The 70,869-nt window shown below is 32.5% G+C and overlaps 5 protein-coding genes across 7 annotated transcripts; 3 read left to right on the forward strand and 2 right to left on the reverse strand.

Annotated features, from left to right (window-relative positions):
* Window positions 1–1,605: 1,605 nt before the first annotated feature.
* LOC7467902 (nuclear transport factor 2) lies at window positions 1,606–8,374 on the reverse strand. 2 transcript variants are annotated; one of them, XM_024588247.2, is made up of 9 exons: window positions 8,233–8,374; window positions 7,071–7,257; window positions 6,050–6,344; window positions 5,705–5,937; window positions 5,445–5,625; window positions 5,213–5,334; window positions 5,045–5,110; window positions 2,560–2,623; window positions 1,606–2,338 (listed from the first exon to the last, which is right to left on the reverse strand). In XM_024588247.2, exons 2-9 carry the CDS (start codon window positions 7,254–7,256, stop codon window positions 2,109–2,111), a joined length of 1,377 nt encoding a protein of 458 aa, XP_024444015.2. In that variant the 5' UTR covers window position 7,257; window positions 8,233–8,374; the 3' UTR covers window positions 1,606–2,108. The 2 variants fall into 2 exon arrangements, with proteins under 2 accessions (XP_024444015.2, XP_002324119.3); XM_002324083.4 differs by having other exon boundaries at window positions 8,094–8,237.
* Window positions 8,375–15,953: 7,579 nt separating this feature from the next.
* Window positions 15,954–17,614, forward strand: LOC18107316 (malonyl-CoA:anthocyanidin 5-O-glucoside-6''-O-malonyltransferase). The gene has a single exon (XM_006373304.3). The coding sequence runs from the start codon at window positions 16,039–16,041 to the stop codon at window positions 17,458–17,460; it is 1,422 nt and encodes a 473-aa protein (XP_006373366.1). The 5' UTR covers window positions 15,954–16,038; the 3' UTR covers window positions 17,461–17,614.
* Window positions 17,615–26,448: 8,834 nt separating this feature from the next.
* On the forward strand, window positions 26,449–28,771 carry LOC7467903 (transcription factor TCP13). 2 transcript variants are annotated; one of them, XM_024588814.2, is made up of 2 exons: window positions 26,449–26,611; window positions 27,138–28,771. In XM_024588814.2, the coding sequence occupies exon 2, from the start codon at window positions 27,259–27,261 to the stop codon at window positions 28,339–28,341; it is 1,083 nt and encodes a 360-aa protein (XP_024444582.1). In that variant the 5' UTR covers window positions 26,449–26,611; window positions 27,138–27,258; the 3' UTR covers window positions 28,342–28,771. The 2 variants fall into 2 exon arrangements, with proteins under 2 accessions (XP_024444582.1, XP_024444583.1); XM_024588815.2 differs by having other exon boundaries at window positions 27,147–28,771.
* Window positions 28,772–36,010: 7,239 nt separating this feature from the next.
* On the forward strand, window positions 36,011–38,026 carry LOC7484577 (transcription initiation factor TFIID subunit 8). Its single transcript, XM_006373305.3, has 2 exons — window positions 36,011–36,317; window positions 36,548–38,026. The coding sequence occupies exon 2, from the start codon at window positions 36,652–36,654 to the stop codon at window positions 37,798–37,800; it is 1,149 nt and encodes a 382-aa protein (XP_006373367.1). The 5' UTR covers window positions 36,011–36,317; window positions 36,548–36,651; the 3' UTR covers window positions 37,801–38,026.
* A 3,082-nt stretch (window positions 38,027–41,108) lies between these two features.
* Window positions 41,109–46,877, reverse strand: LOC7484578 (protein LONGIFOLIA 1). Its single transcript, XM_024588529.2, has 5 exons — window positions 45,434–46,877; window positions 44,800–44,861; window positions 42,709–44,715; window positions 42,482–42,632; window positions 41,109–42,106 (listed from the first exon to the last, which is right to left on the reverse strand). Exons 1-5 carry the CDS (start codon window positions 45,588–45,590, stop codon window positions 41,292–41,294), a joined length of 3,192 nt encoding a protein of 1,063 aa, XP_024444297.1. The 5' UTR covers window positions 45,591–46,877; the 3' UTR covers window positions 41,109–41,291.
* Window positions 46,878–70,869: the final 23,992 nt, after the last annotated feature.

Raw genomic sequence — 70,869 nt, forward strand, 5'->3', positions numbered from 1 at the left:
GTGTGGGGCATGTGAATGCAGGTTTCCTTCGGGTTTTTTTCTTTTTTATTAAATAATTTGTTTTTTAATTTCATCCTTTTACATTGAGTTGTTTATGAATTAAGTTTTATAATTTATTTTTTTGTTTTCTTTTGATTAGGTTATACCGGTCTCATAGACTAACCTGGGTTGACCCAGAATGATTTTTTTATCCTTTTTTAATTGAGTTTCATAATTCATTTTGATTTGATTTCTAAAGTGTTGTCTTATTCTCATGAATCATATTGCAAGTTTAGTTGGTTTACCCGGGTAACTTATACCTTTCTTTCATCCTTTTTTAGATTGATTTTTTTTTAATTTTATCTTTAAATTGAGTTATTTGGGAATTGAGCTTCAAATATTTTTATGATTTGCCTTCTATATGATTATCATGGTTATGACCAAGTTGCGAATTTTTCAAGTTAACTAGGGTTTGCTTGAGTCAATTCGGTTTGTCGACATTTTAATATATATATTTTTTTAAATCAAGTATGTCATTATCTTAATATTTAAGAAAGGTATTGTGTAATATGAATAAGATTTTGAATTCATAATTATTTTTTGTTCAAAAACACTTTAGCGATGCATTTCTTTGTATGTTTAAAGAAAAAAATAATTCAATCTATGACTGAGCACGAATCACAGATCTAATATTGAAATATAGATATACATACGCGGTTCATCGAATTATGGATATAATTCAAACATTATTTAAATAAATATATATTCTTTCTCAAAACTATAAAGATATAACACACATGTATATTTAACATTGATATTTAAACTTGGGGTTAGATTTCAGATCAAATTAATAATATCTATATCCTATCAATTATAATTATTATTGTATAAGGGTTTGGATGTCTATATCTAATCCATAGTTATATATATATATATATATATATATATATATATATATATATATATATATATATATATATATATATCAACTCAATTCGGATCAAATTGGCCATCGCTTAGACGTGGGTGGTTTTGAGCATTAGAATTCTAATAGGAAACATTGCAATGTGAATTATATTTTTGTTTTTAACACACAAGATAAAATGGTTTAATTGAAATAAAAAAGAATATTTTGAACATTGCAATGTGAATTATATTTTTGTTTTTAACACACAAGATAAAATGGTTTAATTGAAATAAAAAAGAATATTTTGGATGTAATTGAAATTTACAAAATTGTTGGTACATGAAAGACAAACTAAAAATTATAAAAATATGCCGCGTGGCCATTATCCAATCACCAAACCACATCCCAGTCACAGGCAACAGCAGATAAAGCAACAGAGAGCTTGCTTCCTTATCCGACAAGTGACAAGAGAATCTCTTCTTATAATTGCAGGTTTGCCAATATTTAATTTTAAAATACTTCTTTTTTCATAAAGATATTAAAATATATATTTTTTCAATTTTTTAAAATTAACGAAAAAAAATAAAAAAAATTAAATTCTAAAGAAAAAACAACATTTTAACCCCACCGCCGCCAAACCCTTCTGATCCAGACATGAAAGAGATCTTAGTAATAAAAAATAGTGTAATTAACAAAGGAAAGAAAAACGTAACACACCATTTCGTGCACTTAAAACCAACCAAATTCTTTCAAAACCTTGTACGCAACACCAGAGAGTCATCAGCAATCATGTCCATGTGAAAAAGATCACAAAGGTATTCTCCTAACTTAGCCAATCCACTGGAAATGTTTTGGTCATTACAAACCACCAATTACTACTACTGTGCTGTGCATCTTCCACTAGAGCTAACATCAAAAGTTTCTAAAACATTTGAGATTGATTTTCTCATCCTTAAACTTGCATGCTACCTGGGGGGGATTCTTGTCCCTGCGCCTGTAATCATCGGAGAGACTCTAAACTATGACAAATGCCTACTTGTACTCCTACCAGAATCCACCGTTTATTTCCTTGCAAGCTCCTAAGATAAAACCAGACTTTGAGATTTCTTTAACTACCAGGCACTGACCATGTAACTCAACTACTCTGGGGCTCTGAGGCTTGATCGTTGCTGCTAGGCACGACCATACCAAAATTTTGCCTCCAATATCAATAGAATGCGTGTTATGAGGAAATAGCATCATGCTTTACTCCACTTGAACGCCCACCCCTCCCTCTTCCTTGCTGATAACCTTCAACTTGACCACTTGAACTCCTTCCCCTACCAGAAAACTCACCCCGACTTCTATCATTTCTACCAAAACCCCTGCCACCACCGTAGTTCCCACGGCCCCTGAAGCTGTCATTTCGAAACCCTGCCCTACCATAAGAGAAATTACCTCTTCCGCTACCAACTGCAAGATCAATAGCATCCAAACATTAGTAAGATATATATTTGAGTCCATGATAATTGATAAATGAGAACTCACGGAGATAGCAAAATTCCTGGCAGGTAGACATAGTAACATCATTTTTCTTTCTTTCATTTATCTTTCAATTATTGCATTGGATCTAGGTAGAAAATTGAAAAGTTTAACTAAGCAAATGAAAGAGCAGAATAAAACTTCCCACTTACCTCGAGTATTAGTTCTCTTCATCTCAACAACTATTTGACGCCCCCCAATAGTCATAGGTGAAGCCTGAATAATAATTTCCATTAAGGAAACACAATATCTAATTATCAATTTTGAAACAAAACATGGTTGAATATTTTTCTCACTGAAGTTCCAAACAATTAACAGATTAACTGAAGTTTTGACAGTACAAACAGGACGATCTTAGCATGAACTTTTTACAAACAGGATGATCTTAGTATAAATAAAAGTACATCTGAAAGTCTTGACATGTCTAAGAAATCATATCAAACTTAAAAGGTCAATGCAACCTAAATGATCACCTTGACATTCAAGAATCAAGAACTGATATTGATCCATACATATGTACTTGAGATTTAAGCTATGCTAACAGGAGAAATAATGGCCATTTTTGCAAATGCCGAGTGGACAATTAGAGAAGTTGGGTGAGTCAAGCATACTATCTAAAGAATGCAGTGCTATAGTCACACACAACCAATCTCTCTCTCTCTTTTTTTGGAAATTGACCTCACAATTGCACATAAAAGTTACTGATTATATGAATTATACTTTACAACTATGTCGAGGTCCCTATCCTCTGATTGCAAATAAGAACATAGAAACATGCAGTAATCTTTGATAGCTTGGTAATTTGAAAGAGATTTGAACTTGGGACCTGTCTATTGGTTATGCCCAGGCCACAAGAAATCCACCAGTTACTTGCGCAGCAAAAAATGTTTTATTTCCTCAACAATAAACATCAACTTGTTACTTAGAGTGTGTTTAGGAATGCGGTGCAAACCGCGTTCCCTCAAATTTTGAATTTTTTTTTGTGCTTAAAATGAATTTTTTTTTTTTGGTTTTCAGATCGTTTTGATGTGCTGATGTCAAAAATAATTTTTTTTAAAAAAAAAAACTTTATTTTGATGCATTTCTAAGCAAAAAACATTTTGAACTGCCACCGCTACTACAATCCCAAACACACCATTTCACCCTTGCTCTTCAGTAACATTGTTTGCCCTTCAGTAACTTACCTTGATTAGGAAAGATGTTTTATTTCCTCAACAATAAACATCAACTTGTTACCTGATTTCACCCTTGTCCTTCAGTAACATTGTTTGCCCTTCAGTAACTTACCTTGATTAGGAAATACACCAATTATTCCTCAATCCTTTCCAACAAAATGCTGCAACTTAGAATCCCCAAAACCATTCTAGTTCCAACTTAGTAATTATTGAAAACCTCTTTTGTCCATGTTCTTTTTTCACCAAGTAATATAAAAGCCTACCTCAGGAATCATTTTATAAGACTTACTGCTGTTTTTCCATCACCATAACAGTTCAAGTCCAGACACTTTTCTTAATTGTATTTGAACCTCAACCAGTTCAAAGTCTGAACTGTATTCAAAGGAACACAGCCGAGATGTTTAATTATACAATCACCAATGCTAGTATCTTTAAGTGTCTCACACCTTAGCTAACCAAGCAATCCCAGTAAGCAGGCTTACTGAATCTTTCCTGCATCAAAAAATAAAAGGAATGCTCGTATCCTAGTCAATACTCAGTTTTTCCCTCTAGCAGCTATTCAAGTGCAGAAAACAATGAGCAGCAGCTTAACCTCCATCTGAATATTCCTTGCATTGCTTCAAAAAAGTGAAGACAGAGACAGCACATTGACAAAGCTTAAATGTTTCTGGCTCTCCAGCTCAAATGTATGAAGGACCGCGTGATGCTTAGAGCCTGTTGGTAGCACTATTAATAGTATTTTATGAGAAGGAACAAAATCTCATGCCAAATGTTCTCTAACCAGTCAGCACCTTCTCTGCAGATGAACTCCACCTTAAATTTAGTGACTGATTCCCCATCCCATTGCACTATACCTCGTAGGTTTTGAGTTCAGTCAAATTAATTGATATTTATTTGAACATGTTTACTCCAATTCAAGACTCCCAACCAAGCTACAAGTTTAATATAATGTGAAAGATCATACAGCTCCAAACTCTTAGGCTTGAAGGTAACTGACTACCACAATATCCATTAATAATTCCCATTTCTATACCCCAAAATATTTGCATATTTTCTTGTTTTCACCTAAGTATGTAACATAGAATATTGTGTTCTGTTAATCATGACCAGAGCTATATCCTTTTCCAGGCTAAAGCAACCTTAAATTACTTTGACCTTTTTTTCTGTGTTTAACTACTGCTGCACAAGTCAAGTGAGAAAGGGCTAGGTAATGCAAGCAACCAAGACAAGAAATACAAAACAACACCAGAAGACACTGTACACAACAATAAAAAAGGGCAAAAGAAATCAGATTTTTTTAACATAAGACCCTTTATAAAGTGTATGAGTTGAAGAAAAATATGTTGGCATGAGATTGACAGAAAATAAATACCACAAGAATGAAAACAATTACCATGCAACATCTAATAATAACAGAAATACTCCAAAAACTAAAAATAACTTCGACTAAGAATGGACAAACCTCAATTGCACTATTCATGGAGTTTGGGGAATGAAATTCAACAAAACCAAAACAGTATCCCTGTTGCTGTATTGACAGAACAAATATATTAACAAAGAGCAACAAATCATTTTTAGGTAAGTAGAACAAAGCAAAAGACAATGGGTCTGCAATGTGATTGGAACCAACCCTATTATATCTGACTTGGACACCTCCTTCCTTGATTGGTCCAAACTTCTCGAACTCTGCCTCAAGTTGAGAAACCGTCAAGTTAAAGGGCAAGTTTCGAATATAAATGGAGTGCCCTTCAACTGTGAGTGGAAAGTGGTTACTAGAGAATACACTTAAAAAAAAAAATACTTGACATACAACAAAGACTTAATCCCAAATTCCGTGATACATCATTATCTCAGCTACATACCTTCCTCTTGAGCACTGCTAGTTTCAGGGGCATCATTGCTGCTTGGCACTGATGTTTCAGGCTCAAGGACAGGTGCCACTGACTTTTCTGACTGGTTCTCAGTTCTCTTAGGAACCATTTTTGTAGTATTAGCAGGTAAATAAACTTTTATTGGCAGCAAGCTCCCTTTCGCCACTTTAACCTACAACAAGAATTATCAAACATACTATTCTTTCTAATTTTCAAAACCGTGAATTAAAAATATCTGGCTATAAACTCACAATCGATGCATAAGATTTCTTTGGAGCATCCTCTTGGATCATGGACGAAACTGATTCAACAACTACAGGAACATTATTCTCATCTGAAAGATCTTCCACAATGATCTCTCTGTCATTAACTAGTTGTTTCTCATGGTCTGATGATTCATTAGCTTTCTCAGCAAGTTTTTTATGTTCTTCCACAACAGAAGGTAATGGGTCAGGTGCAGAAGGATCAGGAACATGAGCGGGCTCTGAAAAAAAAATAAAAAAATCTCATGATGTTAGGAAGTTCATAGTAAAACAGAAAATAAATCAAAGAAACAATAACAGCCAATGCAAAATTGAGCGAATACTAAATCTTACCTTGATCTGGGATTGAGGGGACAATTGGGTTGCTATCAACACCATGACCAAGATGACTTTCCAATGATTCATTGTCATCCACATACCTGAAAACATCATTTAGGACAAAATAACCACTGTCTTGTGGTGCGAGAAAAAATGACTGAGCAAATTTCCTTTTCACATTGTCCTTGCCCGTGAAGCATCCAGTTACTAGCACAGTAACCCCGTCTTTATAAGATATCTGAGCATCTGCTGTTTTGATTTCTGCCTTACAGTCCTTGAAATCCAAGGAAAGTATCTTCTCATTGATACCCTGTTCCAAGGAAAATAATCTCTTTTCAGATAACGCTGTTAGTTCTCAAGAAGTAAAAAATTCAAACATTTTTCATCCATACATTCTTAGAAAAAGAATACAACAGATCAGTTAAAAATAAATTACAAGCAATGATTGTGAGATTAGATGAATCTGACAATAAGAAAAAGGGAACAAACTCCAACCCATCACTATTATGCAGCTGACTCCTCATGGGTCTCATTACATTTCAGACAGGAAAACTTTTACAAGTTATGTATGAGGTGACAATAATCCAACAAAATGAAATCTTGAAAGTGCCTGAGTATTACAATCGTGTAATAGCCGAAGATTGCAGTAAAGAAATTTGTTAGAATCTACCCAATGTAGAAGGTCAATTTTTTTCTCATAGCAATTAATACTGGCAACATCATTGCAATTTATCAGCAGATCAGATGTAACTTTACATGTATGATAGAAATAAGAGGCAACGTAAACATATAGCAATTAGACAGATTTGAGGCTGACAGCAGACACAAATAATCAAGAGATACATCAATCTTCTCGTGTCTGCCACATCACTTTTTGTAAAATCATTTTAAACCATTTGCTAGCCCTCAAACAGCCACCTTGATATGAGATGAAGATCATGTACATTGTGGATCATTAACAACCGAAAAGTATCAACAGCAAATCTATGAGGATATGTATCTGCTAATGGAAAGACTACTACACCAAGAAACTCACTTGCATTGTTGTCACTGACGTCACTACACCATTAGCATCTGGCCGGCTTAGCACACTTGAATCCTGATAGAATCTATGGACCGATTCCGGTGAGGTGAGAAGAATATAGTAATACTGCTCAACAAAAGCATTTCCAACCACTTGGGCACTGGGAAGAGTTGGGTTGCTCGCTGTTTGTAATGCCATTCTGATGGATAGCAAAAGAGAATGCAGCAATGTCAATGAAACAGCATTTCTATACCTTAAAGAACATGATTAAAAGGTTTAAATAATCATGTTATATAAGTACTGGGGCAAGGAAATGAATAATTTCCTGATGTTCTTGGAATTACAGTAAGAAAAAAATTCAAACAAAGCGTGTAATCCACAACATGGAATTGACAGTTTCCATTGTACAACTATTGGGAAAATTCTCTCATGACCAAAGGGAAAAAAGAACAAAAAAACAAAACAAATATGCGCTTGATATGTAATGCACCCACATTTTCACGAAAATAAGTACAGCAACATTGTCAGAGAGACTCTGATAGTCAACAACAACTGAAATAAATTCTAAAAATTTTCAAAAACGAATTGAAAAAATTGAATATTTAAAGCGAATAGTGACATTCATCGGATCCAAATAGCATAACCCAAAGAGAATAAACCCTAAACCCACCCTTTAAAACACATAACTGAAATTTCCCATTACAGAAATTCAACAAAATATTACTTAATCAACCAACATTGACATCAACAACAACAATAATAAAAATAGCCCATTTTTTCTATATAAAAAAAAGAAACCAAAATCATCACATTTTTATCAATGATCCAATATTATTAAAAAGTAGCAACTACCCATTATAATGCCTGATAAAATAAAAAACAATAAAATACTCAGAACTTTTTAAAAAGAAAGAACATCACAAAGCAAGCATTAAAAAAGATGATGATTTCGTAACTAAACAAAATGTACTCCACATAGAAGGAAAATATAAAAAAGGGTAAAATCCAAAAACAAAAGAAGGGGCCAAAGAGAACCTGAAATAATGTTAAAACTCGAAAGCGAGAGAAAGGTTTGATAAGGTGAACCGGTATAGCGGGTGGCTTCAAAGAGTAGAGGGGGAGAAAAAGAGAAGAGAACGGAGAGCAGACAAAACACGAAGAGACCGAAAGTTACCTGCGAATTGTGAAGCCTCTGTTTCCCTATAATGTTGGGCTACAACTTCTGTTGGTCCGGTTCCCTTTTGTTACGGTTTGTGGGTTTATCCATGTGCTGGAATTGAGTCGTTCCCGGTGAGTATTATTCGGGTTAACAATCAAACTGAACCCAGCCCAAAATAGTTCGGTTTTGAATTAAATTTGGGTATTAAAACCCGATCCAAATTTACTTTAGGTTCAGTTTCAGTTTGGGTTTTAAGTGTATATATAAATAAATAAATAAAATCTGTCCAAGCTAAATGATGAAATAATTAGGTCTGATAAAATAATTTTATTAAACAATGATAATAAATGAATTAAATTTAAAAAAGAAATGTGATCACAATGAACTGCATATAAAAAAAATGCTTGCTAAAAGAAAAAAAAAATATAAAGTTTAATTCTAGACAATTCAAAGATAAAAGATTAAATTAAAAAATAACAATAAAAATGACAAAAAAAATAACCAATGTAAACTCCAGTTAGAATGACAAACTCGTGATCCAGGTCATGAGGTCAAAACAATCTCTTAGAAAACAAATAAAAAAACATAACAATACCAGATTCTCAAATATATAAGGATGAGATATAAAAAATAGTCAACAAAATAAACCTAAAAAAATTTAAAAATAGTGAACCCAGGCTAGGCCTTCAAACCTTGCGAGTCAGATCATGTAAACAAGATAACCTAATAAAAGGCATAACAACAAAAAGTATGAAACTCTAACAAACAAAATGTTGAAGGGTGAAGCCAAAAAAATATTCAATCTAAAAAAAACGACCTAAAAAGTATTCGAGTCAACCCAATCTAACTTGTCAGACCAATAACCTAGGATATGAGATTGGGAAACCTCATAAAAGGAAGGTGAATGAAACCACAAAGTTTAATTTTTAACAAACCTAGTGTTGAAAGATAAAATTAATCGATATGAGAAAAAAATCTAAAAAAAAGACCAATGTTAATCTGAATTAACATTTCAGACTTGAGACCCTAGTCATGAGACTAGAATCAATGTACTAAAAAAAATATGAAACACAATTCCCAACTAACTCATTGTTGAATAATGAAATTGAACAAAAATAAAGATTTAAAGCAGAAAAATAGCAATTAAAAGAATAAGAACAAAACTTGAAACAAAAATAAAATGGTAGGCATATTTATTTTTGGTACAGCAACATGAATCCCAATGAGAGGAAAGAGAATAAGAAAAAAAGAAAAAGGAATCGCCAAACACTTCCCACGTGAACACGTGTCACCTCATCATTAAGCTTTCATCGTAGTGCTTCCAATGCAATCGGGAATGACTACTTTCCCCCATCAAAATCTGCTTCACGCATTGGTAGAGCGCGATAGTCAGCTTTCATATGTTGGCTCGCGTACCACTCGCACCAACCAAAGTTATGTTGCATGTTTACCCTAGTGCACCATATTTGTTTCGATTTCAATGTTGGTCCCTTATCGCTTAATTGTTTTTCTTAAATATTTTTTTTTTATTTTGCCAAACTGAGCATCAAACAAACAATGAAATCTTTCCTCAACATTTTAAGAACCTCATATCTAGGCAACTAGAATAAACTACCAACTTAAATATCAAATAAAGTCAAAATGAAAGTATCGAATTAGAAAAAGAAGTTAAGTGACAAAAAAAAAAATTTCATTTGACCGTGCAAATTAGTCCCTAACATTAGAATGCAAAAGGTGTTCAATATTTGTTTAACCTTCAAATTCAGTCCCTAAAGTTCTAATTTTTATAAATTAATAAAATTAAATTTTATTTTGTCAAACCAAGCATCAACTAAGTGATGAAATATTCACTTGACACTGCGAGCTCCCCATATACAAGCATAAAAGCAAATCACCATGACAAATACCAAGTCAACGCAATGTTAAAGAATCAATTTAAAAGAAAATAAATTGAGGCACCAAAGTGAAAAAAGTATATGGGACTAAAAAAGAGCTTGCTTTGTGCAAATCCTCGTACAATGAAAGCTCTCATATGCACGTGAAACACTAATGTCCTTTAGTTTTTTATTTTGTATTTAATTTAATTTTAATGTAGCTATTACATGAAACCCACAAAAACAACTAGATTAATAGATGATTTTGGCCCTGTTTGGCAACACGACTAGGTTGCATGTTTTCAAGAATTTGAATTTTTTTATTTTAAATGTTTTTGTGTTATTGAATCATTTTGATGTGTTGATATTAAAAATAAATTTTTTTAAAACAATATTAATTTAAATTTTTTTAAATAAAAAACACTTTAAAAAGTAACTAATATCATGTTACAAAACACTATCTTTATCTATTATTGTGTTCTTCAAGAGTTTGGGAGGTATGGCTCTGGAGAAAAAGACAAAAAAGAAAAGAAAAGTAAAAGGTTCCTGCAATATGGTTTATAAGGCTAATTCCAAGGGTAAATGAAACACGTTGAATCGTGTAGCACAAGTAATGGACATCATAACATATCTGTTATTTCTACTTCTTTACCGGATATATATCATTGAATAATGTTGGTAATCCTCCATTACTTGTTCGACTTGTAATATTTTTGTTTTTGTAATTTATAAGAAAAAAATGTTTTTGCAATTTGTTAAAAAAAAAAAATTATCTTATAAAAAAAAACTTGTTGCATGATCACTCAATTAAATAATTGAGTGTCAAAATAATAAATAACCCAACAAAACTGTGATCAATTCATATAAGAATTAAAGATACATAACCACAAAAAATAAAAAAAATAAAGTTAAAAAGATCTAAAATTGCAAAACAGGTTCTTTGTTGGAACAAACAAGATTACTAAAATGCTCAATTCCATAAATAAATAAATACAAGAGGAGAAAGTATGTAAAGTAGAAGAATAACTTCAGGAGTTGTAGGAAGATGCGTGGACAATTAAGCAAGATGAGGGGAAGGTGGCTTTATGGTGGTTGGCATTATTTTTGTATGTACCATTAAAAATGTTTGAAAATTTATCTGTGATTCAAGTATTTATAAATTTTAATTTATTTATTTTCTCAAGTATGAAAATAAAAAGTAGTATCACATTACCTCGTAGTACAAGTATTGTAGGTGTCTCGTGGTTGAAGTGTTAAGAAATTGTTTGTTAAAATTTAATATGTTTTGGATCGTTTTAATGTGTTGATGTTAAACATAATTTTTAAAAAATAAAAAAACATCATTGACATGTATTTCAGCACAAAAAATTATTTAAAAAATAACCACAACCATACTGTCATACATACTTTTAATTGTTGTATTATTGATGCAGATGTTGGTACATATTAATTATTAGTTATAATGTCTTATTATATTATTGATAGAAAAATCGTTGATTGAAAGGTGTAGGGACATGTGTACAAGAAATTGTCGTCAACAATAAGGAATCCATTTATTAACAGGTGTTGCACGGCTTGACTTTCTCATAGCTTTTCATGGTAGTGGGAGTGATAACATGGTAGACATCAAAGAAGGTGAGTGGGAGTGATAACTCGTTGGCTGACTCAGGTAAAGGATGGGGTAACATCGTAGACGTCAGGTATCTTTACTTGGATGACAGAAGCAATAATGGCTTAGAGATAGAAGCTACAAATGACATTCAGACCGACATGGACTAATTCTCTCAAAATAATGAAGCTTTTGCCAGCACAAAATGAAGATAATAAGAGACAAAGCTAGATGGATCATTCGCATGCTATGTTGGTAAATTAATTAATTAATTAATTCCATGTCAATATATAAATTAATTAATTTAATGTAACATAAGGAATTTTTTAATTACATTTGTTTGCATTAATTACAAGAAAAAACACCCCAAAACTCATTATATCCAAGACCACCTTTACCTCCCCACGCTACACTCACCATGATCTTGCCACCACCGCACCCCCGACGTTCGTTGTCCAGTATTTGATAGTTTTCTCCACTCTCATCATCGATATTCATCACTCCACAACCAATCAACTCTCTATTATGGAAACCCAAGTGGTGTCGTGGTGGGGGTGGGTGGTGGAAATCAAATGGACAAGGAGCGATCTTCGTCGTTTTCGTCGGTGGTAGTGCTTTTTGTAGATGGATTTTGATGATTTTTCGTAGGTGGAGCTTTTTCTTAAATCGAAAAAAAAACTGTGAATTAAAAAAAAATCCCAAGTAAATCCTAAAAAAAATAACAAATCAGTTTAAAATTTTGCAAAATATCTTATAGAATAACATAGCCTAATTGCTAATAGTATAAATGTTGATTGATGATATTAAAACAATATAAACTTAAAAAAAGATAAAAAATAACTAGCAAACTCGGGTGAACTTTTTAGAGTCGAACTAATAACTTAAACTCGTAACCAATAAAATCCTAGACTCAAGCTAAATAAAGATGTTCAATTCTCAACCACTTTAATTTTAAAGGATGTAATCGAAAAAAAAATATTACCAATTTAAAAAATCAGCAAAAGAAAACTCAACAAATAACAATAAATAAAAAGACTTGAGATGACCCGAGTTATTTTTAAAATCAGTGAAAAATTCTACAGAAAAAAATAAATAAAAATAACAAAACCTGGTCTCCAATTGAATAAATAAAAAAGGACAAAACTAAAACATAAGCTTAAAGAAAGGGGAAAAAAATCAAACCCAAACGAACCTCCAAAACCTTGGCTTATCTCTAAAATTCAAAATTATCAATCAATCAATTTCCCATAGCTAATATCCAATAGAAAGGTCATGACAAACAAAACAATATAGATTCCATGGTCACAATACACAATATGGTAACAACAAAACTATTGCAAAAATTATATGTCAAGTATAAGTAAAGGGTTTTAATAACATTAGTGCTCTTGATCCATAAAAGGATTGGAGGCAAGAAATTAAATTTTTTTATGAGAACCTCACAAAAAGTCTGCAGGTCTTTTAAAAAAAAGTTGTCAATTATATATTTCTAATAAATGTACTATAAAAGAGGTATAAAATTGTAACAAAGATAGTCTAGATTATCAAACAACCATTATAACTGAGTTAGAGGACATAAAAAATTTAAGAATTCATGCATTAGATCATTCGCTAATACATAAGAGAAAAAAAAAGGGTTGAAATGACATAAAAAAACATGTCTGATTGAAGTATTTCTTAGAAAATGACCTAGTATGGAAGGCTATACTCTCAAATTATTGCATGTGGTCCCTTAATTGATAAGATTCATAAATTGTTGCCAAAGTTCTCAAAAGAGTTGCCTATTATCTAGTAAACTAGGATGAAAAGTTATACTATTCATCGATCAATGGTCAGTATTTAAAGAAGTATTTTCTCTAATAGAAAACCATACTAGAAGATGGTACTTCTGAAAAAATTAGAGGGTCAATGTAGAGATCACAACCATATAATTTCTCTAAAATTATAATAATTCTACTTTAAGCCTTTTGATTAAGCCTTGTTTCATATTTTATCTTAAGTTTAGGATTTTCTTCCTTTACAACAATAATTTAATTTAGTCAATTAAGTACAACTAGTTATTTAAGTTTAAATGAACCTTTCTATTCATAAATGGCGGAAGAGAAATTGAAAAACTTAAACATTGCATCAAAAAGCTAGAGCACACATTGTTTTTTAAATTAAGTTGATTAACTGAAATAGTTGATATGTTACACATGTTTTAAAATATAGTCATTTGATTTTAAATTAATCATCCTGTCTCCACATCTTACTTGGTTGATTTGATCAATTGATTTTAGTATAAGTGTGATGAGTTTAATTTTCACTTGAGAAATTAAGCATTATATGGGACATTGTTTACACCTAAAATAAATATACATGTGTCAATCCTAGAGAATAATGATTAGTCATGAAAAAAAAGAGGAATATTATAACTAAAATTGATCATGAATCAAAAGAATCAACCAAGTTAGAAGAATCCTTAATTGATCTTGAAAGTTGAAAGAGTAATTGACTAATTGACCAAGTGATCAAAGGTCATGATTGACTAAGAGAAAACGATGACCAATAAATTTTATACGCATGTGAAACATCATAAGACTTAATCTTATTTAGGGTGGAATTCCCTGTTGAAGTAACTAGTATAAGTCATATATTAGTTTATGAGACATGTTGTATTCGGTAAAGAAGGAAATTAGTTTGTATTATGAATCAATAAATATGTCAAATTTGCAACCCTAGTCATGAGACTAGGATAACCCAATAGAAAGCAAATTAATAATAATAATAATTATAAAACTCAATCTCTAATAAAATTAATATTAATGCATGTAATTAAAAATAAAAAATAGATTAAAAAAGAACACTAAAAAATGACTCAAGTTCACCTGCCATACATGTGACTCGAGTCATGAGATAAGAATGACTTCATAGAAAGCAAACTGAAACAAATTACGAAACTTAATTTTCAATTAACCCAATATTGAATGATGAAATTAAGAAAAAAAGTCAATAAAAAAAAAAACTCAAGTCAACTGAGTTAACCGATCAAACTTGTAGTTGGAGTAGTGAGACTAAGATAAAATTAGAATAAGTAAATTAAAAAAAATTATGAAGCTGAATCCCCAATAAATCTAATGTTGAAGAATGAAATTAAAATTTTAAAAAAACTAAATGAAGGGGAATAAAACACTATTCAAGTGAATAGTGTTATGTGAGGAGGTGCATAATAAGATCCTTTTCTCTTTTATTTTTTTTGTTAATTTGATAATTTTGTCTGCATTGTGCTGCAACTTGGATCAATGTTTTTTTAACATGAAAAAATATCCAGGCATTGCTAATATTTTTCTAGTATTTTTTTTTAAAACTGTGTGAAAATTGATCCGATATGACTCGGCCAACCCAAATGATCAGTAAAAATATAATTTGACTTAAAATAAATATTTAAGACGAGATTCTTTAATAAACATTGAGACGATAATATATTGGATTGATTCAAATCAATCTGTGTTAATCTGTCAATTCGCATACCAAGTCATGAGATAATGATAACCATATAGAAAGTAAATCAAAATAAATTAAGAAGCTTAATTTTTAATAAACCAAATGTTGAAGGATGGAACTGAAAAAAGCCAATTAAAAAAAGGACCAAAAAAATGACCCGGGTCAACTCGAGTTAACCTATCAAACCCGCAATTCGGGTCATGAGATTGAGATAACCAGTAGAAAGCAGATTAAAATAAATTATAAAACTTAATTCTCAATCAACTTAGTGTTGAAAAATAAAATTGAAAAAAAATGATTAAAAAAAATGACAAAAAACGACTCGGGTCAATCGGGATTAACTTGCCAAACTCGTAACCCAAGTAATGAGATGAGGATAACTTTATAGAAAGTAGTCCGAAAAAAAAAATCATGAAGCCTAATTATCAATAAATCCAATGTTGAAGTATAAATTTTTTTTTAAAAATCAATTAAAAAGAGGAAAAAAAACTCGAGTCAACTAAGTTAACATGAAAAACTCGCGATCTGAGTTATGAATTTAAGATAACCTCAAAAAAAAATTAAAAAATAATTATAAAGCTCAATCTTAAATAAATAAATGATAAAATTAAAAATTTTAATATATATATATATATATATATATATATATATAAAACAACATGAAGAGTCCTCCTCTAGTTTTTTTTATCACAATGCTACGTGATGCACGAGGACGCGCATCTTGTTTGGGCCATCACTTTTATCAATAATGGCAATGGTTGTTGATATATATCCTTGTTAGCAATTGAAGCAATCAAAAGAAGCATAGCTCAAGTAAAAACACATTGTCTGTCTGTGTCATTCTCTCCATACTTCATGGCATCGCCCAGCTTAGTAAGAATATTAGAGATCTGTAAGGTGACTCCGGCCTTAGATTCTGTTGACGCTGCAAAAGAATTCTCACTTCCTCTCACCTATTTTGACATAACTTGGTTCAAATTTCCTCCAGCCGAGTGCCTATATTTCTTTAAACTCAATGAGTCATCAAGTAGATCCAGCATATTTCACTCAGAAATTTTGCCTGCACTTAAACACTCACTCTCACAAACCCTCGGCCGCTTTGTTCCTCTCGCTGGCCACCTCACTTGGCCAGCCAACTCATCCAAACCCGTAATTGTTTATGCTCTGAATGATGCTCTGTCACTCAGAGTTGCTGAGTCTAATGCTAGTTTTGATCGCTTCATTGGAAATGAAATTCGTGAAGTTGATGAGTCACATCCTTATATACCTGAGTTGTATGTAACAAACATGATTGCTTCATTACTCGCTCTACAAATTACTTTCTTCCCCTGTAAAGGTTTCTCTATTGGCATGGCCATACACCATGCCATGCTTGATGGAAAAAGCGTATCTATGTTCCTCAATACATGGACTTATTTATGTAAACACAACCAGAACGAAAAGAGTCTCCTTTTATTGCCTGAATTAAGGCCATCTTTTGACAGGACTGGTCTCCAAGACTCATTCGGGCTCGAGTCAGTGTACTTGAAGCAGTGGGAAGCCACGATCATTCCAGGTTCGGAATTGAACTCACGAAGCTTGAAATTAATGCCAGATCTTGGAGTGCCAAGCAACTTGCTTCGTGCAACCTTTCGTTTGCCTCGTGAAGCCATTAATGAGCTTCAAGAAAGTGTGTTGCGCTACCACCAAGCAGGATTAAACCCTGGAAAGCAACTTCATCTCTCAACGTACGTGATTACATGTGCTTATGTATCAGTTTGTCTGGTGAAAGCAAGAGGAGGAGATGATAACAGGAAGGTTTATTATGTGTGTTCAGTGGATTGTAGAAGCCGCTTAGAGCCTCCACTTCCACAAAATTATTTTGGTAATTGTGTTGCTGTCCATCACATGGTTGCAGAAGCAAAGGCTTTTATGGAGGAAAATGGGGTTGCTATTGTAGCAGAGAAGCTTAGTGATTTGATAAATGGCTTGGAGAACGGACTTTTTCAAGGCGCAAAGGAGAGGCTTGTTATGTTGAGAGGATTGGGACAAGAAGTGCAGAAGTTCGGGGTTGCTGGATCAACACGGCTTGGGTTTTACGGCTTGGATTTTGGGTGGGGAAATGTTGAGAAGGCTGAGATCACATCCATAGATAGAACTAGAGGTTTCTCAATGATGGAGTTTGGAGATGTTTCAAGTGGAGGGATTGAAATTGGAGTTGTTCTGGTGAGGCAAGAAATGGAACGTTTTGCTTCTCTGTTTGTCAATGGCCTAAAAGCTCTACAATCCAGACTGTAATAACTCAGTTCAACAAAAATATGAACAGTATGGATTGACTTGTAAGATTGCTTTTTGTATTTTAAATTTTAGCTTGTGTTCTTGGATCTTTAGATGCCAGAACCTTTTGATTACGACTAAATGGCTGAAAATTCTACAGTGCCTTGCTTATGAAGTCTTTATTTTCTAAAATGAAGTGGGAAGGGAAATTTTAATGTGGTGTGCTATAACACAATTATTTCTTAAATTCTTCTCCGTTCAAAGAAAAAAAAACCAAAACTGGAAGCCATTGTTACCGGCTATGGTAATAAATTAAACAATTTCGTAGCTAAACTTGAGAGATATATGGATTTGCAGTATTTAGATCAAGAAAAAGTTTGAAATTAATGTTAAATAGATGTTGAAAAATGATTTTTGAGAGTATATTTCAGCTAGGAGATTTTGAGTAGTATGTAGATGCGTTTTCTTTTAACTAAAAACGCCATTTTAGTAATGGCCGGTTGAGTTTCACCGGAATCGAACAACAGTACTGCTCGATATAACGATTGAGAAGACAAATCATTGAAAGAGGTTCATTCAATATTCTTTTCAAAATACTACTGTTGTCACCTTTATGAGAAAAAGAAAGATGCTACCAGCCAGTATGTCTGATCAGTTCTTTCCCTTTAAACAGATTGAAAGACATAATTTTACTTCCTTTTTTAATAATACAGACACAGAAGTTAGAACTTAGACAAGAAGCCTAAATCTGTTTACTTTTTTCAATCTAATGTTTCAATAATAATAAAATTAAATAAAAAATCTATATACGCAACAGACTAGAAAACTACAAAATGGGAGATGGGAGATGGTTTTCTGCCTAGGCTTGAAACTTTGGTTCGTTTTCTTTAACCTACACTGTTTGACATTTATTTTTAAAGAGTTTTTTTGTTTAGAAATTTATTAAAATAATATTTTTTTAGTTTATTTTTAATAATAATATATTAAAATAATCTAAAAATATAAAAAAATTCATTTAAAACTAAAAAAATAAATTCATTTTTTTCAAAAACATAATACAACCTTAATTCTAAATATGGTGTAAATCATCTTTTAGAGCCAAACCTTCTGAAAGGAAGCTCATAAAAAACCTTTGTTGACAAGGTCTGTTACTTCAGCTTTTTGGGGTCTTTCCCAGCCTTACCTTCCGCTGGGTTCTTCACCATCAGAACTCCCTTTGGGCGTTTTCTCTGCTTCAGTCTGTAGTTTCCACTTCAACATGATGAGCTAAGGCCTTGTATTGATTCAGATGGTCCGATCGATCGGTTTGCTTGGATTGAAGTTATTGATTTGCCAATGGAATACCACCACAATCAACAAATTTCTTGCTGTATATGGCAGAATTATTGGTTTTGACAGGTCAGTTCAGAGTTTAACAGCTTTGATCATATCAATTTCTTAATTGGTACACGACACCACAGATTCATTAAGGAGCACATTCTAATCAGGTTAAGTGGGGAAGATTATCGTATTACTTTGTAGGAACTTGACCCACAGCATCACGTAGTATTCGAAGCTATTGAATACAATATGGGGGCTTTTGATCTGATGTTGCAGATGGATATACCTGTGTCCGATACCAGTACAGAACATACTTCTGATGCAGCCAACATTGATGATGTTGGACGTGCAACTGACATGGAAACAAGTGCAGATCCCCTTGATTGTTGGCATAATGGATGGGATTCACAATTCTGTTCTGCGCCTATTTCTGATGATATTTTGTTTCCTGAAATATTGGAGATTACTCCTACTCAACCACTTCTCTATTCAAATCACTCACCTGGTTCAGGACCCAAACAGTAGGGTCAAGGTTGCCGGAGTCCATCTCACAAGGCTGATATCAGCCCAGACCGTGACGAAAGCCAATAGTCAGGAATTCCTCTCAGCCCACTGTTATCAGAAGATAAACATTCCCCTGTACATAAATCTTCCACGCTACATGAAGCAGAGTGTCACGCCAAGCATCACACAAACTTCCACCCCATGGTTTTACGGAAAAGAAAGGCCAAAATTAAACTTATTACTTCTACTGGTAGTCTACAGCCAGCAATGGCTGAATAAGATGAAAGCTTGTCCAACTCCATGGATTCTTGCATTCGGCAAGGCAACATTCGTAACACTCAACCAAATCTGCAGCTGTTACTTCAGACAATGGCAAAGAATATGAGGTGGAGGGTATGTTACAAGCTGGGAAGACTCTGGGTTTTAGGAATGCACTGACTTGATGATTTTTACAGAAGACATTGGGCGGCAGTTAGATAGAGAGATTGGTGATTGGGCAGCATATTAGTGGCTGCAGATCCGAATCTGTCTTGGTAAGGTTTTCTTAACTTTTACTATGCAGATGTTCAGTTTAGAATTGTTGTGGGCCGGGCATGTCCGCCAAATGTTCTTCAATCAGGAAGATGCTATTGCAGAATACCATTGATGTTTGTTTTATTCTGGAAACCAAGAAGAGATCATGTACAAGTTTACAATTGATTCCATTAATAGTGCTGGTGGAATCCTAGTAATGTGGAATGACAAACCATTTAAGGTAGACTCCATTGAGTACAGTGGGAAATGGATATCAGTTTTTGGGACACTTGTTCTAACTAATTTTTCACATGCAGTAGTAGGAGTTTATATATGCAGGCAGCCTTTGCAGTGACTTTGTTTTTAGTTGGGGATTTCATTGAAATATTGCATCATTGTGATAAAAGCAGTAAATACCTGAATCTGCTTGGCTCAAAGGAATTTAGCAACTTCATTAGAGATTGTTGTAACTTACCATAGTATTCTTTAATTGTTCATCAATAAACTCGATTTTGAGGATCGATGAGCTGTATTTATAGAGCTTTTACAAATCCAAATTGTCATCTAAAATTTTCAGGGCTAACGCTCATTCGTTATCTCATAGGCTTGTCAGACCACCGTCAACTGTTGTTGGGATTGCAACAGTAAGACTAGGGATGGAGACCATTTTAGTTTCTCAACTATTGGATTAAGCACCTGCTCTTTAGAGAAACTCTACAGTTCTGGGCTGAGGCATGTTTTGAGCATGCTGACAGGTTCAATTTAGTAAGGAAGATCAATTATTTGGCATCTACAATTCGAAAATGGAACAAAACTGCATTTGACAATCAAAATGAGAGGCTGCTGCATATTCAAAATCATCTTCAACAACTGGTAAAAAAAGAGCATCATTCTCTAACTCAACAAGAGATCACTGACTGACATAGCCCTAAACTCTGAGCATTGGACAATAAGTAAATATGTTGAAGCCATTTGAAGGCAAAAGTCTCGAAAGACTTGGTGTAAATTGGGAGATAGAAACACAAAATTCTTACAGCCAATATTAGAAGGGGAAGAAACAATATTACAAAGATTCTTTACAAAAAGGGCCACACACTCTCCACATGAAATAAAAGTTGTTATTACTTATTTCTTAAATATGTTCTAATAACCAGATTCTACAAGGCCAAGGATGGGTTCGAATGGGTTCAACAAACTTTTTCTGCTCGAGCTATTGAGCTGGAACAACCAATAACTATGGATAAAGTGAAAAAAGCAGTGTTGGATTGTGATGGCTCAAAAGCAGCGGGCCCGATAGATTCACATTTAGTTTCTGCAAAACAGCTTAGCTACTGATTGAGAATGAGATATTTGACATGATGTTTGAATTTTTCAGAATAAAAAAAACTTACCCAAGGATATCAACACTTTCTGTGTTATACTGGTGCCTAAAAACACACACCCAACAAAATTCTTGGAGTACAAACCGATTAGTTTGATTCTGGTTTCTATAAAATTATTGGGAAATTGTTCTCATCCAGGTTGCACATTGTCATGACAACTCTTATCAGTCCTCATCAAATGCCTTTCATATCGGGAAGATAAATTTTGGATGGCTTCAGGATAGTTAATGAAGTTATTCATGGTATCAAGAGAGGTTATCAAAATAGGTTTCTACTGATTTTGTTAATTGGATGTACTTAGAAAAAGTAATGTTGTAATTTCCCGAGTTTTCACAAGCAAATTAAAAGAGAGAAAATTAGTAACACTACCACAAAAAATATAGCATTTTTATGTCTCGGTCAAAAAAAATTGAGAGAGTTTCCTATTTTTAAGCATACCAAATTATCTACATCTTCATATTTATATATCACAGTCATCATTACTATTAAGATCCAACCATCCTGGATTGTATCCCATCTTATTACAATATAATATGACATATCTTTAAATATTCATGAATTATATACAATGCATGTTAGAATTTAATGAACTCATAATCTACAAGAAACATTTTCCTAAAGAATACAGGAAATACTAATATTTGAATACAAACATACATATAAAGTTTTATCTATATTCCCATAGATTTAAAAAAAGATTCATAAACTTAACCAAATAAATGCAAGTTAATGATAATATTATTACCATAAACATAATTACAAGTCCAAGATAAAGTATCAAAATCCTAATACATATCCACTTAACATCTACTATTTACAATATTCATATTTATATTGAAAAGTAACATGATAAAATCTATTAGTCAACCCCGACATGGGAGGAACTTAACAATTAGAGTATTTCATCATGTTAGACTATAATACAATAATTAATTAATCATTTAACTTTTTTAATCATTCTAGATAATAGATTAAATTTCTCATTTGAAGCTTACGTATGGTTCATACTTTAACCTCTAGATGAATTCAATATTGTAGTAATTATGCCATATTAATTGTCAAAGAACCATCTCACCCAATAGCTTAAGTTATTTGGTGAGGTCTCAGGATATGATTTATATTATTCTCTAACACACCCCCTCAAGTGAAAGTCCTTTGAATTTGAAACTTGCACAAGCCCACATTACTTTGTGCTTAATTTTTATCAAATAAATGGGGATGGTGATACTCAAATTCATGACCGCTTGATCATCAAGACTCTGATACCATGTCAAAGAACCATTTCACCAAATAGCTTAAGCTATTTGGTGAGGTCCTAGGAGGATATGATTTTCTAACATTAATACCTTTGGTTCCTTTCAAATCAACCAAACTATCCATTTATTCCGGTCATCTGAACAAAGATACCACTAACTAACGGCTAGTTAAAATAAATCATCCTGGTCATCTCAACACAGATGCCACTAGCCATCGGCTAGTCAAATTAAATTATTTTATTCATCTAAACACAGATGCCACTAGCCATCAACCACGTTGATGCCACTAGCTCCCAATAGGCCAGCTAGTCAATTTGATTTTTAAGTAGATATCCATCATTAAGGTTAATCACATTTCATATATATATATATAGGAAATATTCACATAATAATAATATTTCTCTTGCCTTTTGGTAAAGTATACACATTGATAATATTTCCCCTACTTGTAGGCAATATTCACATCACAATATTCACATCACAATAATTCTCATACTTGTAGGCAATATTCACATATCAATATTTCTCATGATACACAGTAGTATAAAATACATTTAAAGTTTATTACATTCTAGCATTATAAAAATTTAAACAATTAAAGAAGCAATTGGGCGATCCTTACCTTAAACTCCTGCTATACATGTTTCTAAGAAGTTGAGATTCTTTCTGAATGCTTCTCCTACAATTCCAAATCAAACAACCATTACTACTCACACCATAAATTAACTTGAATCATTAGCATATTTATACTATGCATCTCAAATTTTTCTTTTTATCCACACATGCGCGCGCACACACATATATCAATAATTTCCTAAATATATTTTTCTAATGATAAATAACACAATTCGTTCTTATAGTTTCAAATGTTAAAACTCTCAAATAACAACAATTCCAAGTAAGCATTAGAGTTTTACAAATTCTAATTAGTTTAGTACCTAAATCACTATTTGATATATTAGTCATATATGGAGTTATATAGCTCCAATTTAATCAAGGGCAATTTAGTTTGAAAGATAACATCTATAGCCACAAATTTTGCAGAGAAACCAACTTTGGATTATATATTTTTAAGGTTCAAATTAAATAATTATAGTAACATCTAAAACCTATCCAGTATTTTTGTCGGTTTAGATCCCTTTTCAGGTTTTGGCTTATATCTAGAGTTATACAATTTTAAATTAATCAAGGTTAGTCTCATTTGAAAAGTAATATCCATGACTATAAATTCTATAAAAAAACTCATTATAAATTTTATCATTTTTAAATTCATAATCCATGTTAAAATATAATGATGCTTATAAGTAAGGATGAATGGTAACAATTGTTCTAATATTCTCTCTACATAGGAAATGATCTTTTCAGAGAAAATGAGGGGATTCTGAAGTGGACATTCTAGCGCAGTATCTGTAGTCTTGCCTTGCTATTTTCTTTGACAAAATGTTTATTTTTTTCATATCTTGTATAACAATCTTTCATGTTATTTCAAACAAAACTCCATCTACTTAATGGAGTTCTGTATTCATTAATAAAAAATCAACTATTATTCCAAAAAAATTTAAATCAATATCAATGAATGTTTGCAATAAAATTGAATTTTGCTGACATTTTGAGGAAAATAACATTAAGCTTTTCTGAAATGAGGAAAATACCATTATAGATACATGTTATTCAGACATTAATTACCTATATTATATGTGTGTAGTGACGTATATCTAACCATAGGTGCAGTTTTATGTACTTTAGTATTATGTAAGAAAGCTTTTTACCACTGTTCGATCTAAAGGTGTATTTATACTAAATTAATGTTCGATCCAACGTTGGTGAAAATATATTATAAAATTTCTTTAATAATCATAAATGCCATGAAATTATACAATGTTTTAGGTTACAATACGTTACAATAGCATTTGTTAAGTAGAATGTTTAAGGGAATATATATATTCTTTAATAAGCCTTTCATATAAAATGCATAATTATTTTTCACTTCTTCGATTGTTATTTACTCTCTATAATTCGTTTGAGTGAGCAAAGTATCACGTTTTATTTTTCTTAATATTAAATTTATTTAATTAATTCGTGAAACACAAAAGCTGGCATTGTAGGGTTTCCCGTCATTCTTCAATGCTTCCACCAACATAAAATACTGAAATTTCTTTATTTTTGAAAAAGTTTCTTCAGGATTCATGAGCAAGCTAGCCCTCTACACAATGAGGCTGCAAGTAGCTTTTGATGGTGTAGATTTCACTGGTCGTCACTGATAAGTTGCTAGCCACTCATTCTTGAAACAAAAGTTCTATAGTCAACATATATAGACACTATATATCCTTTCCGGCTAGGGTTTTGAAACTGTGTTCCAAAATTCCTTAGTATTGAAGAAGGTGAAAAAAGAAAGCATGTCTTTGTATCCTTTTCAAGGAAAGGAAAGGAAAAACTAAACTAGAATACGTTTCTATTTCTTGCAAGTCGGTTTCTATGCATTAAAAGAGAGTTTCTATTGCAGTGTCAGCTGTTAGGTTTTAAAACTTCAACTTGCTCCATGCATATCTCTCTGCAGAAAAAAGTTGTGTGGTCCTCATTTCAGTGGAAGTTTTACTTATTGGTCCCTCACCTATATCATAGCTATATAGCTTCTCTCTCTCTGTCTCTGTCTCTGTCTCTCTCTCTCTCTCTCAATGCATGTCCTTAAGTAGCGGTCCTTTTCATCAATATGACACTGCTCTGAGAGCGTAGACCACAACTTTTACTGCCCAGATACACTTCTCTAGCTGTGAGGATTTCTTTATTTTTCCTTGAAATCTTTCTCCCCTTGCAAATTATCTGATCTGATGACAATTTGTCATATCTTGAGGCATTGAACTTGTTTCATTAGGTGATTGATATATAAATGAAACTGCATGCATCTTAATTGCATATTATATGTATCTTCCAAGGCTCTGGGCAAAGTTTCTCTATGACCAAACAAAGCCACTTCTATACTTGCATGATATATATATATATATAGTGTTAAAATCAGTGTATAGGAGGAGTTGGAATACTTTAGGTTACCAGATGGGATACCTAAACTAGTTACATTAGAAGGCTGATTCCAGTGCTGGCTTTACCATCATAAATACTTGGTCCTAGCTGGGGATGCATTCATCGACCCATGTGACAAGAATTCAGTCTCAAAACCTTTTTTGTAGCTGTCGATAAAGCATAACTCACCGCTTTGCGAAATGTCCAGCTGCAGCCTGGATGGTCCCCAACTCCTTCAATTTATGTAATGTACATGTTAGAGCACCAATTTTTGTCTTGCTTACGAACTTTGAGTTTAGTTTCCACAAACACTGGTAGGAATATATCGCTCAAAAAATGGAGATTAGATTCTAATATTACTGGATATACTATAATTAAACTTGTTTTTATTTTATTTTTTTAGTTGTTAAGGAATTAATTCAACCAAATAACTTAAACTATTAAATAAGATCTCAAGATATGATCTATATTATTCTCTATCACACATTCTCGAATAAAAACTTTTTAAACTTGAAAATTACATAAGTCCATACTATCTTGTGCTTAATTTTTATCAAATAAATGAGGATAATAAAATTCAAACTCGTGACCGCTTGGTTAACATGACTTTAATACCATGTTAAAGAATCAATTCAACCCAATAACTTAAGTTATTAATTATGTAAAATCTTAAAATATAATTTATATTATTTTCTAATATTAGTTTTCTTTAAAATATTCATTATATTTTTTTCTGCTATTATCCGAATGAATATTATATTAATAAATTAATCTAATATTATAAAAAAAAATTCCACAAATTGACATATCAAAATTTAAACTTAGCTGAGGAAATTTACAAGTCCTAATGATCATTCATTGAGACAATGATTGCTCAACATGCGTGAAAAATGAAATGATAAGATATGGACGAGCACATTCATTTGACCGATGGTGAAATGTGACATGTGGCACCATCTATACCATTGCTTTATCTTTAAGTCTTCCTTAGAGCATGGTCGGTTGAATTCCGGCATCTTCCTAGCTTTCTCAAATGGCTTACCTTCTCCAATATGTTTATTCTCTGTGATCATAACAGAATTATTCACCCCCAAAAAATATGATATTCAGATTTCCTACCAATTATTCATAAGACACAGACAGCCTTGCTGCAGACTTCATTACCTTTCTCTTTACACTGTAAGTGCAGTTAATCCCTAACTTGTATGTGTGCATGCCTAGCTACAGTTAGCTAAAACCCTTCCTTAAAAATTACCTTTTTTATTAATTTATTATAAATAAATTTATTTATGAGATGTATACTAGTAATTACTTGTTTTCAGCTGTGGATTACCTCTTTGATAAGCGTGTGTGTGTGTGTGTGTGTGTGTATATATACACACACACACTGTAAGAGAATATGATGAATATTGTTAATTGTTTTTTCTTCACAATTAAAACTCTCTCTGTATATCCAGTCCATACTAGGTTATTTGAGAATTACTGCAAAAGAATTTGACACATGGGATTCACAAATCCAACGTTAATTCTCATACAATATTACCGATATTGACTATGCTTTTGTTCAATATTTTTCTTCAAATTTCCTTCTACTTGTGCATAAGTAGCTTGAAACCGCGGTTTGGATAGATCATTTTCACTTGTATAGTTAGATTATTTAAGCTCTTCTGATTGCTCACTTTCTCCTTTTCATGATCTGAATCAGATTGAGAAGCTAGCTGCACAAAGACAATTTATGCAGCAAGGTTTCTTTGACTTTACAAGGAGTTTGGTGTAGTTCAACTCTCTCGTTCAGCTTCCTGTGCACCGATGATGAGAAGCATAAGATGATTACTAGTTCGAAAGAGGTGGATTGTCCACCGAAAAAAGAGGATGATACAAATGATGGTAAGATTTCTAAGGCTTCATCCAGCTCAGCGCCATGGTTAAGATTGAAGGATCCAAGAATTGTGCGGGTGTCTCGAGCTTTCGGAGGAAAAGACAGGCACAGCAAAGTTTGCACCATTAGAGGGTTGAGAGATAGGAGAGTTAGGCTTTCAGTAGCCACTGCTATTCAATTGTATGATCTTCAAGATAGGCTTGGACTTAATCAACCTAGTAAGGTGGTTGATTGGTTGCTTAATGCAGCTAAGCATGATATTGATGAACTCCCTCCACTCCCAGCGATACCAGGGAACTTTTCCCTTAATCATCAAGCAATGCTAGGTTCTTCTCGTGAACTCGGCGCCTCACAGTCTGGCAACAGCATCAATTGGGAGGATCCAAGTGCATTTCCTAGACCGAATTTATGGAATGCTGATGCATTTTGGAGGGCTAAGTCGAAAGAGGTGGTAATGGATCCAGTGAATGAAAAAGAAAACTGGACAAAAAGAATTGAAGAGGATAAGCAGGATAGCAATATTGAAGGGAATAGTACTGCACAAGTTTCATCTAGCAGTTTCTTACACAGAGCTAGTCATTCTTCCTTGCCAAGTTTGATAAATAATGCCATGCCATATGGTTCTTTCTTTCATTTAGAACCTCCAAATTTTCCATTATCTCAAATGGGAAACCATGGATTTTCAACACAAACAGGAGATATACACAACCTAAATGCTGTGCCGTTGTCATCCGCCTTGTCTTTGTCATCTGGCTCTCAATTTTTTGTGTGTCCACCTGGTACAACACAGTCTTATTTTCCTTCACATGTCACAGCTTCCATGGAGAATGATCCGAGACAAATCAACCACTTTCAAGTGTTGACCCCAAGCACTCAAAATCTCTTTCCAAATTCCCTTACCCCGAGTCCATACCATGTAAGCCAACCCATGAAACCTTCCCAATATTTCAGTGCCACTCCTAGTCGTCTCCATTCTGATCAGAATAGCGAAAGTCCACCTGACAAGGACCCGGAATTTCCTTGTAAATGACATGAAAAGCAATGCCAGGATTCGAAAAGAAGAATAGAACGATCCTGTTCCTAAAACAAGCAAAGCTTCAATTTGATTTAGTGTTCCAGGTGAGAGGAAAAGGTATTGTTCTCTTAAAAACTTATACTAGATCACTTCTATTTGTCCAATGTGTTTGTTTGCAGACAGTTTTTCCTATGGTACTCTCACAGCTATAATTAATCTCATGTTTGATTTCACATTTTTGCATCTTCGTGTCCGTTTATCAATCCTAGGAAAGTGTTGTATGTTGGAAAAATGGTTCATACTTGTGAGACAACCATAGAATATTAATGATTTGATTTTCAGTTGAACAGTGATAGCAATTTGTACAGGCCGTTTTGGACCTAAAAACTATGGGTGTTATATTTGATGTTGTCTGAATGTCATGAACATTTGGACCTTAAGCTTATATATGCTTTATATGATATTATTCAACTTTTTAGTATGCCATAGCCATGAACATTATTTGCTTCAACAAAAATTTCTCTTCCCGTTCAAGTTTGCACTCTCATTAAATTAAGTAAGGCATTGCCGTCTGATCATCTCTCAATCACTCTCAAAGCACACACGCTTGCTAACACAGAGTCCATAAGAACAATTTAAAGTAAACAAGATTTTTAAACCCTAAAAGATCAATATATATAGGACGCCAAGCTATCCACAGAAGTCTGATATGAGCACTGCTAGGAATAGCGAGGGTCCAACCTAAAATAGGGTTTGAAGCCTGTATTCCTCAGAACAAGAAAGGTAAGAAATTAAGAAATATGGATTGCTTGCTTGTATAAGTGAGTGAGACATAATTAATATGCTAGTATAAGTACTGTCAGCTTTGCACAAGATCCAACAAGATAATGGAAGGAGCAGCAGCTTTAGTTGATCAACTAAGGAGCTCGTGAAAGTTGCATATATCCAATGAATAGAAAAGATCACCTGTGGTCCTAAAAAAATGGAGTAGAATAAAAAGATTTTGGAAGTAGTACCGTTTATTTGTGTGAGGGAGGGGTCCAAACTCCAACTTTTTCTTTATATATGGGGCCGTCCCATTTCATTTTGTCTTTCTACACTAGAAACTATGAGTTCAATAATTCAAATCACCATTATATTGAGTTGTCTCTACTAAGTAAGTTATTAGTCCTAGCTTGCTCTCCTACGATATTAGGGCATGTTCAAGGTATCTAGCTTGGTGTATGTAGATGAGATTCTCAGTTCCGATTTGGAATTAGGGCATGCAATGTGCCAAGCTTTGTAGTTATGGGAATGTGATGCAAGAAGTTACACCACAATCCCAAACAAAATCTAACAGTCTCCCTATGTGAGTTTTTTGCTTGCAATATCAGTAAGGAGCTGCTCTCTTGCTTTCTTTCTATTTCCATAGTAACAAGTTTCTGCATTGTTTTCCTGTTTTTATACCAAAAGTTGCTATGGAAGCGTTTGTTATGTGACAATTTTCCTAACACATCACATGGATTACAAGTTAACATTGAACTTGCGGATGATTCAATAATACGAAGAAAGAAAAGACCACTTAATCCAATTTTCAGGTCAGATTAGTGTCCAAACACAGTACCATGCAACTTGCTATGAAGCTAGGTATAGCCCTATAGAGGAGCTTCTGTGATTGATGTAAGTATTTCTCATTCATGCATCACAATATCATATAAATATTAAAGTGGGCCTTGAAAATTTAATGGTTATTTTCACTTAAAGAAACCAAATTATACTCTTACCATCTTTATTTTTTCTCTTTTAAGCATGGCAAAACTGGTTATGATATATTTAGTTGGAATAAGATACGTCAGATCATTTTTTTGGAATCCTTCTGTTCAATTGCTTGGTTACCTGTTGCCCTATTATTTAGTATCTTATCAAGTAATTTTACAGACTAAACTAATTGAAAGTACCCATGTTTTCTGCTAGAAAAACAAGCCTGTCCACTACCAATTGAGAATACATGGATTTCAGATTCAAATGTTATCTAAGTATTCGAATAAAAAGTATATTTCCTCAAACGTCAAAATAAAAATGATGTAATCGGTCACCCTAACAATAAATTAATGTCTGAAGAAAAAAAATTATGTAATAATATGCTAATCAACTCTGGCTAAAGATGGTATGTATAGCTAAGAGAACTAATGACACAATGCAAAGTAAAAGATAAGAAGTTAGGGCTTCTTGAACCTTAAGGTCCTGTTTGTTTTTATGTTTTAAAAATGTTTTTGAAAAAATTAAAAAATTTTTATTTTTTCTATTTCAAATTAATAATTTTTTAGTGTTTTTAGATCATTTTGATGCGCTGATATCAGAAATGATTTTTTTAAAAAATATACATTTCTGAATAAAAAGCACTTTAAAAATCAACCGCAACCACACTTCCAAACAGGTTATAAAAATTATAATTCTAAACTGCAAAAAAGAAGTTAGAGTTTTTCATGCTTTAAATTTATATAGCCCCTAAATTATAAACAATAGTCTAAACTAAAAAGTTGTGAATAATTTTTTGAATAATTAATCTATTTTATCTATACTGAAAAATAAAATTAGACATCCCTATTATACTAGTCTTATATTTAAATCCATATATATATATATATATATATATATATATATATATAAAGAATCTTTATTGAAAGTTATATATCTAATAAAATCCAACCAGCATTAGAATTTTTATACTAAATAAAAGAGAAAAATAACAAAGAAAAATCTTGAACAACAACTTCAGAACATAATTTGGGCATGAAAAAACTTTAGCTGGTTATCATTTAAATCACTATAAAATCGGATTTTTAGAATACATTGATAAATTTTTAACCCAATTCAAAGTTCAATTAAAATCTATTTTATAACTCATCTCTCATGTTGTTTATAAGGGAAGAAAATGATGGATACCAAACTCAAAGTGATATATAAAGGGAAAAAACAACATTTATCATAACACTAGCTATGCACATTTACGTAGATAATTTAGCATCTCATGCATTATTCTAAAATATATAACCTGATATGCATGGTTGTGTTTAATTCAGGATCAAACAGTTTGAGTAATGAAATATTTTTATGGTGTGATTCAAGCAAAAAAACAAAATTAATTAGAACACTAGGACTTGACAATATTTTTTAAGATATGTATGTATACTTGATATAACCTTTTTATGGACGAGGATGGAGAAATAGATGCCATAACTCCTTATATTTTTACAATTAAATGTATATATCGTCTTTAATATTTTTCAAATTGATGCTTGACTTTTTAAAATCTAAAAATCAATATAAATTAATATATATATAGACACACACACACAGAGATATATTTTATCCTTCTCTTTTCTTCTCTGTGTTATCTTCTTGCTTGTGCTTATAAATGATGGTAGTATAATTACCAGATTACTCTCAAAGTAATCCATATAAATGTACTCAGGCGTAATACATATGAATGGGTGGGTGTAGAAGATTAGAAAGAAACACTGGTGACAAGTACTACGAAACCAAAATTGCTGCAACTCGCAAAGAATATATAATGGTAGTTTAAGATTTACTTATGGTAGACATATGGTGGTTTTTAATTTATTTATGGCAGATCTATGGTGGATTAGGACTTGCTAGCTTTGGTGTCAGTGCTTTAATATTCAGCTGCCACAAGCATATTTTAAAATACATATATATATATATATATATATATATATATATATATATATATATATATATATAACTCGGGTTATAAATCGGACTAGATTAAATAAGATGGCTTTAATTCAATTAGAAAAAAAAATAGAAAACAACAATAGATGAATCCATACCCATTAAATATGGAAGAATAAAACGGGATAAAAAAAATAACATAAAAAACCGGTCTTGATGAACCTGAGTTAGTATGAAAAACCTATAACCCGGTTAATCAGGACCAGGATATTTTGTTAAAATCGCAGCCCGGATCAACCACGTACCTTCAAGTATAATACACGTGTGCCCATCTTTTTTTTTTCTATTTAGCCAAATATTAAATTGTCCCTAAGCTAACCATTGTGAAAAAGACCAAAACAATCTTAACTTCAATTTAATTTTTTTTTATTTTAAAAGCATTTTGCTCACTTCACTATACATTTTAATTGTTTAGTATTTTTATATTTGGTCAAATATCAAATTACCCTCAGCTGACATTATAATAACAAAAAAAACCCATTGTGAAAATACAAAAATACCCCTTGATGCTAGTTTTAAATTTTTTACTTCCAATGATTTTTTTTATTGTTTCACTGTGCAAAAAACTTTTTATCTTTGATCAATTTAATAATAACAAATAAACCATATGGAAAGACTTCAATGCTTTTAAAAGTCATTGTTAAGATTTTTTGTTAAAGAAATGAAATCATCATTACACTGAATAATATTTTTCAATGTAGAAATATAATGTTTTTTCAAGGGATTTTAGATTCTTATAATTTATAATAGATATGTGGTGTTTGTTATGGTGATTATTTGAATTTGATTTGTAGTATTTTTTTAAAATTTATCTCTGGAATCTTCTTTAAATGCATTAATAATTTAACAGTTTCAAGAATATCAACAATCGCATAGTTTTTCAAGAACCTTTCTCTTGAGGTTGCATCATTACTTTCATGAAGTGCACCGAAATTTTTCCAATACTCTCTGCAGAAGGTTCATTCTTTACAAAAGTAGCAGTCGCTTCATGATCAACATGCAAATTGGTAAAAGGATGTTCCTTCTCTTGCCCATCGCGTTGCCTTGTCCTTTTGCACTTTCAGCTGCATTCCCATTACTCTATCTTTGCCAAGAAAGATCAACCAACTTATCATGGTAATGTGTAGGGGTTGTCATCCGTTTTTTTTCCGGCTGGCATGGCTTAATAATTTTAATGACAATATCGAAGTCAGTAAATAAAAAATTGTTGTTAATTGTTAAAGAATCGTCTTAAGATATGATTTATATTATTCTCTAACACATCCTCTCAAGTAAAAGCCCTTTAATCTTGAAACTTGCACATATTCATATTACCTTGTGCTTAATTTTTATCAAATAAATGAGAATGGTGAGATTCGAACTTATAACCGCTTGGTCATCAAGACTCTGATACCATGTTAAAAAACCATGAGAATGGTAATGACCGCTTGGTCATTACCTTTGGGCTTGAAATTTGCACAGATCCACATTAGCTTGTACTTAATTTTTATCAAATAAATGAGAATGGTAAGATTCGAATTCATGATCGCTTGATTATCAATACTCTGATACCATATTAAAAAACCATCTCAATCTAAAACTTAAACGGTTAAATAAAATTTCAAGATATGATTTATATTATTATCTAACGTAAGTAATTAAGAACAAACCTGTATCAACAATCTCCAGGTTTCAGGCTCTGCATCACGCAATTTCGTTCCTGAAGTCCAAGCCAAACCACAGGTTCCTTTGAAAAGGTCATACCTTTCATTGAAATTTGTTTACTCAAGTCTTTAGTCGATTTCTCAAAAATTTATAATTAGCCAAAATTTATGCTTCTACAAATAGAAATGAATAAAATTAGTATCACACACCGTGAGCTCTATCTACCATTAGATATTACATAATTTACAAACTAAGAAATTAAAAATATTTTCTACACTTAAAAGTGAATTGTGTCAAACAACTATTTTAATTTAAAAACTTACATTTTTTAGATGAAGTTTTGAGATATGATTTATATAATTTTTTAATATATATTTTTTTTAAAATGAAAGTCCTTTGAACTTGAAATTTATATAAATTCACATTACTTTATACTTAATTTTTATTAAATACAATGAGTGTAGTAAGATTCGAACTCGTGATTACTTAAATAAAAAGGATTTGATATCATGTTAAAAAATCATCTCAATCTAATAGTTTTTAAATTCAGATTTGAGATGATTCTTTAACAAACTGTAATGTGTTTAAAGTTAACAGAATCAAGAAACTCTTAAAATAAGTTAGAAACATAGTTTTGAAAAGAAAAAAATTACATTGATTGTATGCACAAATTATAATCACTCGCGGTATAGCAGTTACTTGCAAATTACTCATGCTACGCAGTAGATGCTAGGCAGTAGATGCAATGAAAGTTAAATTAGCTTAGTAATCTGAAACAAATTGTTAATAATAACTGAAAACTAAAATGAGAAGTTGAAAGATTGATATATGCACATGATTATATTTGATCAAACGAAAGAGGGTGCTCTTCAAAAAAAAAAAAAAATTAAATTATATAGCAATAGAAATGGATTTTCATCATAAATGTAATAATTTAATTAATTTTGTAGAAAAAAATTAATTGTTAGTGTAAATTCTCTTTCAATTACTAATATATATATATATATATATATATATATATATATATATATATATATATATATATATATATATATATATATATATATATATGCTGTTGTCGGAACCTAGTTTTTTACTTTCTATTCTTATATATTTTTAATAAAAAAAAAATTCCAAGGAAAATGTATCTTTTCAGTAAATTTAGTTAATTTTAATTATTTTTGTTGTTTTGTTCATTTTTACTAGTTTTTGTGTGATTAGAAATAATCACAAAATACAAACAAAATATAAATATGTAAAAATATAAAAACAATTTAAAAACAAAAGATTAAAAAAAAATAGCAGGCCTGCGTGATTGAGGCCTTAATCGTTTTTTGTTTGCAATTGACCCTAAATTGTTTTGAAAAAAAATCACACAACGCGTCATCTAATTTGCTCAGATTCCGAACACTGTGATGGTTGTAAAATCATGACTTAAGTTTTTTTTACTCAAAAACCTGTTTTTCAACCCATTTTTTTACCTGAAACACCTATAAAATACCGTAAAAATCATGATAAATCTATTTATGGCCTTAAAAAACCTAAAAACCTGACTCAAAAACCAAAATAAACCCGAATCCAAAAATCAACTTCAGCTCAGGTATGTTTTTTTTATAAAATTTAAAGGTCTCCTCATCAAATGAAATCATTTGACACAAATAGGCACCAAGCATGTAAGATAGTTTCTTCGTATCTCATTGTATTGTAATTAAGAATTTGTTTATTTTTGTATTTTAAAAGGATTTTTTTTAAATAAAATTTTTTATTTTTTCTTTATTTCAAGTTATTTTTTTAATGTTTTATATCGTTTAGATGTGCTAATATTAAAAATAAAATTTAAAAAATAAAAAAATATTATTTCGATGTATTTCTAAATGAAAAATATTTTAAAAAACAAATACTATCATAATACCTAATAAACTCTAAACCTAGTGCAACCAACAACTCAATTGATTATTGAGTTGATAATTCAAGTGACGGGTTTGGTTTGACCATTGGATCATTTTGTTATAATACAAATATATTTTGGAACATATAAAGCATGAACAACAAATGACAACACAGGAATCGCATAATTTTAGAAGGTGGAGTTTCAAAGTTCAAGCTCCACAAATTACATTCTCTCTTTTAAAAAAAGACGCGGGATCAATATTTAATAGTTTTATTTAGTTTGACCAAATTTCTAATATGGAGGACAGCTGTCAACAAGAAATCAGCTCTCTCTCCTTTTTTTTTTCTTTTAATTTAAAACAATAATAATTAAAACAAAATAATCATTTTCTTCTATAAAACATTTAATTTTCTCACTACAGTATTTCACAGCACCGCACCGTCTCTCTCTCTCTCTCTCTCTCTCTCTCCTGGCTCTTTGTCTCTCCCTCTCCCTCTCCTCCGATTCAAATCCAAATCGAAGAGGTTTAACCAGGGTTTTTAAAAATAAAAATAAAAAAAGTCCCAAGCTTCAAAACCCTAAATCCAATCCTAGCATAAAACCTTCCTCCTCGCTGCCCAGGGCTTCCATAGATCGATCGATTTCAGTTTGTCCACTCATTTCATTCCGTGTCTTCTTTGACGCTTCAAGTATGTCTCGCTCCAAACCCTAGAATTCAACGGTAATCACTCACTTCATCATTTATTCCAACTCTGCTCCTTCGCTTTTTCTGCGATTTCCTTTACATCTTTCTCTAGGGTTTCCTTCAGTGTACCACTGTCTCTGTTTGGTTGCTAAGAAAATGAGAGAAAATTGAACTTTCCGTCCTTGCTTACTTAATTAGTTCCTTATTATTATTATTTTTTTTTGAAAAATATCGTGTGTGTTTTGAAATGTTGATTTATTTTTCAGCTGATAAAGGGGGGAATGAGAAATGAAATGGATGATAAATGGGCGAGGATGGATGGTGCTATTGAGTGTTAATATCTAATGTGAAGTGATATGAGGTATTGAATATGAGCCATGGAGGTGGGGAGAGTGGAAGATTGCATGACAAAGCAGGGGATAGTGGTAAGAGAAAGTCGCGTGTTAGTGGAGATGAATTTACTCGAGCGATTGCGAAGATTGCTGTAGCGCAAATGTGTGAGACTGTGGGGTTTCAGTCCTTTCAGCAGTCCGCACTTGAGAAATTATCTGATGTTACTACTTGGTATATACGGAATTTAGGAAAGACTGCTCAGTTCTATGCTAATTTAGCTGGTAGGACAGAGGGTAATGTTTTTGACGTTATTCAAGGAATGGAAGAGTTGGGTTTGTCGCAGGGGTTTGCTGGTGCTTCCAATGTTGATCATTGTCTTGCTAGTTCGGGTATTGTTAGGGAGATTGTTCAGTATATTGGCGATGCAGAGGATATCCCATTTGTTTATTCTATTCCTCCTTTCCCAGTTGCTAGAGAAAGGAAGCCCGTGCCAAGTTTTTTCCAGATTTGCGAGGAGTCTCCTGCGGAGCATATCCCGGCTTGGTTACCTGCTTTTCCTGATCCCCAGACTCATGTTCAGTTGCCTGCTGGGAATGAAGGAGATGCTGTTTTTAATGCTGATAAGATTGAGCCTGCAAGGCATCACCTGAAGATGGATATGTCTTCCATGAATTTGCCACAACATTTTACTTGCAATGGTTCTGGAGGACCTTCCTCTGTTACATTTGGTAACAGTGCTAGAGCAACACAAGGGACTGAGAGTAACCCGTTTCTTGCTGCTCCTTTGCAATTTGGAGAGAAGGAAGTGTCCCACCTTGTTCCTCCAGCTAGGCTTTCTGACGAAGCTGCTGTGAGATATCCAGTTGAGCAAAACCGTATAATGGATAACCATATATCAGTACTGGAGACATTTGCTCCTGCCATTGAAGCAATGAAGAGTAGGTTCTGCGATTCTGAGGAGGGACAGAAGAAGGTGCTTTTGAATCAAAGACCTGCTGTGCAATTTAAGATTCAGGTTGGAAAGAATTCCTTGGCTGGAGCACCAGATTTGAGCCCTCAGAAAATTGGCATTGAGAAGATCAGCAAGTGGTTTGGGAAGGATAGTGAGAATGATGATAAGAAAAGGAGAGCTGAGAAAATTCTAAAGCAATCTATGGAAAACCCAAGTGAACTGGGTGAGTTGTAAATTAGGTTTTATTAGAAATTGTACACTTGTTTAGGAAACTGGCAACAGAAGCTGGTTCCAGAGTAGGTAAGATCATTGACATATGGTTACGTCATATGGTTCTAAAGATTGGGAATTACAATCTACAATAGAGAACTGTTCTCACTTAAGCAAGTTTTAGAGGTATGTGAATGCCAGTTTGTCATCATATGCAGTTGTTAGTAATTGATTCTTTTTAGTTGAAAAACTGTTTCTCCCCTTTTTTTCTTTTTCCTTTTCTATACTGAATTGATGCTTAGATTCTGCTACTTCTGGCTAGTGGGTAATTTCTTTCTCAACATAAGAACAAAATGCTCGATCATACAAATGAAAAATTATATGTATACATAACTGCAACTAACTGAAATTTGGAAAGCAACTTCTTTTGAAACCCATTGTAGCATTAAATACTTTATCATAGTTTCTTGCTCTTTTGGCAGCCAGGTTCACATTCATGGTGCATTCATGGTGTAAGGTGTAAACTGCCATATAATTCCAATAATGACTTTGCTGTCTTCCTTTCTCCACTCTCATCGAGAGCAATGTTTTTGAGCACTCATATTGAGGGCATTATTGTTAATTGCTAAGATTTGTTTTGAAATACAAAGGGAACCAATGTTTGGGACATCCCAAAAAATGGGTAAAAATTGGGATGGAAGAGGTACTTACTAGAATCTCCGCAATTTTAAGACATTACCAGACACTGCAGGTGTGTTTTGTGGAACGTCAAGTCAATAAATTCATGCATAATTTGATTTGAAGGTGTCAAGCTTGATAATCGTCCCCTCTTAATCTGAATAACTATCAACCTAAAGAAACAGAAAACATAATTCATCCTGATATTGTAACACATTGGAATTAAAACTACTTGGACTTGAATCATCTTAATAAATGCTTTATACAGGTGGCTTTTGTTTATAAGGTGCTATGCTCAGTGTGGAAAGAATGAATCTGTTTTCTACTTACATTTGCCGATTTAACCGTATGGTGTTACCTGCTTGTTTCTTTAGGAAAATAAGAACAAATAAAACTATGATCAATGTTCTATGGCACATAGTTGCTTGCTGCATGCCTTCTTGTTTTCAAAAAGTGTGCTATATGTTCTGTTGAAATTCCAAGTACAAGAACATTTAGCTACTAGATGGTGTGGGGCCAGGTACATATTAGTGAATGATCTTCTTTCTTTGTATATGGTTCTTTTCTTCACACCAAGAGCTTGTTCCCTGTTATAAATTTTTTTTCCTCCTATAACACAGAAAGTTGGTCATGATATTACTCTCTCTCTCACACACAGTTTTTCAGGAGAGAATCTGTCTCACAAGGACCGTGGAAACAGGACAAAATCAACAAAACTATTGCCAATTTTTTTTATTCCGTAATGTCCTGTATGGAATGGGTGAATTCCAGGTTCTCACGTATGGATTTTTCTTTTCTTTGTTTGATGATGTCGTCTTCTTGGGCTTCTTGATATTGTTTTGATAATGTTTCCCTTCTAGCAACCTGGAGATAGGGTCAAGCCTCTCTGGCTATGGGGTGCGATATGGGGATTGCACTGAATTCTAAATGAACTGTCTCTTTGTTTTCGGTTTTATTCTCTGGAATTTTTATGTCTCTGATAAGTCAAACCCTTGTCTTGTTCTAGGTGATTTTCAGGTCATATGTTTTACTTGTGCTGCCTTCTCCACTCTGTTCTTTATTGTTGTCATGTTGTCTTTGATCATAAATCATAAACATGTGTTCACCCATCCAATATTATACACACATATAAACAATACGGTCTCTTTTGCAAATTAGGCAGATTATAGTCTTGTCATCTACTAATGAATGTTCCAGAGTTTCTTGGACAGTATTATTAGATTGGTGTTTATGTTCCTTTGCTTTTGGATTTGCAGTTGAAACATTAACATCATGGTGTTTTGGGCTCATCGGTTCCCCTCAACTATTTTAGCATAGCTTGTTTTGAGTTCATTGCTGCATTCACTGATAACTTACTGCTTGATGTGCTATATATATATCGCCTACTTTTATGACCATGATCAGTAGAATCAGCCACAAGTTGTCTCTCTTCAGTGATATTGAGATATCTCAGTAGTGCTAGGCTAGTATTTCTATTGACTTATGCTGGGACTCTGTCGTTCTGGATTGTTATTTGTATTGCCTTATGCTGTGATTCTCCCTCCCTCCCTCTGAAGCTATATGAATTTGATGATAGTTCTTTGTTTTTGTTTCCTTTCCTTATTAAACTGAAGATGCACGGGTAGTCAATAAGCAAAACTGTAATGAAATTAACAAGCTAATTGCTAGAAAGAACAAACTATTTTAGGAATTCAAAACTATCATATATTGAAATTATTGATAAATTTCTATCGCTCATTTAAGTTACTGAATATGTTGTAATTGCATGTGCGTTCTTGCTGAATGATGGGTTTTAGATTCAGAAATCATCTGGTTCTGCTATGAATCAGTGTTGCCAGATTGTCAGTCTGAAAATTTAAGATGTAAGAGAGCATTGCTGGGAACCTTGCAATGATGTTGGAAATTATGACATTTTGATGGGTAACTTGTAATTTAACCTGCTGATCCAAGCCCTTCAATATTCATTGGTTGAGCAGTCAAAACCAACTTGAATGTCATCTCTGTGCTGTATATCAACAGCTTATTCTTCTTATATGTCATATTCTACATGTGTTTTTCGATTTTGTGATTATTGCTACTTTTGAATTTCCGAATTTCCCAACTGAGCACTTGTTTCGCAACTTGTTCCAAGAAAAAAAGACCACACAGCATTTGTTTGCAACCATTTTAATGTATGTCTTTGGAAAAAAAAGCTCTTTAGGATGCATGTGCTTAATAAGTTTGGCTCCGTTAAGTAAATTCAAAATGAACTATACTATAACAATCATTTCCAAGGTATCTTGTCAAAGAAGACTTCCTATCTTAGAAGCTAGAAGTTAGGCAGGTATTAGGACTCATGTGTTCTATAAAATTATCAGATTAGCCAGCATATGAGTTTAACATTGTGCAATCAGCAGCTTAAATTTAGTGATTCAGTTATTGCTGTACTTGCATTTGCAGACATATTTTTTGGTGGTCTGATATACCAACGAAAGTAATTGTAGAAGCAATTTTGTGTGCATGTGTGTCTGTATATGTGGTTTTTTTACTGAAAATATATGCAACTAGTTGGCTCCAATCATCATATTCGTTCATGGAAAATAGCATTATGTGCTATGTTGAATTAATAGAGAATAGCTGGGTGTAACACTCAAACGGGTATGGATACTTGCATATACAGTGACTGTAATTTATATATATGTGAAGCTTCTTTTAAAGATTTACATGCTAGCGTAAAGTTAATTTATACTTGATGAATTATTTTGATTTCACTTGAAAAGTAAGCTAGACCCACAAATTTAACACCAGTGGGAGGGACTACTAACATACGATGTCGAAACAGTTATGCCAAAAAAATATTATTTTGGAAACAGTTGCCTGTGATGCCCAGCTAACCTTCCTTGTCGACCAATCATCTCACTGTTTATGACCTCAGTTATTAAGTCTTTGAAGATCAAACGCTCTACAGCCAGAACTATTCCTTGAATTTCATCATGGCAAGCGGTCCAGTGAATTGATTCACGCATCAAATCCTCCCATTGGATGCTTCTTGAATTGTCATCCTCATCGTCTAAAAGATAATGCAGACATTGCAGCCTATCTATCTCTGAGCACAAATCTCCCAGTAGTTGCTGTCTTTTTTGTCCTTTCCCAGCTAGCATTTTTGACGAGAGCCGCTGTTTGGAAGAATTTTCTGATAGCAATTTGTGGACTAATATTTCATTCACAACATCGAACAGAAGTTTCCTTTGGATTTTGGCATGAGTTTCTGACAGGGATATCCTTTTACCATTGTGATCATCATTGAAGTGCCCTGAGCTTGCTTTGGCTTGTTCTAGGGCATGGAATATATCAGGGTTGATAGGGGTGCCTGTTGGATGGAGGTTAATGGTTCTTAAACCAGATTCAAAGTCTTTATGGAGACCTGATGCTAAATATATTTGTGAAATGTATTCATGGTCTGGATTTGCGTGGTTGTAGAAAGGTGTCGTTTCATCAGTGATGTATTCCTTGTGAGTTGATAACATCTCTTTCAGATTCTGAATTAAGGGCTTGAGGTTCTGCACATTCTTCTGATTGATCATTGAGTGGAGACCCGAGTTCATGCTGTTAAATGAGTAGTCTTCATCTATAGGAATCCACTCCACCCCATCAGACTTTAGAGCCTCATCATCTGTAGTGAGAAAACTGAATGAGTAATCATAAAGAAACTATGCAGACACTCTGAAAGTATGCAGTCATTCTCATATATACATACATCTGTGTGTGTGTCAAATTGCACACAAACATGCATGCAAATGATTTCAAATTTGTAAATATGATCTCTCTGCATGTTCTTTACTGTGTTTTATCTTCTAGTTTCTGTATTTCATGTTCTGCGCAAATATGGATGATCAATAGTTGTGTCAATCACCATTGTCATTCTAATCACCTCTTCTCTCATTAAGTGAATCATTTTGTTTTATCTGCTTAATGGTGATCTGAAACTAAGAGCAGACCTATTCTACTTTCAAACAATGAAGCCTGAATCTAAGTACACAATTCTCACCTTTAAAGGCAATTGATATTTTCTTAATGGGAGATGGCAATTCATCACCATAGAATGCAGCATCAAGAACAGAAACAGGACTTGGTTGTTCTGAAGAAGCTGGTCTTGGTTCTGGAATTGATGTGCCCTTGATTGACCTTTCGACCAGGTTCTGAATGAGACAACGAAGCTGTCAGACATGTGGTAAAAGTTATATATGGATGAACTAAGAGGAAAAAGGCACATACCCTTTGTCTCAAGTGTGCTTGCTGGATAAAAGTCTTATTGATCTTGTTAGATCTGTCATTGCTTGAGACTTCATCATCATACTGTGAGGCCAAGCCAATGTTGCTCTCAGATTGCAGAGAAACAGCATCACTGTGGTGACTTGAATCTCTTAAATCACTAATATCACTCAATTCATAATCACTTGGCTGCAAGTCGAGGGATTTTGCTCTGGGTTTTTGATGTGGAGAACATGAGTCTGTTGGCTGTTTACTTGGCTGCCTTCTTCTCCTGTTTGATTCCAATGATGCTGTTGCTGGACGAGATTGCTTCTCAAACCCCAGTTTCTTCTGTTGCTGTCTTAGGTTCATGGTTTCTGACCTCTTACCTGAGTTGGTGGCCTCTCTAGTTGTGGACCGAATCTCCTTTGAAGGTTGTGCCAATCTTATTGATCTAGAACCAGCATTTTTATCCATGGGATTTCGATGAAGAGGTTTATTGGAATGGTCTGTAAGATTCTTGATTCTGGGAGATACATCTTTAGCAGCTTGCTTGTCAACTGATTCCTTTCTGCCATCTTCAGGGGTAGCAACCCGGAGCCTGTGAATACCTGATGAACTATCTGTTGCGTTTATTGCAGAAACAGAATTAATGGTTTTTCCAATGAGTTTAGCTGGTTTCATGATCACAATTGAAGATTTAAAGCTCTTTGGTGAAGTGGTCCCCTTTGTAGAGACAGAAATGGGGCTGTTGCTCTGTAGGTCTCGCAGATTTGCCAACTTTGAGCCCTGATCAAGACTGCTAATAATGCTTCTCCGAGTTTCAAAACTTGAATCTTCTTTTCTGGTCTCTAATATCTCCTTCGTCTTCTGCATTGCTTCAAGTATTTGCTTAAGAGCTCTAAGATCCTTTCCAGACTTTTGGAACTCAAGTTGTGCCAACCTTTTCTCTATTTCACCATAAACAGAAAGAGAGGAGCTGGGGACTTTAGTTAGAGTTACCCGATTCTTCTGAGCTGGTGCTTGAGAACCTCTGCTTCCATCTGGCTGCCTCCATGGAGCTGGCTCTATTGGAAACTTTAAGGATGCAGTGAGCTTCTTGTCTGAGGCAGCATTTCTCTGGCTGGGTGAGGTGGGTTCCTTGTGCAGATTTCTTGGGGAGCCAGAAATTCGATTTTGTTTGTCCAAATCAGTTGTTCTCGATGACCCCAGGAACTTGTTTTCTTCATCTAGGTGGGTTTTAATCTGCGTTGTTTGGTTCCCACTGGTTGACATGGGATCTGGCAGAGCTTCTAGGCCCATCAACTTGGCCACTACACTAGACGGTCGTTTATTGCTTCCTGGATCCTGTTGGTTGTTTAGGAAACTGTTGGAGTTCAGATCATCCCTCCCCAAATCCCTTGAAAGAAAATTTGATTTCATTTCAGGGTTGGAACCCCTTACAGAGCCTGCTCTGCTGTCCAATGACAGCCTTGGGAGCTCCTTGAGCTTAATAGTAGATTTCAAAGTGTCTCTTGATTCCCATCCATCATAAGAAAACCTGCGGGCATCCTTAAGTCCACCTGTTAAGAAATTACTCTTCCCTTCACTGGATTTGTAGGGCGATTCTCGAAGCTTATGAAGAACTCTAAATGATTCCCTTGGACCTGGATCTTTGGGATTTACAGAGTTGAGGTAATGTAATGGTCTTGGGGAATCAATGTATTTCAAGGTTTGGCCCCGGGCTTCTCCTGTGGTTGCAGTTTTGACTGATAAGCCACGTGGTTCTCTGTTGATCGAGTCTTTAACAACATCCCGGAGATCAAGAGATTGTTGGCTTGACTGCAAAGAAGCATTTGGTTTGTACGTGTGTGAGTTCCGAGCATGGTTTTCTGGGGCAACAGATTGACTGAAAGAAGACGGTTCCATCTGAGATGCTTTACTGCATTCAAGGGATGAGATACTGGACGAACACGAGGAAGATGAAAACGAGGTTCTTGATGATTCAGTGGAGGTTCTGTGTTTCTCTTTCAATGCCTTGGCTCTCTTTTCCTGCAAATGGATTTTGCAACTGCTTTAACAATGTTTTGCCTAGTATCTCCAAATAAAGGATATGGACAAGGATTGAATGCTTACCGTGGTCTTCTTTTGTGGGGCACCTTTGGGCTGGATCCCATTCCCATGGTTGCCATTTTGACCTGGGTAGAAGATCGATAATTTAGCTGTCTAAGGTTACTGGTAAATATATCTTTCGAACTTGAAATCTATTTCTCATATTCATATTTCAGCCATGACGCATGAGCATTAATAATTTTCTTGCGGAACTAAGAAAAAACCCGTATCACTGAATTGATGACTATGTCTAGGCATGGTGAGGACTAACAGGATACGGAAACTGTTCCTAGGTGCAAATGCATGGTCGCATTTAAAGAATCCTGGCAGATGTTGCTTTTTGCAGAAGCATCACAATCATTCCAAGACAGAGAAAGGGAATAAAATCCAAGTGGTTGGCTCTGTAATGGATGCATTTCCAGGCAACAATAATGAATTCTGAATCACTTAAAACCTATTCTCATGGTTGCTCGGTCAAAGAATAATCTTGTAAATGTGAATTTTCAGCATTTTGAACAAAGCGTGGAGTTTATTATAAAATTAAATTACAAAGTTTGAACATTACACAAGTAAATAGCTCAAAAAACATCAAGAGAATCCAGAGAATCCACATTGTTAATAACATGGAGGTAATTTGCGTTGTAACTATGAAAAGTACCTGATGGAAGCTTCTTTTGGTTTTGGCTGGTGGCTCGGCGGCTGCCGCCCAGGATATGATTGCGGTCAAACAGTTGAAAGATGCCATTCATGCATCCGATATGCTTCTGCAGATCTGGGTTTTCATCCGATAACCTATACATGTACTTTGCAGACATCTTCTCTCAACAGAGCAGCCCAAGAAAGACAACCCTCTTAAACTTTGTAGACTTCCATTTCTTCACCTTCTAAGCTCTCAATGGCTTCAACAGTTCATCTTTCAAACTATGATAAAAGAGATGAAAGACGGAGAGAATCTTGAGTTACAGAACTCAGCGTTGAATACTTAAGACGCTTCATCAGATGTTTACTACCTTGGTCTTTAGGTGGTTACAGGTCAGAGCGTACCAATATTTTTGTTTCTCTCTCTGAACCAAGAACTTGGAGGCTGGTTCTTTTAGAATTGTTTTTCTTTTCTTGAAGGGTTGTGAAAATTATTGAATAGCAGAAGAGAATGAAGAAACAAGATTTAAAGATAAAAAGAAAGCAACAAAGAGCCTCTCATTATTTCTGTTCGCATGAAAGCAAGGCAGACAATAATTTCTGCCAAAGCCTAAACTGAACCAAAAAGAAAATGGCAAGGGACCCAACACTTCAAACGGTTGCCCACTAGCCCCCACCTTCTTTAGACTATGAAGTGAAACAGGGCAGGAAAAACTTGCAGACCCAAGAAGGGATTTTTTTGGGTTTTATCCCAGCACAAAATAATACTGTCTTCTGGCTCTCTTTACTCTAGAGAGAAAAACTTGCAGACCCAAGAAGGGAAAAAATGGCTGCTGGCTAGAAGCTAGAACCTGTGTGGGAGGGGTGCAAGCTTTTTTATAAGCAAAAAAAGGCTTGTGTGAAAATCTTCTTGGAGAGAATGAGAAGTGCAGGTGCCAACTGCCACCCTTTAGACTTTAGTACCTCATTAACGTAAGAGGATGTGGAATGTGTGGGTCAAATCTGGGTTGTGATGAGAGAGAGAGAGAGAGAACTCCTAACCTAAAAAACAAATGTTAATGATATTATTTGTAATAGATAGATGAATAAACAAAGGTGAAGTGGGAAGGTTGAGAATGTGGGGCAGATCTGCTATGGTCATTTTCTTACCACTTTCATCTCATGTGGACAAAATAATGTGGTGGTGGTGGTGGTGGACCTTTCTGTACATGAGCCCTCTGGTCTGGAGTCTGTCAGGAAGTGGAACATGCATGTAACAAAGTGGATTTATGTACTGGAAAACCAGCCAGCATGCCGTTGAGCCCCTTCTGTCAACAATTTCCTTCCTTGCTATCTCACGTTACAGAGACACACTGATATCCAATATAATCTACGCAAATCAATAGTAAGGTTTACTGGTGATCAACAGTGCCCTTTTTGTTAGCATTTGGTTAATCATTTGTCCTTGGCCTGATCAGTAAAATGGAGAGTTAACTCACAGATTTTGCCAGAGCAGATTCCAGCATAACCTTCTCTAAGAAATGGATGTTATTGATGGCATTTTACCATTTAACTATCGAACTATTTAGAGATTCTGCAATACCTCCTTTATATGCATCATATCTGCAGTTAACTCCTGCTATTGCCTATAGATTAAGTTTATTTCACCGATCTGTTCTAATAATCTAACTAGTTTTAAAGGGTTTAATCTAGATGAAGTGGTTGGGTTGTTAATACCATGTGGCTTGTTTATTTTGTTTTTTGACTGGGCAGGTGATCTTATTGATCTATTTGTAGTCGGGATTTATCAGTAAGTTATCAAAGCTTTTTGGTATCGAGGCTTAGCCCCATTTGAGACCACACAAACTCTGCAAGGACCCCAACATGGTAGAAACTATACGAGGGCATGTTTTTTGATAAGTACTAGAATGAATCCGTACCTTATAGCCAGAATCCCCAAACATTTGCAGGACCCTTAACCTTATTAAACGAGATGGGCTCCTCAAATCCTGAATTCTGGTTCTCTATTTTCTTTCTTAGGATAATCAATAGAGTTTTCTATCCCTGCTGACATCTTGCTGATGATCATCAGAACTCTTGGATTTGTTGGTTTACTCACTCAAAACATGAACGTATCTAGATCTCCCTCAATTTAATATACTCTGCATAAATCAACTTCATCTAATGATTATACTGCAGGACAACTGTATGAGAAGCTGATGCCGAGTCCCATAACTAGCCATGATGCATGCTTGTTGCAGAGTACTATATATGCAAACGAAACGAAAGATAATGGACCCAAAAGCTGATTTAACTGCAAATAGGTGTTGTGCAGATGAAGGCTATATAGATATATCAGATATCCTTAGTACACGAATATTTATTCTCCTCTTTTTCCAAGTAAAGGATTTGTGGTCCTGAAAATAAATCTCAGTAGTTTTTCTTCTCTTTTCTTGAAATCACACTTCTATAACGCCCATCAAATTCATCATTATAGGCATGTACGCATTTCCATGGACGAAGTTACTTAACCAGCCACAGTCAAGGGATCTTTTCTCCGTGGTCATTAAACCCATTAACTTTCGAGTTATTTTCTTAACACCCTGACCCAAGCCAGGGTCAGCTCGGCCGACATGGCCAGGTAGACTTTGATCTAATCAGTGTGCTTTTCTCTCTTAAAATACAGCGAAACCACCTCAACAACTTGTTGGGAAAAACTTGCGAGAATTCCTGGTTTCCCTTTTGCTTGAAAAACCTACTTTCAGCAAAATCTTTGGTTTTTAAGATGGTAATAGGATAAGGTTGAGACTTGAGACCTACCCTCTTTCCGTACTCTAGTGTGTAATGTAATGTTGAGAAGATGATGCGCATCACGTGCCACTTGGCTTTCAGTTCTAACTAATCTAGATTCACGATTGAAACCTAATAAAGCTAAGGGGAGCATGTCACGTGATTTATGTACCAATTCGTTGTCACATAGGAAAGTGGTGGCTACTTAACGTCATTAATCAATGCTTCTTTCTGAAACCCCACCATCCTCCCTCACTGCACCCACCTCCTCCCGCCGGCCACTTAAGATCTTGAGGCTTAATTACGAGGGATAGCAACATAATTAGTTTATCTTAAATTTATTTTTTAAAGATCACCAGTTTGAGTGCCATAAATTTTAAAGTTACTAAAAACTTATTTAGTCATTAACTTCAGGATCTCGAAAGATTAATTAGTCGAAGCGCGCATGTATAAGCTGACCCGAACACTCACAGTTATATATAAAAATAAAATCTTGAGAGCTCATTTAATTAATTATAATCTGTTCCATATTTTCTCTTCCAAGACCATGCTTTGGTGATCATCTCTCACAGGATTTACATATATACATCAAACATACAAGAGATATATAGAAGGATGATGAAGAATATACAAGAATCAAGCTTATATTTCTTGCATCCGTCTGATCTGCAGATGTTTTAGATATGTATCAAATCAAGCAGCTTTTATCACTTGGTAAAAATCCCACTGAATGGATGTTCATGTGGAGATAAAATACACTCCCAAAATGGGAGAAAAGGGTGTGAAAGAGTAGTGGACAGCCATGCTTTCCCAAAACATGTATACTAACAAGAGAGTTAATGAGATCTTATCCCCTTTCCTTTCTCCCTAATATGAGAGTACAGACTATAAGCAACACGAAGGGGACCGATTCAATTCTCCCATCATCCCCATCACATGACGAATGCGAAAGCCTGTAAGTATTCTGTAAACCTAGGCTGGGCCTTAGGCTAGCTAGCACAGATATTGTATAGGAGTATGATAGTGATAGACAATTTATCAATAGCATCTAGCTACCAGTGTAGCATTGTCTTCTCAAATCAGGAATATAACGTCGTATACAATTGCAGAAATGCACTTGTAGCTTGTTTAGGTATAGTTATTAATGGGGATATTGACTGTGTTATATTGAGGAGAATTTTAAAAAAATTATTCGTTATTTAATTATATAATAATAAAATAGATATTTATAAAAATAATAATAAATAAATTGCAGATAAAAAAATATTCTTTTTTTTGTTAAAATTATCCAGGTGTGCATGGGTGTGGAAAATTAGGCTCAAGTGCTTGAATTTTTGTTTTTTCAATGTTTGTATATATAATTGATGATGTGTTGTTTGTTTTAATAAATGATATATCATCTTCTTATTTATTTTCTAGCCAACGTCGAGTTCAAGGTTTAAAGCTTGAAAAATTCAATTCTTTAACTTTTTTTCACTTAAAAATACTCTAAGAATATTTTAAGAGCCTCAATAAATCCATTTCAATTCTAAAAAAAAAAAAAAAAAATCTATAATCACTCTAAGAAAATAAAATCCAACCAAATAAAAAATAATTGTACGAGTTTTGATATACTTTTTAAACCATATTTAAATAAAAATATTACCTCCATTAGTCTCTTTTCCTTTAGTTTGGCCAGGTTATCTAGGTCATGTTGGAGCAACTCTCACTCGATTTAATTTTAAGTTCGAGCTAGACAAAAAGTTGAATCAAAAGGTTTTTTCTATCAACTTTATTTTTTGGTGAATTCTTCCTCATAATTTTTTAACCCGTCGATTGGGTTATCTTTGGACTTACTAAGTCTACTCAGTCATGTTGAGCTAACTCACACACAATTTAATTTTAAACTTGGGCTATGCAAGAAGTTGGAATGGAAGATTTCAGACTTGATTTGATAGGTCGAGTTTAATAACAATGCTAAATGGTTCTCTAAAATCTGGATATTTTTTATTATGTTCATTTTTTTTAATCTGACCTATAGTATAGTGCGACCCTATAAACTAGTATTTATCTATTAACAAAAATAATTAAAAGACTTGAAGTGGAAATATTGTAGATATGAACAATGAACCACCCCAATTTTTTTTCATTCACATCCTTTTTTTTAGTGGGTCCTTTTTTTTTTTGCATCCTCATTTCTTTTCTTTTTTATTGATTCATTTTGCTTCTCATTTAAAAATTATAGTTTGGTTTCACAAATTGATGCTCCATGAACAATGAAATGGTATTTGGATTGTAAACAGAGAACCACCTCAAAAAAAAATAAAAAAATTCATTTACATCCTTCCTTTTCTTTTGGTCCTTTCTTTTCTTCTTGAGTCCTATTTCATCTCATTTAACAATTGTAGTTCGGTGTTGCAAAACTAGTACTTGACAAATCATGAAATGGTATTTGATATCATGAACACGTGAAATAATGCGTGATGAAAAAAATATTAAAAAAATAAATAAAAATTCAACATACAAGAAAGACACAACGGATGGTGGGTTGCAATAGTTACCCATTGTGTTTTCTTTTTCTTTAATTTTTCATTGTCGCTCGATCTTTTTTTATTTTTAATTTAATCATTTTATATTATGTTGATTTGGAACTAAGTTTGATGTTTTATTTTGGTTGCCTTTAAATGGGGTTTTCGTGATGTTATAAATAAGTTTTGACATTGAGTTAATGCTCAATTTGAAAAAAAAAAATAATTTTATTTATTCAAATTGGTTAAAAGTTTAGGAACCTGATTTCAAACTGAAATAAATATTTAACCTTTTTTTTCTCTAAAAAATTACATATTTATCTCAACTTTCTTACTCAATTTTTAGTTGAAATCAACATATTTGTTATTATTTATTGGCACATATAATTTTCAATTTATTTTATTAAACTCATATATAAACTTTTCAGCTTAAATTTAAAATTTTTCTTGATGGCAAAAAAACTATTAACACCTGTCTTTTTTTTTTGCTGAAAAAAAAATACTTCATCCTCACAATAGCGCGCGTAATCAAACTAGTTTTATTAATGATTGTTGGGAAAGTTCCCTGAGGTCATATTGAAAGCAATTTCATGTGATATTGGATCCGTAAAATTCATCTTCATGTGTGCTTCGTTTAGAGTCAAGTTTTTTTAATTTTTCTCCATTCTTTTTTAAGCAAAGGCAAGCAAGCAAGCAAGGAAAGTTGAAACGGACATATTAGAGCTTAATTTGGTTTGATGAGAGGGGTCTACCGCGTTTAAATTTAGTGAATGAATTTATGCAAGCGACGCCCAACATTCATTTATCCAACACATGGGATTATAATGGAAGGAGTCGTGATGTGATAGTTTAAATGGAAGGATTGAAAAGGGGTGCAAAACCACATGCATAAAGTGAAGGTATCACATGAGGGCTGCCAAAGTCTCTCTGGCAGGGACCAATTAGGTCATCTAAATCATCCTAGACTAAGTTCCAAGAAACATAACCCCCACTAGCCCACTATGATTGGCACATGATCATCTCCCTCCCCACCAAATCGCCACATTAATTAGTCCTCTGTCCTGACAGCGAGCAAGAGTGGATAATACTTGGAAATCAACGAGCCATATGCAAGAAAGAGTGGCGCTAATATCTTCTCATCAGGCCTTGAATCCACTTTTACCGCTAAGTCAAGAGGTTCCTATCCTCTGTTCATGTCTAAGGGCTTCCATGTAAAAAGGACCCAAGAGATTGTGTGGCCATTAAACATGGAAGAGTTTGCATGTTAATCAGCGATGCCCACAATAGCTAAAATAATATTATTCATCGCTTGGAAAGTCAAGATTCTAAAGGTTCAGAGAGAGAGAGAGAGAGATTTCTTTTTTATTTCTTACGAGTACAAGCATGAGAGAGAGAGAGAGTTGAAATGTTATAGATCTAAAGGTTGAGTTGTAATGATTCCAACTTTTTAAGTTCAAACACATCATAATAAATATTCCTTGCCGTACTGATTAATTATATAATCATTGCATGCAGTAGGCTAAATAATTTAGGTTATTAGCTTGTAATTTTGCTAATTTAAGGATGAACATGCACGATGATCATTTATTACCGAGGATGGCTTAACGACAAAGGAATGGTGTTAAGGGAAAGTATTCTAGCGATGAATAGTAATTACTGTTTTTTTTTTTTATAAATGTTTTTTTTTAAATTATCATTTAATATTAGATTTATTTTTACTGAGTTATCTCTTTCTCATAACACGAATTACGGATTTAACGGGTTAACCCAGTTGACTAGATTTTTTTTTATTTAACTTTTACCTCGAATTTCATCCTTTAACGGGTTAATCCATATTAACTTTGTCTAAACCTCATGACCCGATAATAGTACTTAACAAGTTAATCCATATTGACTTGACTTATTTTTGTGTTATTTTTCTAATTAATTTTTTTGCAAAATTTTATCGTTTAACATTGGATTTGACAAGATCGATTAATAACTGGGTTTCATAATTTATTTTGATTTGCTCTTTATGGGTTATCTTAGTCTCATGACCAGAGTTGCAGATTTGAAAAGTTAATTCGAGTTAAACCAGATAATTTTTTTTATTTTTTTATGAGGTTATCTTAGTCTCATGAACTAGGTAATTGGTTTGACGGATTGAGTTAGGTCGTTTTTTATGTTATTTTTTAGTTTCATCCTTCAACATTAAATTAATTGAGAATTGAACTTCATAATTTGTTTCAATTTTCTTTCTATGGGGTTATCTCAATCTTATAACCCGAGTCACGAGTTTAACAAGTTAACTCGAGTTGTTTTTTTGGTCCTTTTTTAATTGATTTTTTTTTCAATTTCATCCTTTAACATTAGGTTGATTGGAAATTAGGCTTTATAATTTGTTTTGATAATCATAATCTCATAACCCAGCTCATGAAATTAATATGTTAACCCAGGTTGATCCAAGTCAATCCATTAATTTGTTATCTTAATAATAATAAAAAGATTTCATCTTGAATTTTTTTAAAATCAATCTCTATTTTTACAGGTCATTCGAGTTGTTTTTGGACATGTAAAGTTAACCAGATCACATTAAATCAACCCCTACATGGTTTAAATTTTTTTCCCACTAAAAAAAAATCAGCAATATCTAAATATTATTTATATATTCAAGAAAAATTTGACCGGATCCCAACAAATAATCCTGTAACACCTAAACAATGAACATTATTCATATATGCTTAGAAGAAAAAGGTGATTCCAGCTTATGAGTTGCTTACGCAAAGCCCTCTGATTACCTCCAAAATTAAATTTATTCCATGCATGCCATGCGTCATACGAAACAATTTTGGTACTAAAATTATTAGTGATTGTGATCCTATTTTGTAATATCATATTTGCTTGCTTGGATTGACCATCCATAAAAAGTCAACAACAACCATGCAGTACAGAATTATCAATTAATCAGAATCATAACTACCATATATATATATATATTGCACATGACTAGCAGTGATCATATGTTTATATATGCCATAAACATCGCCCATGGTCCTGAGGCTTAAAGAATCGCAGCCTCCATGGACCTTTCTTGTGATCTTTTTAAAAACTTGCTGCGAAGAATATGAATCCAACTTTTTGAGATCGAATTTGATGTCTTTAACAACCGGATCAGTGGCTTAATTAATCTCTGTATTATTAATTATAGACAGCACATTAATTGGGAACGCAGTGCTGGGGCCTCGATGTTCTCTTCGTGTGGCAGCTGGCAAAAGTATCAAATAGATTATGCAAAATCGAAATGCCAAATTCTTAATTATTTGATGCTCGCAGTGATTAGCTCAGTCCGTAGTGGACCTCAACGTATTGTTTTGTTTTGTTTGTTTGTTTTTTTTAATTTTTGGAACTGATCCTAAACATACATATAATAACTAGATTATTGTTCAACGTTATGCTAAGGTTCAGATTTTTTTTTTTTTAATTTAAAAATGTGTTTAGTTTTGCTAATGTGTTTTCTAGTAAAAAAAAATTAAATTATATGGGGGTTAATTTGATGTGACCTAGTTGACTTAGCAAGTCCAAAAACAACCTAAACAACCGTTGAAAACATAGTTTGATTAAAAATATTCAAGATATTTTTTGTTTAAATATTAAGATGAAAATATATTGGATCGATCTATGTCAACCTGAGTTAACTTGTCAAATTCATGACTCAGGTTATGAGACAATGAAAACCCCATAAAACATAAGTTGAAATAAATTATAAATACAATTCTCAATCAACTCAATGTTGAAGGATATAATTGAAATAAAATTAAAAAAATGACAAAAAAATAACTTGAATCAACCTAAGTTAACTTGTTAAACCCGTGATGTAGGTCATGAGATTAGGATAACTCATAGAAAGTAAATAAAAATAAATTATGAAGTCTAATTCTTAGCCATCCAGTATTGAAGGATAAAATTAAAAAACAAATCAATTAAAAAATGACATTAAAAATGACTCGAGTCAACCCAAATTAACTCGTCAAACCCATGAATCAGGTTATGAGATTATGATAACCTTACTGAAAGTAAATTGAAACAAGTTATAAAGTTGAATTCCCAATGAACTCAATGATGAAGGATATAATTAAAAAAAAAGACCCTAAAAACCTGAGTTAACCTAGGTTAACCAACCAAACCCGTGATCCAGGTCATAAGATTAGGATAACCTTATTGAAAGTAAATTGAAACAAGTTATGAAGCCTAATTCCTAGTTAACCAAATATTAAATGATGAAATTAAAAAATAATAATAAAAAGGATCCTAAAAAACCCAAGTCAACCAACTAAAACCACAACCAGTGTCATGAGACTAGGATAACTCATAGAAATCAAATTGAAATAAATTATAAAGCTCAATTCTTAATTAACTTAATGTTAAAAAATAAAATTAAAAAATAAATCAATTAAAAAATGACACAAAAAATGACTCGAGTCAACCCAGAATAATCCGCCAAACTCAAGACCCAAGTTATGAGACTGGGATAACCTCATTAAAACTAAATTGAAACAAATAATGAAGCTTACTTCTCATTGAACCAAATATTAAAGGATGAAATTGAAAAAAAAACTATAACATTGTTCCAATAAAAAAGTTATTCTGGTTTTTCTAAGAGTTTTCTTTTCAATTTTCATCCTTAAATATTGAGTTTATTAGGGATTGAGCTTCATAATTTGTTTTGATTTGCTTTTTATAGGGTTATTCTGGTTTCATGACCCGGGTTATGGATTTGGTTGGTTAACTTGTGATGACTTAGGTTTTTTAACGTCCTTTATTTATTTATTTTTTTCAATTTTATCCTTTAATATTTGACCCACTGGGGATTGGGTTTCATAACTTGTTTTGATTTACTTTCAATGATATTATCTCAGTCGTATGACCTAAGTCATAGGGCAGGAGCATTACAAGTGAAATAAAAAACAAAAAATATTTGGATAAAGAGACCAAAAGTGCAAAAAAAAAAAAAAAACTAAGGGACCAAAGTTTTTCTAGATGCTTGGGGACCAAGAAATTAGAAGGAAAAAAACAAGTTTGTGTTTGCCTATATATAGGTGGTTGTACCACACAAAAAAAAAAGTTTTAGCAAAAAAAAGCCAAAAACTATTTTCCCCACACTTTTCTTTCTATCTCAAACTCGCCAACACATATTCATTTCAAAAACAAGAAAAAACCACAGAAACAACCTCTTGAGGATGGTTTATCTCCACCAACTTCCTAACAACAATAACAAAACTCGTAACCCACATAGCCTTTTCTCTCATCATCCTCCCCAACCTGCCTTAACCCAGACCTAGCCCTCAACCATTTTCCAAGTAAAAACCCATACAAAAACATCATAGACCAAGCTTCTCATAGGTCATCTATTCCCTCACTAAAGAAAAACAAATAACATCAAATCTTTTCCGCACCAGCCTCTATTAGCACTGTGAGGATAGTTGCAGTCTTCCTCTCATTTATCTTTAAACAACAATGACCATTCTCTCCTTCTTTTCAATAAAAGAAAAATCATCTTTCACCGAAATCAACAACTTTTTTTTACCAATTTATTAGTTGAAATTAGCCCTTCTAACTAGTGATCTCTTTCTCGACCAAACACCCTCTATAGCAGAAACACTACTTTAGCTACCGACAACCTAAGTCATCCACAACTCACTTTCCAGCTCTTAGTCCAACAATAGCACTGAGTCCTACACCAACACTTGAATAGCCATCATCCCTTAACCAACCCTCATAGGTTTTCCCTCATATCCAATGTCATTATGTCCATCATACATAAATCTTTCTTTTGCCACCAGAAACCTCGGTTTCTTCTTCACCAGGACAATCTAAGACAACAATCTCTTATTCTCAACAACACTGCGTCAGGAGCTCCTCTAGTGGTAAAACCATTTCATCCATTAAGTCATCCAGCACTAAAAAAGCCCCCTCACGATCTCCCTCTCTTTCCATCTCCACTGTCCCGTAGCCACCATCAACAATGACAAGGCCAGCTTCGATCCATACTTTCTCTTATCTCTCGAAGACAGCCACCCTTCATCGACAATACAACAACAATAAAGGACAATGTCTAAAATAATCATGGTGAGAGAGAACTAAAGAGGAGGAACAATCACGCGAAGAGAAAGAAAAGAGAAAAGGACCGAAGCTTTGGAATATTAGATCTTTTTGCTCGAAGTGAGTGAAGGAGCATTCCTAGTGTAGGAGCAAAGAGGAGACAGAGGAGCACCTAATCCACCAACCAATGCTTATCCAGTAATGATGATGTGTGAATCCACGCACCGACAGTGGCGGGGATGTGTGGTATGTATGCCGCTATTGTTCCAGCGATCTTCCAGTGTCTATTTCAGTATACTTTGGACATCTCAAACACCTCGGGAGGTCGATATATAAACTCAAAGCATTTTTGGACAAATTGCTATAACATTGTGAAATTTGGGACAAATTGTTTATTGTTGTGTATATTTTTGGACTATTTGGACGCGATTAATTTTGTTTGATGTGTGTTTTTTATTTTGAAATGATGCGGTTATTTATGTTGAATTATGAGATTATTTTATGGATTGAGATTGGCTTTTTTTTTTTGGACATTAAGTTGGTGCTTAAGTTATGTTTGAATTTATTTTGATTTATTTGGATTACCATGAAATTTAAACAAAGTAGGTGAAATTAATAAAATTTGTGTGGATATTTGGCATTGTTTAGTTTGGATTTGATGAACAATAATTTGTTTTGAATTAATATCGTGGTTAAAATAGCATTGATAAAAACATTTTATTTGTGTATTTCCAAACATGGTTTTCGTACAATTTTTAATAAATTTTTAATTTTTAAAATATCATTTTGCAATTAATTTTGAATTCCCTACTTTTTTCTACCCTCACATATTTAATATTTTGAATTGTGACCTACACGCGATGTGTTTTTTCAGTATTAAATGAATCAGTTCCCTTCCACAAAAACAACAACATAAAAAATTTTTCTTTCAAAAATAAAATTTTAATTTTAACTTGCATATGGCCAAGTCTCAAAAATAAATTATATTTGAATATTTTAGCATATTAAAAAAACCACAAAAATAGTTTATTAAAGCCACGAGAACATGGTCTACTTTTAAAAATTACCAAAACATTTATTTTATTTGTCCCAATATCAAGGATTACAAACTTATACGTAAGTTGTATTTTTGATATTAAAATAAAAAAATACAAAAAGACTTTTAACTCTAGAATAGCTAGACTTTAACTTGATAAGACAAGGATCGCCTTATCGAGGAAGACTTTTCTTAAACATTAGACATGTCAACAGTTAGAAAACACAACAATGTCTTAGTTTATATCATATAAACAAATAATACAACTTACCTTAGGTAAGATGTACTAGGGGTGATACATCTTTATACATAACCAGTTCTCTTATCCAAACTCTGAGATCAATTAGGGTTCCTAGTGACCAAAATATTATGTGGCGACTCCATCCATTTTTTACTTATAAGAAACAATAATTCCTTGTTCTTTTCCTCATTAACAAAGATATCCCAACCCGAGAGGATGATCATCACGACGCCGCACATGTACGACAATTCTAATGAATAGTGTTTTGTTAGGGGTGAATTCATTGTCCACACTTCCTTAATCTACGCAGCCCTTATTCATTATTCAAGAATCAATAACTTGTTATACGATAAAGGATTATAAGATTTGTTCATAAAAATCCAAACTTGTAGTAATTTTTATAATTGCAAATATGTTTCATTAGCGGGAAAGAAATAGGAAATGATGGATCGAATATGAATCCTACCATTGCAAACATAGATAAGGATTTCATCAAAACTTATTTCGAGCCTTCCAATTTGTTTATGACACATCTCAAGAAAAATCCTAAATTAGATCCTAAATTGACAGGTTAGTATGAGCTTGTCCATGAAAATTAGTTGATGTAGTGAGATATCGCTATGTTTGGTCGCTATTCAAGAATCAATGAGGAGTATTAAGAACAGTAAGTTCTCAATCAACCCAATATCAAATGATAAAATTGAAAAAAAAATTAAAAAAGAGAACAAAAAATCACCCAAGTCAACCTATCAAATTCGTGACTTGGATCATGAGACCGAGATAACCTCATAGAAAGAAAGTCAAAATAAATAATGAAGCCCAACTCTCATTCTACCCAGTGTTGAAAGATAAAATTAAAAAAAATCAATTAAAAAGGTATAAAAACCAAGTCAACTTGAGTTAACCCGTCAAATCAGTGATCCAGGTCAAAAGACAAGAATAATCTCATAGAAATAAAATTTTAAAAAATAATTAAGTCTAATCCCTAGTTAACCTAATATTAAAGGATGAAATTAAAAAAAATCAGATTAAAAAAATAGATTGATATAAAAAAAAGTTCAAGAAAATTTAGTTTTAACGCTTTCTTTTTATATAGTGAGTTGACAATGTTTTGTATCTACTTAGGTTCACCCAACAAACTCGCAACTTGAGTCATAATCTTGAATAAGTTTAATAGCTTAATTTTTGAAATTTATTTTTTATTTAACCAAACAATAATAAAAACAAATAAGCACATGAAAATCATCAAATAAAATTTAAGAAAAAAAATCACCGTGAAGGTCCGCAAAAAACAAAAAACATTCTCTAATGCTAAAAAGCAAATCTATAACCCTTTTTCAAAAACAATAAAAAATTGAATGATATTTGATAAAATAATATAAAAAATTAGTGATAAAAAATTAAATCAACATCACTAAAGGATGTATAAAGGAGCACCTGCTAAAATAATTAAAAAGAAAGCCATGATCCTAGTAAAAAAATTAAAAATTAAATGGTATTTGTTTTTTTTTTTAAATCTCAAATTAATTTGTAACAAATCTACTTTAATGGAGTGAAATTAAAAATCTTGAAAAAAAACCATGCAAGTGGGCATAGATGGGCTTGCATGTGTGGCTCATAAAGAAGCAGTTTAACCAATACGTTAAGTCTCTTACGCCTCTTTTTTTGTTATGTTAGAAACGACATGTCATCCACCAACAATATAAACATAGATGACATGTCAGTTGGCCTTGTTTTGTCATTGGTTAAACCTATAAATATTTTGACTAGACATAATGAATGTACTGGGCATTTTAACCACATTATTTAAAACCATAAATAATGGAGTGAAGTTAAAAATCTTGGAAAAAAAAGCAATGTGAGTGTACTTAGACATGCTTGTGCATGAAACTCATTAAGGAGGCAGGCCTGCATGCCAGACTTTTTGTTTTTTTTATTATATTATCAAGAAAATTACTCTAATTTTTTTTTTATCTTTTAGTTATTTTTTTAGTTTGTCTCAATTCTTTTAAAAATTATAGTTTATATTCTTAGTCAATCCAAAATTTAAAATAAGATAAAAAAATAAATTTACCCTTGTATATAATATAACATAAAATTAAAAATTAAGGTTTTCCTCCTATCATTATTTTGATCAATTGAATGTAATTTAGGCATGTTGATTTGTATTCTTATTAATTAATTCAATTCAATGCCTTTTTTTTACACGTAATAGTGCTATTTAGGCATGGGTTTTTGCGGGTTTAAGAGATAGGATTGGAAGGATCACGATTAAAATTAGTTTTTTTTTTAAAAAAAAAAAAATTCTCAGGCCTTCTATGTTTTGTGAGATTTTGTAGTGATAAATCATTCTTGTGCCAACCCAGATTTTCGAACTAATTTGAAAAGTAATGAAAAAGAAGGCAAGAGGGTGTCCATGAATCTACCCACCACATATTTGATAAAAGTTCTCTTTCATTATTAGTTTTGATATCCACGAGTCTTTTTGTTATTTTAATGCAATGGGGAGCTCTTTAATTATTAAATAAAATATAATGTAAATAAAAATTTTTTGTGTTGACTTTTTTTGTTTTTGCGTGCATGAGTGGAGTTGTAAATTGCTATAAATTTATAAACTTTTACTTGTAAATTGTAATTTATGAAAGAATAAAGGCAAAGTGAGAAAATAATAAACTACAATATATTCAGGGTAATTTTTCCCTAAAACAACAATGCATACAATACATCAGTTTACCCGCACTTTGTCATTTGTCAGACCCATAAATGTTTGGACTAAAAAATTGAATGTATAGGTATTTTCAATGTGTTTTTTTAACAAATTTGATATCACAACACAAGACATGGACTTGATTGTGTCTAATAACTTTGTTTTTTAAAATCAAATTTTTATATAATTAAACAATAATAAAAATAAACACACATAAGATAGTAACTAGATAAAATTTAAGAAAAAAATCATTCAAGGCTGCACTAAAAAAAAGGTCCACTAATATTAGAAAACATATGTTATAATCTTATTTAAAAACCAAGTAAAAATTAAACAATATTTTATTAAAAAAATTCACAAACTTTTTCCTATTTTTTTATTTTAATTAATCTCAATTAAAATTGAATGTTTGCTAGGTCTAGCATCCAATATGTATATTTAATTAATATATTTAATTTAAATTTAAATTTAAATAATAAAAGAAAAAAAATTAAGATCAAAGCTAAGAAAGAGCTAGGCACCTAAGTCGGGGTGGCCCAACGTGCCTAACTTTTTTTTTTTTTTTTTCTATCCGTTTGAATGTTGTCCTCTCCTGGTTTTGTTGTTTTTTTTTTAAAATAAGGTAAAGCACGCATTATTTATTATAGTTTGCAAGCTCGATAAGTTCTCTTCTTGCCTAGTTTTCAATCATTGAAGAGATGGTAAAAAAAATTAGGTTGAGTTTTTTTTCCTCTCAAAAACCCAAAATTTAACCCTTTTTTTTTATTTTCTTCAAACACCCTTATAACCTCAATACACAATTTTCTCTGCTAAAAAAAACCCAAATCGGTTAAAAACACAAACTCAAATTGAAAAGAAAAACACTCTCAACCCTAATATATTTTTTTCAGTATGATAAAGGGAAAAACACCATCTTGAAACTCCTCTTGTAAAATAAGATCCGTTGTCATTAATAACAATCTTTTTTGACGACTCTATGTCTCCTCTCTCACCAGTTAAGGAACTAAAACACAAATGAATTCTTATACTGATACATAAATACCATAAAAAAACAAGGACCAAACTTTAAAAATTAAAATTTGTTAGGGACCAAAGTGTTAAAAGATGTGCTTCATGTATAGTAGTAACTAAGAAGAAAAGTAGGATACAATTTTTAATTTTTTAATTTTGGTCTCTAAAGTTTTGTTTTTTAAAAATCAATAAAATTGATTTCTTTTAATTAATTTGGACACTAATACAATGCTAGAATAATTTTTTCAAGCCTAAAAAAAAGATTTAAAAAAATTATGAGTTTAATATCTCATTAAACTCAATTGTAAAGAATAAATTAAAAAAGATTAGTGGTAAAAAAAAACATAAAAGTGCTTTACACACTAGAATTTAGAGTGAATTAAATATTTTTTATTAGATAATGTTTGAAATTATAGTAATGATTATCTTTTAAGATATTGTTTTATTTAGAAATGTATTAACATAATTTTTTTTTATTTTTAAAAATTTATTTTTAATATCAACAATTCAAAATTATATAAAAATCATAAAAAATTAATTTAAAAAAAATTCAATTTTTTTTAAAAAACTACTTTTAAAAGTAAAAAAAAAAACTCTTCATAATGTATCTATAGTCATCATATGCATCTCTGAAATACCTACCAATGCAGAGAATCAAACGTGACGGTCTGTACCATATACTTTTTGAAATTGTTTCTCACTTAATGTGTTATTTCAGAAATGATTGCTACTTTGTTTCTTATGGTATTGATATGAAAAATTTCCATGGAGAAGATTCAAGCGGAATGGGCATCGGATCCTATTACTGTGAAGAGTCAATACCAAATCTCTGTGGACAGAAGAAAAATGATGAGGAGCAGAGCAGAGCAAATTGGCATGCCACAGAATCGTAGGGTTGTGCACAAAATGTATAAGGAAGTGTCAGATCAGAGGCTGGCCAAGGTTTGAACTGTGCAGTGTTGCATTTATTCAGCACCATGGGGCTTGTCAGAGATTGACAACATACTGCTTAGGAAATGGAGAAACAAGTCCTAGCTAGTGTCCATAACCTCCCATGATAATTAGAAAAATTAGCTGATATTTTAAATATTTTTAGTTAGAAAATAATTATGTAATAGACAATACAGAATCATTATATTCGTCCTATCTAAAATAAACTGTATTAATGTTTGTTTTAAAATACATCTGTTTGTTGTGCTTGAATAGTACCTAAATTAATTTAATGTTTTAAATTGAATTTAAATTAAAGAGTGATTTTGGACTTGGACACGTAGATGGTCTGATCCTCACTTTGATAAAATATAAGCATTGGACCTAATATAAATGTGTTTGTCAATTCAATCTAGTAATCAAGCTTCAATGATAGAGGCCAAGAATGAGTCATTTAATTATTTGTTGAGCTGTCGATATATATGATAGTAATATTAATAATTAATTTTGAATAATTATCTCATTAATATTCAGTACAAATAAAATATGTATTCTTTATTCTTTATTTTTTATTTTTTGTATAATTTTTCTCAAATTTATTTTTTTTATTTTTTAATAGACTTACATCAACATTATCAATTCATTTAAATAAAATAAATTCAAAAGAATCCTACAACACAAAGTCAAATATTTACATAGACATCTATCTTTTGTTTCTTACAAGAAAAATCAAGTTTTTTCTTTAAATTTTAATTAGCGCTCTTTTTACAATTTATAATTTAATATATTTTTCAATTCATTGTATTTACCACAAATATCATATTCTTAATTCTCAATAAAAAAAAATTCTATAATACTGAAAAAAACATCTATAATTTCAGCACTTTATATATATATATATTACAAATTAACTTGAAATCCGAGTGCAAATATACCTGCTAGTTAGAGCTGCAAATTCTTAACCTCAAGACTTTGTTTTGGGTTTAGACTTCCTGAAGAGCCCACCGGGCTGGATTCGAGACTCAGCGATATTCATGCCATGCCCACAATCAATACCTGTAAGGCAAAATAATTATCCGAAAGGAAAAGGCATGGCAAGAGAACTTTTATGCACTGATTTTGCCTCGAAGCTCTGACCCCATTTGTCTCGAGCTTTATAGCTAGGGCATGCAGTACCTTGGCTTGTGAAATTTCTGTCAAAATTCTTTTATTTGCCTCAAGTGGTCATGTGGATTCCACTGCTAGTCCACTTCCTGGGAACCATGACATATTATCATGACTTCTTGATGCCTTGCGGTCCAGCCTTTAATGGACCCTTGATCTTATGGAACAAGCAGGTGGGTTTCTAAGGAACGCTCTCTTTATTCCAAAACCTATGAAGTTTTCTTTCGCAACTATTTTCTTAAGGCACATTTGGTTAAGCAAGTGTAATAATAAAATATCATGTTTATGTAGTGAAGAGATAGATGCCCTCATGCCACTTTTGGTTGAAAAAAAGAGATTTCTTTGTACAATTCTGTACTTCCTTGCAATGGACATGACCAGGTTAATGATCAAAGCTCTGATGAGTGAAAACTTAGTTACTTTGCATGTGCTCATATCTTCGAAGTTAAGCTTGTGTGACTTGAAAGGAGGATCCCTGGGATTGTGTTCACATCATGCATGTATGCTACGATTACACAATACCAGCTTGCTCTTTTCTACCATTTTGTAATTTGTTTATATGTACTCGTACTTGTTAAACAAGAGCAAACCGCATGCTTTGGTGCCCCTAATGTAATCTCTGAAGAAGTGCAGACTGAATAAGTATAAAGAAATTGGAAGAAGTGATTGTAGGATAATATAAATAATATATTGAGATTTCATCTAACAGTTTGAGTTTTTGGGTTGAATTGATTCTCTGATATGATATTAAAATCTTTATGACCAAATGGTTATGAGTTTGAATTCTAGATCATCCTTATTTATTTGATAAAAATTAAACATAAGTTAATATGGATCTGTGTAAGTTTCAAATCCAAAAAGCTTTTATTTGAGGAAATATGTTAAAGAATAATATAGATTATATCTTTAAACACTACCTAACAGTTTAAATTTTTTGATTGAATTGATTCTTTAATATTAATATTTATTTTGTGAACAAAAACAATTCGCTATTGATTTTCAGGTGGAAAAATTAAGGAAAGCATAACCCGCATTCCCATCGTTAATCTTCATATTTAACTGTCATAAAAACATAAACAAAGATGCAAGCAATATATAGAAGAAGAAGAAGGTGTAAATTAATTATTGGATACACTTAGGTGAACTTAAACGTAAGGGATACGATTGTGCATTTAAAACTGAAACTTTAGGTGCATGACAATTACTTTCCCATATGCCATATTGCCACCACCCCATGCCTTACTTGAAGACGCCGAAAGTCATCAAGAAATTAAAGAAAAACATGAAAACTCAGCACTCAAGCAGCTTTCATGGGATCTCCGAAAGACTGGCCAGGGACCATTTATGAGACGAAGGAGACATGCAAGCATACCACTGCTCAATATCCAACTACCAATGGAGGAGGTTAAGAGGATTAATTAAGGCGTCTGTTTTTACTTTCTCTTGTCTTGTGATCTTTTTCACTTGAAAGAAGAGGCAAAGGAGATAAAGGAAAAGATTTCATCTATTTGTTGTGCATCTAAAATGTAGTTCATTCGTGAATCATGTGAAGCATGGATAGGATAAGGTGTCCTCTAGCCTACGAAAGAAAATGGCAAAGCTATGAATTTCACGTACATTTTACCTGGAAATAGTTCGACCAACTCCCTTCTTGCCATCTGAACATTAATTTCTCCCTGTTCCTCTGAACAGTACGTTTTTAGTTGAAAATTAACTTTGTCAAAGATGGAGAACTATAAGAAAGTGTTACTATTGTTTTTTTAAATGTTTTTTTTTCGAAAATTCATCAAAATAATATTTTTATTTTATTTTTTAAAAATAATTTTTTACATCAGCACATTAAAATGATATAAAAACACAAAAAAAAAATTAATTTCAAGCACTTTTAAAATAAAAAAAATAAGGCCTAATTCAGAAGTACCCTCCACACAACAGTTCTAGACAATGCTCATAGCATTCTATCTCACCGTATCACATTTCATCCTGCCATGTTTAGCTTCCCTTGGATTTGCTCATTCTGCTAGTGTCTAATATTTTGAGTAATATTTCAGTCGTATCAATATTTTTACAAGTTTTAACAGGGATAGATTCGTTTACTTGGCTATTGGAATGCAATCTAACTCTATTTCTAAAACAACTTTAATTGAATAATTAATATTTATATTTATCCCTATTTAAAGAATAATTAAGCTGAAAAGATATCGCCAGCTAGTTGCTGGCAAAATCAAAATAAAATTAGAACCAAGTTATGAAATCATGTTCCCTGACTAGGGTTTTTTTTTAAGCCAAACTATCAGAAACCTGATTAACTTATCTAAAAACATGTCTAAAAGAAACTAACTTCTAAGATATAGCTAACATAGAGATTGAGTTAAAAATACTTCGAAATCTCCAAGGCCTTTCTGCAGTCCTTCTGCAGACGAGCTATAGCATTAATTCTCAGAATCTGACCATATAATCCAATCGACTTGCATAGACATTGTACATTCAGCACTAATTTTCAAAGCCTTTTTAATGGTTAGGACCTCTGCTTCATTAGACTCCGTCAAACCTGCCGGCACAAGAAAAGGAACGAACAAAATTTCTAGCTGAATCTCTAAGAACCTCACCAATACCAGATAAACCTGGCTTGCCTAGTGATGAACTATCAGTATACCATTTCAGATCAACAGCCCTAGGCTTTTCCCACTCCAATATAGGTCTTGTTCGAACTAGATTAGTCCACAATTAACTTGATCCTCGAGAAGTTGAGACTTTTTTGTTTTTAGAAAATATAAATAAAAAGTTTTGGTCTGTTTATATCGAATAATTGACCTAAATATGGTAAAATCTTTAAAAAGGTCTCGTGAAATTAAAACTTTGCTATTTTCTTAAAATCAATAATCTTGTAAGCACTTTCTTGTAAATGTTATTTGGTCTTTTTTTTTTTTTTGAACATTTGTATCTTGTAATATGTCTACCCTACTATCATGAGCAAATCTGGGTTGAGTCAACAAAATTCCATCAAGGTCCAATGAGCATGAGTGGAGGCTTTTAGACCAATTTTAGACATAATTAGGAAAAAGGGACTCAAAGCTCAATTTATCATTCATCATCTTCTCGGGTCTAATGACAGTATTATGAAAGTAAGGATTATGTGTTTTTTTAAGGCTTGGGTCTAAAATCATTATCTTAGGTTTTGATAGTTTCTCTCTTTAATAACAAACATGGATATACTAGTTTAGACAAACTTTAATAAGAACATAATAGGTATCCTTGTAATTAAAAATAAGTATCAATACAATTTACCTTAGATAAGATGTGTAGGGTGATTATCATCTTTTCTATTACATAACTAACCATTTAGAACTTCTGAAGATTAGTTAGAGTTCTTAGCTATCATAAAATTAGATGATAAATTTTTTTCTTTTTTTCTTTTATTTTTTTATATATATAGTTCGCCGAGATATCTCCTATAACATTTATAGAATGAGGGTTAACATTAATTCACACGTGATACTTTAGAAACCCAACTGAGAACCTTTTTTTCTTACAGGATATAGATCTGGTTTAGCAACGTGACTGACCGCATGTTTTTTAAAAATTTGATTTTTTTTATTTAAAATTATTTTTTGTGTGTTTTGATCGTTTTGATGTGCTGATATTAAAATTAAATTTTAAAAATAAAAAATATTATTTTAATGTATTTCGAGAAAAAAACACTTTAAAAAAAAATTTCTGCCACAATACTAAATACTATATTAATCAAATGTTACATGTAAAATTTACGTGGATTATAAGTTAAAAGAAAATCGCAACTTGAGTTTTGGAGGCGAAAACAAATGGCAAGAAGTAAAAGTCTTAAGATAACCTTTCAAATATTCTAGACAACTTCCTCTTTCAGGAGTGGACAAAATTAGTTCTAAATTCTTAAAAGAATACACGATAACATCGCCAAATTAGATATTTTAATCTCCGTTGAAAAGTATGGATTTGTGTTAATTGTTGTCAAGGAATATCCTCGAGTGAAATAGCAATTACCAAACTTATAGGAGGAAGGGAAGGCAGATCTTAGAGATGGAAAACACTTGAACGATTATCCCTCTCGCAGAAAATTCATGGGGATTTGTGCTTATGAAGGTGGTTCCATATGCACATAATTAAATTTAGAATAGCATACAAAAGCCTACGACTTAAAAGTAAAGATGCCTCCCCTCTTCAGGCTCCATGTAGCCTTTAAACTTTCTTTTTGAAAAGACTAGAATATGGTACACTTGACCAGAAAATCAATGCCCGATTCCGGCAACAATTAAAGATTTGGACCACAGATTTGTAAGGAAGAAATAAACTATTCATCTTTTTTTTTTCAATAATCGAAATAGATCATGATCACTGAAAATGCAAAGTCGTGTGTCATTTTCTAGCATTTTTTTACTTTAGCATCCATATTTTGTAGCACAAACAGAGCATGAAAGCAGTGAGCCAAAGGTCTTAATAAATTTAATGGTGGCACCAAATCCTATTATATGTAAGCTAAAATTAGGCTGGGATCTGCCTTTTGTTGCGGGTCACATGCATTAAAAAAATGCAAGTGTCTCTGTTCTGTTTTTTTTATGCATCTTATAAAATATTTAAAAAGAGAATTAAAAACTTTATCAGTGTGTAGCATCAAATTAATGCGAATAACATATATATTAATAAATAAATAAATAAAATGGTCTGGGTTGTTGAACTAAACAAGCCAAGAGTGAACCAGGTGCTCTATTTAAATGGCGGTATGTTTTTTTTTTTTTTAAATTATGTTGTTGTCATTTTAACCTCCACTTGACCCTATCTTAAATGTAAAACAATTGGCTTTAAAAGATTAAATAAAAAAACCAGGAAGTAAAATGAAAATATAGCAATATATTATATTGATCTATTTTAACCTGTATTATTGATGACCTAGGTAGTGGCCACAACCACAAATGAGTTAATCAGGTTGGATAATCTGACTCATTCTTTTCTATTTTTTTATTCTCATATCGGCTAGGCCTTGATCAGGTTCGATTAAAAAATGAAGACAAAATTTAAAAATTAAGTAAATGTTGAAGAATAAGGATTAGATTAAATATAAAAAAAATTTGAGGATGAAATTATAAAAAAATTTCTATTCTAAAAATTATCTAAAACAAAACAAATAGCAATAAAAAAAATATGAAATCAAATTTGCTAGATAAAAAAAAAGATGATGAAATTAAAAAAAAACTAATTTTATAAACTTTTTAAAATAAAAAAAAATAGTAATTAAAAGAACAAAGATCAAATTTGAAGAAAACAAAATTGAAGGGCTTGTTTGAGAATCTAGGGTGTCACACATGGAAATTGAGGTGGAGAGATAAAAAAAAAAAAAGTCCACCAATGTAAAACCAGATGTCATAACGCCACACACATTGTCATTTCATATAGAGGCTGCTAAGACGATTTCAACCACACTAAGAAAACAGTGGAGCATGTGACGCGCTAATGCATCCAAAACACGTACCAACCACCTTTTATTTTTATTAATATTTGATTTTTATTGAAAGACTAAATTGCCTCCCAGCCAATATAATGATAACAAAGAAAATATGTTTAAAATAAGAAATAACCCTTGGAAATCAATTTTTTTTCCTGGGTATTTTTATTATTTTACTGTGCTACCTGAAATAAAAAATCTAAATATTCACTAGAGACATCAATTCAATATGTTTTACTTCAAAGAACACCGTAATCTAATTTTTATGCAAAAAAACAAAATATAAAAAGATTTTATCATCCCCTACAACTAATAGCCAGGCCAATTTTTTTTTGTTAGAAGGGCAAAATAATGATTTTATTGTGGTTGTCCATAATGCACATAAGCTAATAACTTTAGTATTGTGTTACTGTTCAAATCTATCTTTCGTTTTAGTTTTTTCTTTATTTATTTGCCTTCAAGACTTTGAGCAATTGTAAAGAAAGCTAAAGGGCATGGAGATTTTACTGTAGCTCTAGACATAGATTACAGTGAATTGCGACAATGAAATTACATGGATCTATTGTGTAATAAGAGGATCATGGAAGGTATTTTAGTATTTTCATATTGTATTTTTTATTTTTTAATCAAAAAGTTGTTAACACATGTTCCACACACTTCAACGAGTGGACGGCGCTCACACCATTAAAGTGGCGCATGAGATATTTTCTAGTGGTCAAATCTGGTCAAGTGTCTAGTGGGGTTTTACTTTTTAATTAAGTAGTATCCCTAATTGTAAGGGTTCTAAATGTAGTGCAGAGAACTTTATCATTGACATTTGATTGGTTGAAGCATTCAATAACATACGTAACTAAGCGATTAGAGGAAGGTGTAAACATGAATCATGATGAGTAGAGGAATGTGTTCAGAAACTTATCTAGGTAGCATGTCTATATAGAGAGTGGTGTTTACAACGGGTAATTAATGCTTTAATTTCGCAGTAACCTTTTTCTTAGATACATTTCTAATTTTGATAAAAAAAATTTCTTTGATGAAATTTTTTTTAAGAAAGAATTTATTAGATGGTTATCGAAGATGAAAGTATATTTTTAATTTAAAAAAAAATTGTTATCAGAATGTAAGATTTACAAGATGTAAACTTATTTATGATGCTGAAGTGTTCTCAATATGATAGAGCTTGTGCTTGTAAGCCTGAAATTTTATCATGATAAATTAAGAGAAAGTTATTAATTTTAAAATTTATGTTAGATGAGTAAGGATATATTTTACAAATAATTAAATTATTATCACTTACTGTTTATTCAACTTTCTCAAATAGCAATGTGTCAAAATATAGATGAAAGCCATTACAAATCCACACCTTACAAAGTTGAAAGTGTCATGGGGGACCAAGCCAAACAAGTGGCAAGGATGTCTATCTTGGGTACAAGTGAAAAGTTTGGGAAATGGTTGTGGTATTGTTATCAATCTTCTTCTAATTATTAAGGAACTAGCTAACTATATATATATAAAGATCCAAACACGCGAAGAAAAGGA

Source organism: Populus trichocarpa, chromosome 17, assembly GCF_000002775.5.
Source record: "Populus trichocarpa isolate Nisqually-1 chromosome 17, P.trichocarpa_v4.1, whole genome shotgun sequence".
In the NCBI taxonomy this organism is placed as follows: domain Eukaryota; kingdom Viridiplantae; phylum Streptophyta; class Magnoliopsida; order Malpighiales; family Salicaceae; genus Populus; species Populus trichocarpa.

Excerpts from the sequence above, each read along its gene's own strand:
- LOC7467902 (XM_024588247.2), bottom strand. The coding sequence starts at position 7,256 with ATGGCATTACAAACAGCGAGCAACCCAACTCTTCCCAGTGCCCAAGTG. Across the intron at positions 5,111-5,212 it reads TCCAAGTCAGATATAATAGG|CAACAGGGATACTGTTTTGG; the intron begins GTTGGTTCCAAT and ends CTGTCAATACAG. Across the intron at positions 2,339-2,559 it reads GAAGAGAACTAATACTCGAG|TTGGTAGCGGAAGAGGTAAT; the intron begins GTAAGTGGGAAG and ends TTGATCTTGCAG.
- LOC7484577 (XM_006373305.3), top strand. The coding sequence starts at position 36,652 with ATGAGCCATGGAGGTGGGGAGAGTGGAAGATTGCATGACAAAGCAGGG.
- LOC7484578 (XM_024588529.2), bottom strand. The coding sequence starts at position 45,590 with ATGTCTGCAAAGTACATGTATAGGTTATCGGATGAAAACCCAGATCTG. Across the intron at positions 44,716-44,799 it reads CCCCACAAAAGAAGACCACG|GAAAAGAGAGCCAAGGCATT; the intron begins GTAAGCATTCAA and ends ATCCATTTGCAG. Across the intron at positions 42,107-42,481 it reads AATATCAATTGCCTTTAAAG|ATGATGAGGCTCTAAAGTCT; the intron begins GTGAGAATTGTG and ends TTCTCACTACAG.
- LOC7467903 (XM_024588814.2), top strand. The coding sequence starts at position 27,259 with ATGATTACTAGTTCGAAAGAGGTGGATTGTCCACCGAAAAAAGAGGAT.
- LOC18107316 (XM_006373304.3), top strand. The coding sequence starts at position 16,039 with ATGGCATCGCCCAGCTTAGTAAGAATATTAGAGATCTGTAAGGTGACT.